The sequence below is a fragment of the Rhipicephalus microplus genome, chromosome 9, assembly GCF_043290135.1.
Source record: "Rhipicephalus microplus isolate Deutch F79 chromosome 9, USDA_Rmic, whole genome shotgun sequence".
Classification (NCBI taxonomy): Eukaryota; Metazoa; Arthropoda; class Arachnida; order Ixodida; family Ixodidae; genus Rhipicephalus; species Rhipicephalus microplus.
The window spans coordinates 86519766-86591854 of NC_134708.1; the positions used below are offsets into that span (position 1 = coordinate 86519766).

At 46.1% G+C, this 72089-nt stretch overlaps 1 protein-coding gene across 1 annotated transcript; it reads left to right on the plus strand.

Annotated features, from left to right (window-relative positions):
• Positions 1–9190: 9190 nt before the first annotated feature.
• LOC142772309 (uncharacterized) lies at positions 9191–51614 on the plus strand. Its single transcript, XM_075874510.1, has 3 exons — positions 9191–9210; positions 12844–14204; positions 51094–51614. Exons 1-3 carry the CDS (start codon positions 9191–9193, stop codon positions 51612–51614), a joined length of 1902 nt encoding a protein of 633 aa, XP_075730625.1.
• Positions 51615–72089: the final 20475 nt, after the last annotated feature.

Consider the following 72089-nt stretch of genomic DNA (forward strand, 5'->3'; position numbering starts at 1 on the left):
TTTTTTTTCGTTCGCCATTGACACTTCTGTTTTCATCATTTTGTTTTTTTTTTTTGCACGAGGACGAAGAGACAACTAGGCATCCCAATGCTTTAGTGTGATTCAAACGGCTTTTTGTTTCGTCCACACCTTCACTAGAATGTGGAGCGGTGAACGTAATTTTAGCTAAAAAAAAAACAGTATGGGAAGGAGCAGGGCCGGCGCAAGCGGAGGGTATGAAGTAAAAGGCGCCCCCCCCCCCCACCCCCGTATCGCTTTTCTGGAACTCGCTAAACTATTTCTTTAGGCGAGAATTTATGCTGCAAAAAGCCCCGTTAGCTTCGATCGCGTTCCACCTTATGTATGAAACGGCGTGTAGTGACACCTGTCTCTGTATACATTGTTAACGTAATGTCACAGACATCTTCCCTATGGTGGGCGCCGTAGATAGGCGGTAAACGTGTCTTTTTTATCTCGTTACAGCATGCCGGTTCAGAGGAGGACACGGATTCAATCGGTCCAGGCGTTGTTTATTTTTTTTCATGCTCTCCCATTTTAGTCTTTTCTCATTCCACGGCACGGGAGCATCCAAAGGAATGCAAGAATCACCATGCGCTAATCTAAAATTAGCGTTCAAGCTCACGCAGAAATTCAACAAGCTGGATGCCCTAGATTGCGGGCATGGTAACTTGAATGCAAACTATGCATCGGCAGTGTGGCGCTACCTAAAGTCCTCAGTTTTTCCCCATTTTTTTTAAAGTGTTTACAGCCATGGAAGTCTCATTGACGAACCTCATTTGCTAACGCTTGTTTTCGGCAGCAGTATTCTTCCTAATGCTTTGCCAGCATCAGGTGAATAGAGTCCCCCGCTGACTAGCGGCGGGACACTTTCCGGTGGAGAACGGCGCTTCGCGTCTTCTGAAAGAGGCGGGGCTATTTTACTTAAATATACGTAGCTTTCTAAATCTTCGAAGTAGGGAAGAAAATGGCGGCAGACGTACAATGTGTGTAGAGAGGGCGGAGAGAGAAGGCAGTTTGTCGGTATTTAGATGGATGGATGAAGAGCTTTTGTTTGATTGATGAAAAATTTTATTTCGGTATTTAGATAAAAGGGAAAAATCTAGGAACCTTAGCTTCTCACACACGCTAGCCCGCAAGCTTTTTTTTTTCAAACATTTTTTTCTTTATCCCGCTTTTCCTATTTCTTTGTTTCGCGGGATCAACATGAAGTGAGGTGTGACATTTCTCAGGTCTGCTTTGAAAAGCATTTGTGGCGCTCCTCTACCCTCACGGGAATGTGGAGGGGTACAACTGGAAAAGCATTCTGGGAACAAGGGTTCTGGTTTGAAAAGATTTACTAAGGAAAGACATTCAAACGTGTTTTTAAAGCGCACACATGAAATCTGGGCCACTCTACGCATAAGGGCGCTCACTATATTGCTGTAGTAAATGTACTGTATAGACTGTTTTGAGTAAGACCTCTGGGTGCCACCGTGTTGGACTGTTATGTCAACAAAAAATTTGTGAAGTATGGTACGTCGCAATGCAACAATTTTCAAGCGCGTGTGCCAGCCGTAACGCTCTTTGTTTAGTTGTTGCAACACACAAAACTCAACCACTCTCTAAAGGGGAACTGAATCCCGTCTATAAAATAGTCGATACGCTACCTAAACGTAGCACATACAGTAACTTTAAGGTAATTTTTCCCCGCCACCTTCTGGGAGAATAAGAGCTCTCCCCCTCACCGCATTAGTTTTGTTAGTTTGTAATGTAAAATTCTCTATGGTCCTGCAGAATTTGTGGGTGATGTGTAAGTTATATCAGCCCACCGCAACTATTCTATATCGAGTTATGCATGTTGACATATCCACGCAGTTTGAAGACTACAGTAGCTTCTTTAGTGTTTGGAGCACGATAAGTCAACATCATTTTCGAGCTTCGTATCGCACTTTGTCTCGCTTTATTAAAACATTGTTACGATGAGAAAATATATTGGATGCTGTAGCTCGACAATGTGCAAAGCCAGCCCCAGAATTGGAGCAGTTTTCCACAAAAATGGACCACTGTGGATCCATTATTCAGGACATCGGCCAATTGCAACCACCATATAAAATCAGCACGACGCATAGAATTGATGAAATGAAGCACTCCGAAGGGGTCATCTTTAATATGGTCTCCGAAACTGAACTGGCTCGTTGGATTAGTAAGAGCACAGTATACAAATAAAATAGCTGAAGTTGGCTGTTTTCTGAAAGATGAGCTACAATAAGTAAAAGTCCTAGTTGCTACGTTTAGCAAAAATCAAATATGTGTAATGTGCTGTCAGAAAAACAGTTGTAAATGCGGCAGATTTTGAAGAAAATGGTCACAGCTGAGGAACAGTCAGCGTAAACCGTGTAACTAGCACCTATTCTAACCTGTCCATCCCAAAATAGCTATGGCTGAGTTTTTTTATTAGACATATTTCAAATGTACAGAGATAATGCTTTAAGATCAAGCTTATATTGGTCGCGAGGGCCTCCCTTGAGAGGCCAGCGCTGCAATCGTTTTGGCGTCACAGATAGTATTCGTAGTTGTGGAATACGGCATGCAGCTTTGCTTTGGCGACACCACTTAGACCATCCCCCATGGTTGCAGTGGTTCTTAGTCGCCATTTTACGATACAAGTTAGACAAGGGAGAGGCACCGGGAGCACTGATTCATAATGTTAGTTGGGAGGCGGCCACGCCGCTCCAGCAGTAAACGTGACAGTCGGACCATGCCAACAGAAAAGAACAGCCAGTTTTATTCACACTCGTGAATATATATATAGGAAAGTAAGGGGGAGAGGGAAGGGGGATAAGATTGTGCACATGCGCACTTGAGAGCTTGGGTCGCGTCGTTCAATGGGTTACAGCATTTCTTCCCCCTTAGTAGCCAAAACGCACGACCGGTTTCTTGGCTCGTGTGGAGCGACGTAGTACGTATGGTTGCGATTCTGGGGTACTCTGAGAGGTAGCCGGCGCCGTTGTTTCTAGTCGTACCGGCCCTGGGGAAACCGGTGTAGATGGCCTCGACATGTCGTCGGCTGCTGGCGTTTCATCTGGGCTCCGCTTGCGAACTTGATCCACGTGGCGGCGGACAAGGCCATCCACAGTCTTTACCTCCAGGAGGCGAGTGCCACGCGTAGCCTCCACTGTGCCTGGGAACCACTTGTCTCCGGCGCCGTAATTTCGCACGTACACGTAGTCTCCCGGTGCGAAATTCCAGCCTGGGTCACTCGCAGCTTTGGCAGGATAGACTCTGGAAGGAAAAGACATCTCCATTCTTGTGCGCAGACGGTATCCTAATAGCCTCTCTGAGGGAGAAGGACCCTCCTGGTGTGGTGCGTTCCGATAATTGCACAATACACGTGCCAGTGAGGTGAGGAGGCAAGTGCCGCCTATCTTCTTCAAGCCATCTTTGATAGTGCGCACGGCTCGCTCTGCTAGTCCATTACTCTGGGGGTGATAGGGAGGTGTTCGAATATGCGCAATGCCATTGCGCTCCATGAACTGCTCGAACTCTCGTGCCGTGAATGGCGTCCCGTTGTCAGAAACCACCGTGCGCGGTATACCAAAACGGCTAAATATCGTTCTGAGGGCCTCGACTGTGCTATGCGAGTTGGCCTGCGACACGGGAAGCGCCTCAATCCACTTGGTGTGCGCGTCGACAACGATGAGTAACATTTTCCCTTTTACTGGTCCCGCATAGTCCACATGTAACCGCGACCACCTTTCGTGCGTCTCGGGCCAATTTACTGGTTCTTTTGCCTGAGCCATCGGCAACGCTTGCACACAGTTTTGGCATGTCGCCGCAACGCGCTCGATGTCTTGCTCTACGCCGGGCCACCAAAATAACGATCTGGCCTTCGCCTTCATGGTGGAAATTCCTTGGTGGGCTTCATGCAGTAGCCTTAGCAACTTCCCGCGTGCTGCTGTCGGCACTACAAAGCGATGGCCCCAGTAAAGAAGTTCTTCACTAACAGACAGCTCATGCCGCCTTTTGTAAAAATCGGCGATTTCTGTAGTTTCCGTGTCGAGTTTTTTCGGCCAACCTTCCCGGGTATACTTGCGTACCTGGAAAAGTACCTCATCCGCGACGGCGAGTGCCTGGAGTTCCTTCCATGGCAGGGCCGGCTGATCCCACTGGTCCAGGGTCAGAACTTGAGCTTCGTCCTCCTGGTCCACTTCTTCCTGCAACGGTTGGGGTAGACGGCTAAGAGCATCAGCATTGCACATGAGTTTACCCGGTCGATGTTGCAACCGATAACGGTAGGCACCAAGTATGATGGCCCAACGCTGAATGCGCGCAGCGGCCATAGCCGGCGTCTGACGATCCGCTCTTAGGAGACCCAACAGTGGTTGATGGTCGGTTAGAAGCGTGAACTGTCTGCCCAGCAGATAATCTCGGAATCGCGTGACGCCATAAACCAGAGCCAACGCCTCACGTTCAATCTGTGCATAATTCTTTTCTGCGGCAGTAAGCGTCCTGGATCGAAATCCAAGGGGCTGATACTGTCCTTCAATTCGGTGGAATAGTGCCGCTCCCACACCGTAGGGTGACGCGTCGCACTCCAGAAATAGCTCTCGTGCGGGATCGAAGTGAGTTAACACAGGCGCGGAACACAAAACGGCTTTTGCTTTTCGGAAGGCATCGTTTTCGCGCTCATCCCAAGACCATTTCGATTTCTTTTCCAGAAGAAGGTATAGGGGACTCAGGAGCGTGGACAGATTAGGCAAGAATTTATTGTAGAAAGTTAGCATGCCCAAAAAAGACCGCAATTCCGTGACATTGTGAGGAGTCGGTGCCAGCTTAATTGCTTCGATGTTCTTGTCTGACGGGTGCAACCCTGCCGCGTCAATTCTGTGTCCTAGATACGTAACTGACTCCTCACCTATTCGGCACTTGTCCGCGCGGAGCTTCACGCCGTACTCCCTGAACCGCTGCAAGACTGCTTGCAGGTTCGCAGTTGGCTTATCGTTCGCATCTGCTATCAGGACGTCGTCTAAGTACGCTTGAACCCCTGGGAGGCCTTGCAGCACCTGCTCAATTGTTCGTTGAAAAATCGCAGGGGCCGAGGCTATCCCAAACGGTAGCCTGTTATAACAAAAGAGGCCCTTGTGAGTGTTTATAACCGCTAACTTGCGCGAATCTTCGTCTAGAAGAATTTGGTTGTAGGCATCACGTAGATCCAAGATACTGAACTGCTGCCCTCCACGAAGCGTAGCGAAAATGTCGTCCACTACGGGTAGAGGATAACTTTCCATTTCACATACTGGGTTTAGAGTAACTTTGAAATCGCCACAGATGCGGACTGTTCCGTCACGTTTCAGCACTGGCACCACCGGGGTTGCCCATTCTGAATAGGAAACTGGCGTAATAATGCCTTCGGCCACGAGTCGATCTAGCTCGGCGGACACTTTGTCTAGCAAAGAAAATGGAATTTTTCTTGCCTTACAGAACCTTGGGGTTGCTCCGTCCTTTATATGAAGCCGTGCTGGTGGTCCCTTGATGGCTCCCAGGCCCTCCGCAAAAAGGTCTGCGTACTGTTCCAGCACGGGTGCCGCTGTCCGACTCTCCAGCTTCCCGTCCGATGAGAGTGACGCGATGTGAAGAAGCGGTGCCCCTTGTGTCTCGAGCATCTGTAACAGGTCACGGCCGCAAAGGCTAGGACCTTCGCAGTCTAACACAACGAGATCGCAGTCAACTGTTGCAGACTTGTAGGAAGCTTGCATTTTGACAATGCCCCGCACTGGTATCTTCCCAAGATAGCATGACAGAGTTAATGCAGCTTTACAAAGCGGTGGCCACTTATGACGATAGGCTTCGTATATCGCTTTAGGCACTACGCAGACAGGTGAACCTGTGTCGATTATCATATTCAGTGGCACTCCGTTCCATGTAACCTGCTTGTGTAGGGGCGGAACCAGGCTTCCATTACCCTTCACTGACCATATTTGTAGTGCGTTACAATCGTTATCTTCACTTTCCGCTGAACACTCTGTTATCGCGAAGGTTCTGTTGGTGGTGGCTGTCCGGGAGCATACTCGCGCCAAGTGACCTTGTCGCCCACATTTGTAGCACCTGCGCCGTCGTAATGAGCATTCCCTGGCTTGATGTCCCTGTTTGCCACAGCAGCTGCAGTGCTGCGATAAGCTGCTCCGTTCGCTCCTGCTGATTTCGGGTTGCCTGCTACGCTGCATGTTGAACACCCCAACGGCGTCACCTTGCCCGGTCATCTGTTGCGACCCTAACTCCGCGCTTTCGGCTGCTAGAGCTAGTGCTTCCGCTTCTGCCAGCGTCAAGTCCTTTTTGGCTAATAGTTGTTTCTGCAGGTTTTTCGAGCGCACTCCACAAACGATGCGGTCCCTCAGCATTCGCTCCAACATTGAAGAGAAGTTGCAGTTATGCGCTAGCTTGCGAATCTCGACGATAAACGCCTGCACGGACTCCCCTTCTTGTTGGTTTCGGTGAAAGAACTTGAAGCTTTCTGATATCTTGTTAGGGGACGGATCATAGTGCTCGTTCAAGGTTGAAACAACTTCTTCGTAACTCAGCGAGCTTGGTTTTCGCGGTGCGATTCTGCCGCAAAGGATTTCAACGGTCCTCGATCCTAACGCAGCCACCAACAAGGCCCTTTTCTTCGCGTCGTCCGTAACTTCGTTCGCTTCGAAGTAGGCGTCAATCTTAACGAGATACGCTTGCCACTTATCTGTCTCCTCTGCAAAATCCGGAAGCTTGAGGGCCATGGCTGCGGGCGGCTGATGGGCGTCTTCGTCTTGGTCTCGCCGCTGGCGCCCGGCTTACACGTATCGGTGGGTATTCTCGTCGCCACTGTTAGTTGGGAGGCGGCCACGCCGCTCCAGCAGTAAACGTGACAGTCGGACCATGCCAACAGAAAAGAACAGCCAGTTTTATTCACACTCGTGAATATATATATAGGAAAGTAAGGGGGAGAGGGAAGGGGGATAAGATTGTGCACATGCGCACTTGAGAGCTTGGGTCGCGTCGTTCAATGGGTTACAGCACATAATTTGCTCGCCCGTAATATCAGGTCTTAACGTTGTTTGAGGCACTGAGCTTCAAAACACAGAGAAGCAGGCATGGTGCCCACAGCAAAAGTGCAGCAAATGCACAGTTCTAGCGGACAAAGTTAACCCGGTATTCTATGAGAGACGTCATCACGTAGGAAGCGCCACGGCATGTCCTCGATGCCAATATAAGTTAACTATGTAGAACAAGGACAACAGCCGACCCATCAGTTGTAAAGGTATCAAAAACTGTCTGTTCGTGCCACCAGAGTGAGGCTGTCGCCGACATGAATCCGAAGCCCCCGTACGGCGGGCCGCACGATCTAATCCCATTTTTGTCATGTAAAACCAGAGAAATTGTCTAGTTTTTTAATGGTAAACACTATAGTACAGGCGCGTTCAAAAGCAAGAGACGAAAACCCACAGAACGATAAGATGCAGCATCGAGTTTTGATACACGGACCTTGCGCAAGGACTGCGTTAGGCCGACATTTCATGAAGATGCGAGTCGAGGAACTCACGCCGTGAACCATTGTGCGGCGCAGTTACTCGTCAGCCATTATGGAGCAGTGATAATGGTGCTTGGCCGCTACTTGAAGGTCGCGGGTTCGATCGCCGCCGCGGCGGTCGCATTTTAATGGAGGAGAATATTCAGAAGCCATTGCGATTACAGTGCACGTTAAAGAACGCCAGAATGTGCAAATTGATAGAGTCCAGCCACCGTGTCTGTCGTAATTATATCGTGGTTTTCACAAGTTAAACATCAAACGTTATAGTTAATTTCGGCACCTTGTTTCTGGGTGTGCCGAACTGAAGAGGCCAGCCCTCATGGCTCGCGCCATCGTTACAAAAAAAAAAAAAAAAACTCGTAGCAAGAGTTAACGTACGTGGCAGTGTCTTAGTGAGCAGCGTGGCAATAACAGCGCCAATAGAAGTGGCCATCGAGAAAATAACACGTTCATTACCTCTTTCTGGAAGAAATCTGAAAAGCACCATTTACCTTAGAATAGTTGAAATGCGTTGCCAATAAGATCAATAATTTACCGCCGGCCGCCGTTAATACTTTGAAAACCTGTTACAGTTCGTGAACTGACATAGCATGGGCGATTGCAATAAATGAAAAACCTCACCTCAGACGGGGAGGGAAGAGCTGATCCATATAGTCCCAGTCGAAGTCTCGTCTTGGACCACGGTTCATGTTCGGGAAGCGGTGACACACCGGCAAAGAAAACCTCTGTCAAATACCACGTCGCGTCGTCGCAGGTTTGTTCGGGGCTTTCAGGGTTGACACCTCCGACGCCGTTGCGAACGACGAATGTGAGTTCACGCACAAGATTAACTGACGTAGGGCTTCAGCACACTGCGGTATATCTGATGTCTTTTTCTCTTCTTCGATGAGTGGGACAAGACGCTAAAGAGAGAACGGTTCTTTTCTCTGCAGAGCGAGGGGAACTATGAAAGGTGAATCTGCAGTGGCTATCCAAGGCACGAGGTGCTATCCGCAACGAATTGATCTCCAAGACGAAACGGACTTCCTAATCCGGTTACAATAGATAACCCGGCGCATGTCAGAATGCTGTAAATTGTAATGCGATGAAGGAATGCTCGCTTAGTCGTCTCCATGGCTGGCCGGCCGTTAAACGTGTTTGAAAGGCATCGTGCTAATTCAAAGGGGAAAAACTACTGAAGATTTCCTGCACACGCCCCCTCTTTCCCGGACTTCCATAGACAGCACTGCACAGCTGCTTCCTTCGTGGTTTTACACGGAAGGGTACAGAAAGGAAGCACTTCCTCTTTAGCGGTAGAAGTGTGCACCACTTTTGAGGTTTATTATTTGCAGAGGATCTATCGATGCCATCACCAGCAAACGTTCCTTCATAGTGGCTCGATGACGTGCTGGAGAAAAAAAAAAACTTCTGTTCTTTTTTTTAAGTCGGCCTAATGCCCTGTCCACGTCAAATAAATTACTCTTGCTATATAATTAAAAAATGTAAGTTCAGGGTTAGTTTATTGGCACTCAAGGTGTTCTGCGCTTATTTTTCGCACTATCTTTGTCATTTCTCTCTAGGATTTTTTTTGCCACGGATACTGTTATCATTCCTTTTTTTTCCCAGGCGTGTTTTTTTCCTTTCGTAGTTCTCCCTAAAACTCAAGGCCTAATGTATGCTCAGGCCCAAAGGTGCAGCTGGGCGCACATCTCCACATTCCATGCAGCGTCCGCACATGGTAGCATAGCTCGGTCAATACAGATACAAGTGCCTATTGTGCGGGCCCTGCCAACACGCACCCTTGAAACGGGTGGGGGGGGGGGGAGCTTTTGTTTGCCTTCCAGTGCACAAAACAGGTTTCTCGACAAAAAGACGTCCTGTTTCTTCCAGAGCATTATGCACAATCGAGGGTTCCGTGATAAACTGTCAGCAGATCTGAGCCACAGTGCAGGTGCTCACACCCTAGAAAACACAAACTGAACACAGAACACCCATGCTCGTCCGCCTCGGTCAATTCGATTCCGGTCGTTTCAGTCAAATTTCGATGGAGGTGAAATGGTAGAGGCACGTGTACTGTGCCATGTCAGTGTACGTCTAAGAACACAAGATGATCCGAATTTCCGGAGCTTTCCGCCACGGCATCTCTCATAATCATATGATGATTTTGTGACGTGAAACCCGGCCTAATATTACGGTATGGTACATTACATCCATTAAACATGCTTGCTAGATTGAAACATCCTCGCTGATATATCCTTGTTCTCCAGACATGATTTCAAGAAGTACTGACACACTTTTACAGTATTTTGGATTGTTGCCCGAAACAGAAACACGGGTTCCGAGAAGTTATAATGTGTACTGTGGTGCCTGGGTGGCATTAAAAATGCCGGAAACCAAAGGGCCGATCTAATAAATTACCGTAATTTAAAACGGGTGCAGAAAAGAACGTCCCCGGAAAAAACGGACCCTTTGGCATGGCTGTATAGATGCAAAGGTCGCCAGGTGAAATTTAACTGCGAGAGGAATAAACATGCTGCCTTTATTCGAAACTTCGCGAACTTTCAAAGTGCGCTGGAAAACGAAAGAAGTTAAAATAAGATCGTGTGTCCACCAGCCTTCAGCGAGGTAGAAGCTTCTGTCCATAAACCAAGTGCTGCTCTCTGATAATAACTTTAATCACCTTGCGCTAGCAAATACAAGTAGTCTTTTTTAGTGTTTTGGGGTCAGTACGGCAGCACAGGAAGCGCTCTGGGCGGTCGCCCACAGCGATAGTTCGAGGTGCAGAATTAACAAGGTCCCAGAGGCTGACTGGACTCGGTGGGTGCTCCTGCTCCGCTTCTGGCAAGTGCAGCGCTTGAGGCTCTGCTCGCTGCCTATGCGGCATTTCTTTTTTTTTTCGCTATTGCAGTTTCTGACAGCAACTGTGACAATAGTAGCGGATTTTTTCTCTCGAGACAAGTGCAGTCTCTTCAATTTTCTGCCTCGCTCTTACGATAATAATCAAATTACCTGCAGGATGCTTGGGGTGAATGTTTAAGTGGCAGTCCGTGGCTTGAGAACATCTCCGTACTCAAAAGGGCTTTGCATTCTTTACGTTTAGCACAATGCCAGCAGATACCCGAGGCAGTACATTTTTGTTTTTGCATGACCACCCAGGCACAGATTTTGCCTCGTTTACTCGATTTCATGCATTATCTCAGTTCCGCAAACAAGTACCGTTCACTCAACCACACGGCAAGCATCGATTGAGCTCCCGAAAGCGTCCACCTAACTGCAGAGTGCTGGAGTGATCAAGCTGCTGCCTTCAGATGGAATGTATGGGCGCGGAACTTCCGCCCCCTTTGTGTCTTTTTCAGGCGTGTGCATAGCTGGATGACATGTATTTGACATGCGCATTGTATGTGATATTGCATCTGAAATTACACTTGTACAGATTGGTAGGGAAAGTTGGTATTTCATTATGGCGCTTCGTCTAGAATCTTGCAGTAAACCGCTTTCTCTGCTGACATGTTCTTTTTAATTCAGATATAAAGAATTAGTATCAGATATAAAGAATTTGATATAAAGAATTAGTAGATAGAAAAATTTAAGTATCCGTCCAGGGCGAATAGAGTTACAATGGTTTGTCGCATGCTGCAACTGCATTCTGTCTTCTCTCGTCCCGACGAAAGCGCTGGAGGCTAAGCACGGAGGGACGGCAAGACCACAGAAAAACTTCACACGCGCCTCGTGGCCTTGAGCACTTTTTTTCTTTTTTTTTTCAAATGCGCCGCAGTGTCCGAGTGATCACGCGCGAACGCGTGAACAAGTCACGGCCTCCCGCGGTGATCTCTGTAATGAGCGAGCGCGCCATGTTCAAATCAGGCAATGGCTCATAAATGGGTAATTCACTTAAGATTTTTCGCCATATTCCGCCATTTGTCGAGACAAGACAAAGCAATTTTTAGCTGATTTTGATAATTTATTGTGAATACCAGGCCGCGGTCTGTGGTATAATATTTGGATCGCGTGTTGTCGGGAGCCTCTACTACCGATAGGCAGCGTTTTCTGACCATGCTCAAAAACTATTGCAAGGCTTTTTCAAGAAGACGTTTTCTTTTTTGAGAACGCGAATGGGGACAATTTTTGTGTACATTTATGAAGGGCACGCAATTTCTGGAAACATTTCTTTCGGGGATGCTTCTGTCCAGAACCCTGGAATTCGGCCAAATGTCACCCTAAAGCCTCTAAATTTTTTTTCTTTTTACCTAGGTACCAGCGACGGCCTTTTCTCCGGCCCTCTTTGAGAAGTGAATGGCATGTGCCACTGTTTTTTTTTTTCAAATTGAAAAAGAAACAACGCCACGCATGTCTAAGCACATTATCCACACATCTTTCAGCAGACGTGACGTGCCTTTCTCATCCGGTCAGAGCACTCTCGTTAGTGAGCGATCTAGTTTCATCGGGTGCTGGCCAATCGTAAAGAAGAACACGGCTGCTGAAAACGAGCGAAACCTAATGAGATTCGACAATGGAGCTTGAATGGCGTTGGATACTTAAGAAACAACAGGGAAATATATGGGAACTTTAGTCATCCCCGCAATAGCACACAGCGCAGCAGTCTGCTCTCTCCATTCTCCTGTATAGCGTAGGCCTGAAAAGAAGGCTTTGTATACGTCCAGTGAATGCGGCACTCAATCTTTCGTTTTGGCTTGAAATCACCGTGGGCGAAACATTCTTCACTATCTCTTTCAAATGATAGTGAAGAAAAATAGGAAAGCTGATGAAAACATCACAATGGCGCTTTTCCTAGTCTGAACAGCATGTCAAGAAGAGTTCGCCGAAGTAAAAATTGGTAGCCCCCTAACGTGTAACGCCAACTTATGGGGGTGAACACGAGAGCACCCAACCGTAAGCGGCTAAATAGATAGATAGATAGATAGATAGATAGATAGATAGATAGATAGATAGATAGATAGATAGATAGATAGATAGATAGATAGATACGCTCATTGTGGCCGAAGCTCGCTAAGAAGTATGCTTCGCAATTATAACGTGGAGCACGCTCTTTGGCCACCGGCGTAGAGTGAGCTTGAAACAGTCGCTAATCAATGAAACACCATATAGCAGGGGTCACAGCCTATGGTATTACTGTATTTACCCAATTCCAACGCGCCCCTGACTATAACGCGAGTCTTTGCTGAGATGACCCCCCCAACCGCCCCCCCCAAAAAAGGTGCCGCAGAATGCGGCACCTTTTTTGGGGGGGGCGGTTGGGGGGGGCGGCACCTTCGGGCGCATGCTCAGATATTGGGGCGGAAATGACATGATCATTCTAACTTAAGAACAAACGGGAAATATACCATCACAAAAAGCTTTACACCAGTATTGTTGGTGGTCAATTGTCGAAGCCTAAAAAACAAAACTGATGAGTTTACAATCTTACTTGAAACGGTGAAAGCGCAAATCGTTATGGGTACCGAATCATGGCTTGACGACACAGTATTGGATGTAGAAATATTTCCGCCAGGTTTTACAGTGTACCGTAAAGATAGAAACAGGCACGGTGGTGGCGTGTTTCTTTTAATTTCAAGTAGCCTTGCCAGCGAAGAAGTTGTTTTTGATAATGAAACTGAATCAGTATGGTGCCGCGTCCAATTTCCCCAGGGAAACAACATCGTTTTTGGATCATTTTACCGCCCACCTGACCACAACAATGAATCTTTGATTCAACTTTCCGACATACTATCACAAATATCTCACTGCGTAATACTGGGAGGGGATTTCAATCTGCCCGATATGAAATGGGATTCCGACTGTGTAGCCCCACAAAAAAATCGAAATTGTTCTGCCTTTTCAGAACTAATGAGTGTCTATGGGCTACAACAATATGTGAACGAACCAACTCGGATTAACGCTTTACTAGATCTTTTACTAAGCAATGACGAAAATGTTATTGTTCACACAAACGTATGTCCAGGAATTAGTGATCATAGTTGCGTTGTTGCAGAGTTAAACGTTTCTAGAATACCTGCGTGTAAGCAAACCCCTCGAAATGTTTTCATGTACGACAGAGGGGACTTTAATGCCATTTCCGAAGAGCTGGTCTTGTATTATCCCACTTTTTTATGCATATCGGAGTCATGCGGCATGGATGAATTGTGGCAAATTTTCCGTGACAAGGTTACAGAGCTGGTGAATATGTACGTACCTCAGAGGTGTCTAAGATGCAGAAAGAGGCACAAACCCTGGTTCAACTCTGAGATACGCAAACTTGTTAGAAAAGCAGCGAATGCCCATAAAAGGTTTCTTAAAAAGAGAACAGCACTAAATAAAACAAAGCTCAAAAGTGTAAACAAAGAGCTTAAGTTAAAACTAAAACAGGCAAAGCGTGTCTTCTTTGACAAGCTAAACACAGACTTGAAGTGTAATCCAAAATTCTTTTGGAAGTATGTCAAGAACAACAGAAAAGACGACACAGCTATCCCTGACCTTTTAACCCAGGAAAAAACTATAACGGATGACTTGGAGAAAGCTGAAGCATTTAACGCCTATTTTCAGTCAGTGTTTTCAAAAAGAACTGAACACTCTCCAATGCTACCTTCAAAAAATATTGGTAATGAAATGGCGGAAATTGAAATCGATTACGCTGGCTTGGATAGTCTGCTGCGTACTCTGGACACCTCTAAGGCTACAGGGCCTGACGGTATATCATCTCATGTACTTAAAAAGTGTCACGTTATTATTGCACAATATTTATGCATAATGTACAAGTTGTCTCTAGACACCGGCGTTATTCCAAGGGATTGGAAAACAGCCAATGTGGTTCCTGTACATAAGGCAGGAAGCAAAAAACATGTACAAAATTATCGTCCCATATCCTTAATTTCAACCTGTTGCAAATTATTAGAACATGTTATTTATAGCGCATTGTTCAAATATCTCGAATCTACTCATTTTTTTGCCCGCTCCCAGCATGGATTTCGGCAGGGTCGTTCATGCGTCACGCAACTAACTGAATTTCAGCATGACGTACTGACTGCGCTTGACCGTAACAACATTGTTGATGCATTATTTCTCGATTTTCGCAAGGCATTTGATACGGTCCCACATAATCTGTTAGACATTAAACTGGCTTCACTGAATATTAATGCTAAGCTGCAAACCTGGCTACGGAATTACTTAAGTGGTCGTAAACAGTGTGTTGTTTTAAATTCTAAAACGTCTTCATATGTAAACGTGACTTCAGGCGTGCCACAAGGTAGCGTTCTAGGTCCGCTGTTATTTTTGGTTTATATAAATGATATAGCATATAACATAAAATCTTGCATAAAATTATTCGCAGACGATTGCATCATCTACCGTCACATTACTTCAATCACAGACACTGAACTATTGCAAGATGACTTAAACACGGTAACACATTGGTGCTCCACGTGGAATATGTGCTTAAATATCTCGAAGTGCAACCACATCAGCTTTGCAAAGAACATTTCAAAAATCCAGTGCACATACAGTATTAATGGCGAGGCAGTCAAAAAGGTGCCCGAGTGTAAATATTTAGGAATTTACTTGACAGAATCGTTCCATTGGAACAGACACATAGACCAAATGATCTCAAAGGCTAGTAGAACGTTGTTTTTTATTCGTAGAAACTTTCACTGTGCAACAAAAGAAGTGAAAGAAACTCTTTACTTCCTTCTTGTCAGGTCTATACTTGAATATGCTTGTGTTATCTGGGACCCGGCTCAGAAGTATCTTGCAAAAACAATAGAAAAAGTCCAAAACCAGGCAGCCCGTTTCGTCAGCAACAACTACGACCCATTCGCTAGTATGTCAGAAATAAAGGCCATATTAGGCTGGGAAACTCTAAAATCTAGAAGACGGAAACTTCGATTAAAACTTCTGCATAGCATATATTATAACCTAACAGGAATTAATAAGTCTGAATACCTACTAGCACCAACATATCGTTCCACAAGATGCCAACACTCACATAAAATACAAGAATACGCGTACAAAACCACTACTTTTGCCAACTCCTTCTTTTTAAAAACAATTAGAGACTGGAATGAACTTCCCGAAGGTATAGTGAACTTGAGTGACAACAGCGCTTTTTTCTCATCGTTGTGAAATTGTGACATATGTACTTCTCTTTTGGTACCTGTTGTCATGTGCAATATTGTACTAAAATATTTTTTTATTATTATTTTTTTTTTATTTTTATATGTTGTTATAATTGAATTTTTTCACTATGTTTGGCGTCTTATCGCAGAAATGTTTCCTATGACTTCTTATGTATACCCCCCTGCAGTAATGCCACTACGGCGTTGCAGGAACTATGTAAATAAATAAATAAATAAATAAATAAAATAAAGAATGTGTATAAATGCGGTATATATTCACCTCCCCCCCCCCCCCCCACCGCGCCAGGACACCTGCACCACACCCGCCTCATCACTGCCCCAAACAAATGTTTCATCAGAAATGAGGTTTGCACGTTTAACCTATGTTTGTACATCGCAATCTTGTTAAATGCGTGAGAAAATAAACATAACTTTTATTCCGAGTCTGTGGGCTGCTGACAATACTTTTTTTTGTCCTTAGAGGCGACCGCACCTCCAACACCGCCCGCTTTTCCGTCCAGCCTCCGCTGAATCGGCTTTTATGCGAAGTGGACCTCTGGCTGCGAAAGTTGTCGACCCCTGCTTTTGAGTGATACATTGTTCTTGAGCACGTTATTCTCGTTAATTTTACAACTATAGGATCTTTGCGAAAGACAAATGGAGGGCTTACAGTGAGTTTTTGAATTAGAAGAGTTTTTTTGTGGTTTTTACTGACCGGTAATTCTGTTGAGGGTCCGCTGACTATAGAGGTTACGTGAAATCCTCACCCGCTTTTTTTTTTCAAAGTCGTGCTTAAACTTTGTTTAACGCTGACTGAATCACGCACTGAACTGCTCAAAATGAAGTGATGTGGCACATTTGATTTATGTTTTTGAAAGCATAGAAGGTACCTGTTTACGCTCCAGGTGTGTTAATTTACCTACCTACCCTCCTTCCACTTCTCTGCTGCAAGGTGTCCCCCATCACTTTCACCAGGCGATAAGGGGTCCCCGACACATCCATGGCTGAGAACGACTCATCTGAACTACAGCCCCACAAGATTTCGTTAATCTCGGCAGTGTCTATTCAAATAAGAGCATAAATAAGCTTCATTTTCACCCTCCAATAATTATATAGGCCTCGAGAGAGCCCTAATGTCTATTACGTCATGGCGAGGTGACGTAATAGGTGACTTCAACAATGGCTTGTTTTTTAAGGACGAAGCTCTTTAAGGCACAAGCTTGTCTACCACTGTCACGGAGAAAGGAAAGGTAGAAGAGGGCATGCCCAGCCGGCGCGCGGCGTGCAAAGTGTGGCGGAATTGACATCACGGCGCCCATCTTCACTGGGCACAATGGCGGCGTTGCTATGGTTACGTGTTGCGCAGTGGAGCTGGTCTAGCAGTGAGCGGCCACGGCTGGCGGCGGCATGTGTGCCTCTTCAGGTTTCGTTTTGAGCAGTGGTGGACAATATCCGTACTCTGCGCCAGTTATTGGTTACGCAGTGTTCTCCTCGCAGTTACTGTACTCTTAGCAACGTCTACAAACTCTTTGTCCATCACGGGGTTTGAACAGCGCACATCACGGGGTTTGAACAGCGTTTGAACAGCGGTTGAGCACTACTCCTGCTTGCGACAACGGACGACGCTGTTGAGCCCAGCAAGACGTCATGAGGACCTTGCGCACATACGTAGTTTTGTGTGTGTGTGTGCAGTAACAACTTGCATGTGCGTATTAAAACACCGTTTCTGTTCCGCTTCGTACACTCTCCACCAGAATTTCATGTAGTCTCAACGTAACAGCAACCGCGTTCAAGTGCCACTTGCACCATGCTCAAAGTTACCATGGTCGCGGAATGCTGACGCCGGTGAGTTTCACGTGGAACACGGACACAGTGGCCGGACGCTGCGTCGGTCGCGTGGTGAAATGCAACCGTAGAAGGCGCACGACCGATCGTGTTGTCTGTACAGTTGCTGAATAAATGACGTGAAAACACTCGCCATTGTCAGTGCATCTAGCACTTGTTCTCTTGTAGTTGCTTCGTTGTCGGCGTGCCGTTACTCCCTGTTATTACACGGACGAAAGGAATTCGCCGAAGGTGTCTAGCTAGCTCAGTGTGATGAGCCCCGTTCCCTTAGTTTCGGATCGTCACGACACACGCGCTGCGCAGCCCACGTGCTTTTCGAGCCAGAGAGAGAGTCGCGCCTTCTGCTTTACATTCGGATATAAACAAGAGAGGAGAATTTGGCCGGTCAATATGGCTGACTTCCGGCTTCATCGCGGCTTCACCACGAGTGACGTCAGGCCTCTCCTAGCTTTGCTTCCTCCGTGACCACTGTGGTGTCTATCGTAGCCACTACTAGTACGCGATGTGTTCACTAGATGGAGATCAAATTACTAGTACAAGATTCCGCCACTAGATGGCGCGGGCGCGCCCTCTGCGTTTGGGTTTAGGCACTGGGGTTTAGGGACCGGGAGGGAAAAATAGACTTTAAGCGGGTAGACTTAACTAAAAGGAGGTTATCTGATTGGTGGCTAAAGTCATGGCACGAGTGAAAATTAAAATCTTCACTACAAAGTACGAATCCTCAAACTCACTTTAGAAAAAATAAATCTAGTTTTTGGTTCATTAAGTATTACGGCTTGGTGGCGCTAGCCACCGCCCGATGTAAAGGGTACAGCCATATCCATCCATCCGTTTAGGATGCGTTCTCTAGTGTGACAGCCAAACAGATGGATGCACAGGCTCTCTGCCCCACCCATCATTACAAGTCGGTGGACATGCTGTGGTTTTTTTTTTTCTTGCTTTAGGTTTACCAAGCCTCGTCTCGGGGCGAGGCTTCATGGTTTAGCTAATCTGAAGTGGTATAACTTCTCTGTGTACGAGAAATAAATCCGAAGACTCATAAGCTTCACAGTTGAGAGCTTAACATGATTGCACCATTGTGTGCCTAGTGCATACTTCATAACGCTTAGCGCATACTTTTGATTGTATGATGGTAATTGAGTACACTGAATCACGGGTTACAACAATGTAACTGCTAAATTACTAAGCAGCTTGTGTCAGTGAAACTTTTGCATGTGGCTTCATTCTGTTGAATGGCTAGTAAATTCTCACAGAATTTCCGAGCAGAGGAAGATACCTTAAGTATGTTCCCGAGCAGGCGCTTAGCTTTGTGGTAGAACATCTGATTGTCATGTGAGAGGCCTTTGTTCGGTCCTTACTTGGACCCAGAAATCTTTATTATTTTTTATTTGACAACCTCTCGACGTTCTCTGTCATGAACTTTACGTGGACAGCGTAACTGTTGAACATTTACGGTTGAACAAGTTCCAGGCCACGCAAAGCTAAACGGAGCCAGAAGAACGGAGATTGGACAGGTGCGTAAACTGCCCATCATGTCCATGCTGGCAGAAGCGGCGTGTATTGCAGCTCTCACAGACGCTAGCGTAGAAGTTGCTTCTAGTGTATCTATGGGCAAGTTTTTGTTTTCATGCAAGGATCCACGTAACAATGACAATGAATCTGTCAAAAAAAAGCGGCAGTGAGGTACTGTCTGAAGACCAGCATGAGCCGACATTTTGGGCATGTCTTTATAAGATGAGTACGCTGAATGGCAACACAAATTGCAAGTTTTCACAGGCAGTCACTCACTGACTTTGGCTATAAGCCAGGCTCATGTGTCGTTTCTGCGCGACAACTTGTTTGTTGTAATAGGTTTTCTTGTTTTAGAAAGAGCGTACTGGAAAAATGACAATGACCGGGAAAAGAGACGTGGTACATGTATGCAAACCCTTCTTGCTGTGTCTGTTGCCTATACACCTTTTCAGAGAAAGAAAAAAAAACGCCGCCATGATGGCCTGCTTGTGGGTCTTTAAAGGCTAAAGACATAGCCTCAACAACAGATTTCAGAGCGTTGACACCCATTGCGCCATCCAGAAATGATTATGAAGCTGCACAAAAAGCCATTTTTGAAAATAAGTATAGGGGGCACGCGAAGTAAACAAACATTACTGTGCGAAGGAGGATATGAGCAAGTAAGAGAGTATGGAAGTGGGCTGTAGATTTTTTGACAAATCTAATAACGACAAACCGCTTTGATCACGTGTCCTCGTGTCCCACATTGAAAAAGACTACATTTGCACCCGAATCCAAGTGGGAATGAGAACAAAAATGGGAAACAACCTTCATATAATGGCGAAGACAAATAAGAAACCTCCGCCCAATGTTCGAGCATGTGGTGTCTCTTCATTTTTCACTGCAGAGAAACTTTTGTATCAGCAGATCTTAATTGCTTCGATCTCCCATAAATAAATGTTCAGCGATAGACACCATTTGCGGCTGATATTGCTCTCTACCAGTTGAGCAGCGGTGGCAATAATGTGACCCACCTCACGCACTTGGTGTCTTAAAAGGTGGCATGAACAGTTTACAGAAGGTGAAGTGGTAGAAATGCGTTATCTATGCTGCCTTACATGATGCTTTGTCACTCAACAAAACAAATTGATTCAAGCTGTTATATGAGAAACAAGATCTCTCGGTAATTAGAGGAATTTCTGAAGGAAATAATTGTAACCACGAAAATGAAATGCCAAGGTTTAATGAATTTTTATTAAGCATTAAGGTTGTGAAACATACCATTCACCGGTGTCGGTGGTTTTGTAAATTTTGCAGTCTGTTTGGGGAAAGATAGATGTTTATTTGATTAAGGATGACGCGCGTGACTGTAAACCGATGGTGGCTTTAATCCTACATCTCGCAATACTCAACCAAATTGACCTCGAAATATTGTAAAGCTAATAACTGAACGGTGCTAGGAATCCAGAGATAGCACTAAAACGGTTGAATGTAGCGCATGTTTCTTAGTTTTCTATGTGCAACATTACAGTTTCTGCTTTATTTTTCTCTCTCGCCCGCTTCTTAGAATAACACACAATTAACCGTATTGAAGCTCTGAAGATTTGCCTGTAGATTCTCACACATGTGATCGTCACGCATTCTACTTTCGGATAAATGGGAGAATATTTTAACGAATAACCTGGTTTCTGCCCCGGTACATGGCATCCATATTTTAGATATTGTGATTCGATCGTGCGAAATGCTAAGAAAACTTTGTGCTTGCATGGCAGGGGCCGCATCAGCCACTTGACACTGCCGCGCCGCCCTCTGTTCTGCTCGAAACATTTCTCTCTCTATCCGCTGTGTGGTGCGACTTTCTACGGGTGGTGCGAAGTGCCATAACTTGCTAAAAGTTCTTCTTAAACGTACGTTAATAACCCACGTCATGGAACTTAATCCGAACGTTCTATATGGCGTGCCGTATGGAGCTTGTCAGTGAGCACCACAGAAATACCAGTGACACGAGTAATATTAGCTTAACCTCGCCTATGCATGTACAAAAACTTGCCATGGTCCAGCCGACTTCTCTTTCTCGACTGCAAAACGTCCCTAAACGCTGAAGGCGACACTACGAGCTATTTCAAAAATAGGAGCCATCAAACTATAACAATAATATTGAGCACTGACTCTCAAAGCTCGCAAGTTAGCAAGGACATGCGTTAGCTAATATTTTCAGTATCAAAAGAACGCGAGGCGCCTCACTCAACGACGGCAAGCGTCTCGCCTTGTGATCTCTCTCAGCTTAGCCTCACTCGTGGGACAAAATCTTCACTAAAATGCAATCTGACACACTCCCCAGGCCAACGTTTATAGATACTTTTTCAGTTCCGTAACTCCGCCGCCGCAGGCGGCCGCCGGTTTTACCCGGGCAGTGAGATGGCGCCACAGTCGCGAGTTGCGCTGTCGCGGGCGCACGTGTTGCCGGTGTTGCTCCTCCCCGCAGTTGCTTGGCCGCGTGCGCGGCTGTCATCGCGCTTTTTTTTTCTCGTTGTTGTGACCGTGCGCGCACGTGGTTATCCTCGAAGACTTCGATCATCTGTGAATTGTGACAACCTAGCACTACCGGCCACAGGACGTCTCGGAGCTGCCAAGCTTTACGATGCCAACTTGCTTCGTGCCCGGCTGCACCAGCGGGTACAAAAGCAATCCAGAAAAGCGGCACTTTTTTGCACCGCCGTCCGATCCGCAGCTGCTTGAAAGGTGGGTGAGAGCTATTCCCCGCGCCGATAAACTTCTGAGCAAGACATGCAAAGTGTGTGACGTGCATTTTATGCAACATGACATTGTGAAGACTTACAAGCATGTCATTGACGGCCAGGTTGTTGAAATAGACCGCGGCTGTTGGGCATTACAGCCTGAAGCCGTGCCGTGTCAATTTCCGAATGTTCCAAGCTATTTGTCAAAAACAATAAAGAGGCGGCGGTCGCCTAAGGATAGGGCCAGCTTACCCAACAAAGTCGTACTTGTTGCTACGCCATCAGATGAGTACCAGCAAGAAGTTCCTGATCCCGTGCACGACATTGATTTCGCACAGATTGTCGAAAACGGCTCATCTTTAAAGCTTCCGAAAAACTGGAGAATGGCGGACCTTGAGGAGGACACTGGTAAACCTCGGCAGGTTATCTTTTACAAGGCGGGAATGAAGGACGATGTTTACGCGATCCTGAAGAGCGTCGCGATTCACGAGGACCTCACGTACGTCATCCATGCAAATGGAAGACTGTTGCGCAGCTGGGATGCAGAGATTAACATATTTTCTGCGCAAGATGTGGAAGCGATTGTACAAATTGTGCACGCAAAACAATTTTGCCGTGGTTGCCCTCTTATCGATGTCACCAACTCCAGCAGAGTGACAAAAAAAGTTGGAGGTAGGCTTCATCACAACGATTGCGCCGTTCTGACTGACGCAGATAAAGAAGTGTGTGCTGCATGTGCCAACTTGACAAAAAGTTTAAAGCGAAAGGCAACGTCCACACGATCAAAGAGAAAGGTGCCCGTGGCAGCAAGTGCGCTGAGAAAGCGGCTAATTCGTGCCACTGCCGCACGAGAGCGAAAGAAAGCAGATGTAAAGCACCTGAGTGAGAAGCTCAAGAACGCATTGACGGCGACTCTGGATGATATAATTAAAGATTTGCCTGAAGTACACTGTCGAAGGAGGCCATACTGGTCATCGAGCGCGAATACGTCTGTGGCAGCCTTGCATACCCTTCAGAAAAACTGCTTGCGTGTGTGAGCACGGTAGAACGCACTATAAAGCATGCTAGCAAAGGCACATGTTTTGGTGACTTATTTTGGGATGTGCTGGATGCTCTAGTGAAGAGAGGCACAAATATTGTTGGCTGTTCCGAGCATGCTAATCAGCTTACTGCTCAAACAATTCACTTTTATTTAACAACTCGTATGCACTTCTTCGCACGAGCCAAATGCTTGGAGAACAGCAGTGCCGTTCGGGCACAGAGAGAGCGCAAGAAGGCAAAGCTAGTTTAACGAACTTCGCAGTAAACCTGCCGACAAATCTGTGCCGTGTACGTGTAATGAAATGTGTACGTCAGTTTTCGATCTATTCGTGAGGCGTTTTCCCACCGCAAAAAAAAAAAAAAGACGAATAGCAGTGTTTCATTCATCCAACAAAATTTACTAGTCGCCAAGTCCTCATGTTACGTAACCCCGAGTGCTATAAGTTTAAGATTTCTATTTCTTTTAGCGCGCTGAATTGTAAACTACTAATGTGGTCTTGATGCAATGGACACAGGAAGGCGCAGGGTGAAGCGATCACTTTGTCACTGCGCAAAACGGATGCCTGCGAAGTACGTACAGGCTTTTTTTCAAGTTCGTGAGTCATACAACGCGCACGAATTAAAGCGCGTGGCCTCTGTTAAATAGCGAGAGTAAAGACCAAGTACACTGTTCGCACAATTCTCACTCGGGCGCACGCAAAGGCTCACGCGACACCCTTCGCGCTAGCAGACGACTCTCGCTCTCCTAGCGCAAGGCGCGACTGCAGCGCTGCGGTGGCGGGTGCGGCGGCCGGCCGCCTTCTCCCTGGGCGCGGCGCGAGGAGTTGCGGAACTGAAAAAGTATCTATAAACGTTGCCCCAGGCAACCACTTTTGCTGCGCAGTTAGTCGTCCGCCGTGGTGGAGCAGTGGCCATGCTGCTCGGCTGCTGACCAGGGCGTCGCTGGTTTCATTACGGCTGCGTAGGTCACATTTTGGCTATGTGCATTTCAAATGCACCTCAAAAAAAAAAAAAAAAAAAAAACCGGCGAAACAAAACTGCCTCAGCCACCCACCACATAGCAGCTCTCATAATTATACTGCATTTTTGGAACGTTAGACACCAGACAGTATCGGTAATTTCGGCACGTTGTTTCTAGATGTGCTGACGTGCGGCGGCCTCACTTTGTTGCGCTGGCCGTTGAGAAAATAACTTGCGCATGCGTATTAGCTCTTGCTGGAGGAAACCGGAAGGCAAACACAAAAAAAAAATTATATGCAATTCAAAGTACCTTTCACCTCGGAAGAATCCAAATGTGTTGCCAAAAAGGTCGATAATTACCCGCCGGCCACTGTTCTAATTTTCAAAATCTGTTACAGTTTGTGAACTCATATAGCATGGGTGACGGCAATCTATGAAAAATCTCACCTCAGACGGGGAGGGAAGAGCTGATTCATATAGTCCCAGTCGAAGTCTCGTCTTGGACCACGGTTCATGTTCGGAAAGCGGAGACACAACGGCGAAGAAAACCTCTGTCATGTACCACGTCGCGTCTTCGTTAGTTTACAGGGCATCTGGGGTGCACACCACTGACTACATTGCTAAAGACGAGTGTGAGTTTACGGACAAGATAGACCGAAGTAGAACTTCAGGACACTACGGTATATCTGATATCTTTTCTCCTTCCTTGATGCACGGGGACAAGGCCTTGGAGGAAGCAAGGTTCTTTTCTCTGCAAAGCTAAGTGAACTCTGACCAGTGAATCTACAGTGACCATCCACGGCACGTGGTGCTAACATCAACGAATCGATCTCTAAGACGGAACGGGCTTCTGAAACTGGTTACAATGAATAACACGGCGCGTCAGCAAATTTTGTGAAGCATGTACCCAGCAGTTGAACTACAACGGAATGCTGGTGTTTTCGTCCAAACGCTTTTCCAATGGGAGCGCGTTAAACATGTTTCAGTGGCATTGTGTTTACTGAAAGAAAAAAAAAAGTACTGGAGATTTTTCGAACCCGCTTCCCCATTCCCTGACCTCTGTAGGCGGCACTCTCCTGATTATTGGCGCATGGGTGACGGCAATGGTCCAGGAAAGCATACTGCGTTTTTCACGATAGATGACAACTCCCCGTGAGGGGAATGGCGCTATTGCCTACATGATGTAAGAAAAAAAAAACACTATTCTTCTAACGCTGGATTCTCACGTACGAAACGACGTTAGGGACTCCAAACAAATGCATTGGCATTTCCTCATGATTGCTCTAGGAATGTGGCGAAGTTTTTTTAACAAAATAGGAAGGTTGGTGCGATCTGTGGTAACCTATCAAAACTTGGGTTTAGTGGCTCATCATAAGGAAAGTAGTTTGGTGCATCTTGGTAATTCCTCAAAATAATCGCGCGTATGGATGGCTTGCACGTGAGGTCATGGATGCGGCTTATGAAAGGAACTAAGACTCCACAAAAGCAGCTTGGATTAGAAATGCGTTGTGTTGTGTGAAGTCGACGTCTCTTCGTTTCAACAATGAAATAATGCGCATGTTATGTTCTGATGACAATAATGCCACCTTGAAAGTGTGGCATCTCCACATGAAGATGCTTCAGCATGCACTTTCAGTGACGTAATATCAAGCTATCCGTATGAGATGGCCAGTCACGCATATTACACAGTTGGTTGTGAGTGCTGTGTCTGTTATGTGTTTCTTCAATGGAAGCATGTGTGAATGTGTGCGGCGAGGAATTATGAAGCATCGCTAAAATATTTAGATTCTGATGTGATAATCAGTCAGAAAACCTGTGCCGCATCGATAGGGCTGATATAAAGTAATTTTGGAAAGCACGGTACACACAAAAAAACAAAAAGTACGAACTGGTCACAGACAGAAAACACGCTCGCTAGCTATAGGTTAACAATTTCTTAGTATACTCTTTCTAGTGGACCGTTTGCAAAATAGCTATTGCGAATGCAAGATCTTTCCACCAGATAGGCTTCACCATAAGCTAGACTGCATTTTTTTTTTCGTTCGCCATTGACACTTCTGTTTTCATCATTTTGTTTTTTTTTTTGCACGAGGACGAAGAGACAACTAGGCATCCCAATGCTTTAGTGTGATTCAAACGGCTTTTTGTTTCGTCCACACCTTCACTAGAATGTGGAGCGGTGAACGTAATTTTAGCTAAAAAAAAAAAACAGCATGGGAAGGAGCAAGGCCGGTGCAAGCGGAGAGTATGAGGTAACAAATGCTTCCCCCCCCCCCCCCCGTATCGCTTTTCTGGAACTCGCTAAACTATTTCTTTAGGCGAGAATTTATGCTGCAAAAAGCCCCGTTAGCTTCGATCGCGTTCCACCTTATGTATAAAACGGCGTGTAGTGACATCTGTCTCTGTATACATTGTTAACGTAATGTCACAGACATCTTCCCTATGGTGGGCGCCGTAGATAGGCGGTAAACGTGTCTTTTTTATCTCGTTACAGCATGTCGGTTCAGAGCAGGACACGGATTCAATCGGTCCAGGCGATGTTTATTTTTTTTCATGCTCTCCCATTTTAGTCTTTTCTCATTCCACGGCACGGGAGCATCCAAAGGAACGCAAGAATCACTATGCGCTAATCTAAAATCAGCGTTCAAGCTCACGCAGAATTTCATCAAGCTGGATGCCCTAGATTGCGGGCATGGTAACTTGAATGCAAACTATGCATCAGCAGTGTGGCGCTACCTAAAGTCCTCAGTTTTTCCCTCTTTTTTTTTAAGTGTTGACAACCATGGAAGTCTCATTGACGAACCTCATTTGCTAACGCTTGTTTTCGGCAGCAGTGTTCTTCCTAATGCTTTGCCAGCATCAGGTGAATAGAGTCCTCCGCTGACTAGCGGCGGGACACTCTCCGGTGGGGAACGGCGCTTCGCGTCCTCTGAAAGAGGCGGGGCTATTTTACTTAAATATACGTATAGCTTTCTAAATCTTCCAATAGGGAAGAAAATGGCGGCAGACGTACACTGTGTGTAGAGAGGGCGGAGAGAGAAGGCAGTTTGTCGGTATTCAGATGGATGGATGAAAAGCTTTTGTTTGATTGATGAAAAACTTTTATTTCGGTATTTAGATAAAAGGGAAAAATCTAGGAACCTTAGCCTGTGCCACACGCTAGCCAGCAAGCTTTTTTTTTCAAACATTTTTTTCTTTATCCCGCTTTTCCTTTTTCTTTGTTTCGTGGGATCAACATGAAGTGAGGTGTGACATTTCTCAGGTCTGCTTTGAAAAGCATTTGTGGCGCTCCTCTACCCTCACGGGAATGTGGAGGGGTACAACTGGAAAAGCATTCTGGGAACAAGTGTTCTGGTTTGAAAAGATTTACTAAGGAAAGACATTCAAACGTGTTTTTAAAGCGCACACATGAAATCTGGACCACTCTACGCATAATGGCGGTCACTATATTGCTGTAGTAAATGTACTGTATAAACTGTTTTGAGTAAGACCTCTGGGTGCCGCCGTGGTGGACTGTAAAGTCAACTAATAAATTCGTGAGGTATGGTACGCCGCAATGCAACAATTTTCAAGCGCGTGTGCCGGCCGTAACACTCTTTGTTTAGTTGTTGCAACACACAAAACTCAACCACTCTCTAAAGGGGAACTGAATCCCGTCTATAAAATAGTCGATACGCTACCTAAACGTAGCACATACAGTAACTTTAAGGTAATTTTTCCCCGCCACCTTCTGGGAGAATAAGAGCTCTCCCCCTCACCACATTAGTTTTGTTAGTTTGTAATGTAAAATTATCTATGGTCCTGCACAATTTGTGGGTGATGTGTAAGTTATATCAGCACACCGCAACTATTCTATATCGAGTTATGCATGCTGACATATCCACGCTGTTTGAAGATTACAGTAGCTTCTTTAGTGTTTGGAGCACGATAAGTCAACACCATTTGTGAGCTTCGTATCGCACTTTGTCTCGCTTTATTAAAACATTGTTACGATGAGAAAATATATTGGATGCTGTAGCTCGACAATGTGCAAAGCCAGCCCCAGAATTGGAGCAGTTTTCCACAAAAATGGACCACTGTGGATTCATTATTCAGGACATCGGCCAATTGCAACCACCATATAAAATCAGCACGAGGCATAGAATTGATGAAATGAAGCACTCCGAAGGGGTCATCTTCTATATGGTCTCCGAAACTGAACTGGCTCGTTGGATTAGTGAGAGCACAGTATAGAAATAAAATAGCTGAAGTTGGCTGTTTTCTGAAAGATGAGCTACAATAAGTAAAAGTCCTAGTTGCCACGTTTAGCAAAAATCAAATATGTGTAATGTGCAGTCAGAAAAACAGTTGTAACTGTGGCATATTTTGAAGAAAATGGTCACAGCTGAGGCACCGTCAGCGTAAACCGTGTAACTAGCACCTATTCTAACCTGTCCATCCCAAATAGCTATGGCTGAGTTTTTTTATTAGACATATTGCAAATATACAGAGATAATGTTTTTAGATCAAGCTTATATAGGCCGCGAGGGCCTCCCTTGAGAGGCCAGCGCTGCAATGGTTTTGGCGTCACAGATAGTATTCGTAGTTGTCGAATACGGCATGCAGCTTTGCTTTGGCGACACCACTTAGATCGTCCCCCATGGTTGCAGTGGTTCTTAGTCGCCATTTTACGATACAAGTTAGACAAGGGAGAGGCACCGGGAGCACTGATTCATAATTTGCTCGCCCGTAATATCAGGTCTTAACGTTGTTTGAGGCACTGAGCTTCAAAACACAGAGAAGCAGGCATGGTGCCCACAGCAAAAGCGCAGGAAATGCACAGTTCTAGCGGACAAAGTCAACCCGGTATTCTATGAGAGACGTCTTCACGTAGGAAGCGCCACGGCATGTCCTCGAGGCCAATATAAGTTAACTATGTAGAACAAGGACAACAGCTGACCCATCAGTTGTAAAGGTATCAAAAACTGTCTGTTCGTGCCACCAGAGTGAGGCCGTCGCCGACTTGAATCCGAAGCCCCCATACGGCGGGTCGCACGATGGAATTTCATTTTTGTCATGTAAAACCAGAGAAATTGTCTAGTTTTTTAATGGTAAACACTATAGTACAGGCGCGTTCAAAAGCAAGAGACGAAAAGCTACAGATCGATAAGATACAGCATCGAGTTTTGATACACGGACCTTGCGCAAGGACTGCGTTAGGCCGACATTTCACGAAGATGCGAGTCGAGGAACTCACGCCGTGAACCATTGTGCGGCGCAGTTACTCGTCAGCCATTATGGAGCAGTGATAATGGTGCTTGGCCGCTACTTGAAGGTCGCGGGTTCGATCGCCACCGCGGCGGTCGCATTTTAATGGAGGAGAATATTCAGAAGCCATTGCGATTACAGTGCACGTTAAAGAACGCCAGAATGTGCAAATTGATAGAGTCCAGCCACCGTGTTTGTCGTAATTATATCGTGGTGTTCACTAGTTAGACATCAAACGTTATAGTTAATTTCGGCACCTTGTTTCTGGGTGTGCCGACCTGAAGAGGCCAGCCCTCATGGCTCGCGCCATCGTTACAAAAAAAAAAAAAAAAAAACTCGTAGCAAGAGTGAACGTACGTGGCAGTGTCTGAGTGAGCCGCGTGGCAATAACAGCGCCGATAGAAGTGGCCATCGAAAAAATAACATCTTTTTTACCTCTTTAAGCTAGAAATCTAAAATCAAACGCAAAGAAAAGCCAGCATATATGCTTGAAAGCACCATTTACCTCAGAATAGTTCAAATGCGTTGCCACTAAGATCGATAATTAACCGCCGGCCGACGTTATTCCTTCGAAAACCTGTTACAGTTCGTGAACTGACATAGCATGGGCAATTGCAATAAATGAAAAGAACCTCACCTCAGATGGGGAGGGAAGAGCTGATCCATATAGTCCCAATCGAAGTCTCGTCTTGGACCACGGTTCATGTTCGGGAAGCGGTGACACACCGGCGTAGAAAACCTCTTTCAAATACCACGTCGCGTATTCGCAGGTTCGTCCGGGGCTTTCGGGGTTGACACCTCCGACGCCGTTGCTAACGACGAATGTGTGTTCACGCACCAGATTAACTGACCTAGGACTTCGGGACAGTGCGGTATTTCTTGTGTCTTTCTCCCTTCTTCGATGAGTGGGACAAGACACTAAAGAGAGACAGGTTTTTTTCTCTGCAGAGCGAGGTGAACTATGAAAGGTGAATCTGCAGTGGCTATCCAAGGCACGAGGTGCTAACCGCAACGAATTGATCTCCAAGACGAAACGCGCTTCCTAATCCGGTTACAATAGATAACCCGGCGCATGTCAGAATGCTGTAAATTGTAATGCGATGAACGAATGCTCGCTTAGTCGTCTCCATGGCTGGCCGGCCGTTAAACATGTTTGAACGGCATCGCGCTAATTCAAAGGGGAAAAACTACTGAACATTTCCTGCGCACTCCCCCTCTTTCCCGGACTTCCATAGACAGCACTGCACAGCTGCTTCCCTCGTGGTTTTACACGGAAGGGTACAGAAAGGAAGCACTTCCTCTTTAGCGGTAGAAGTGTGCACCACTTTTGAGGTTTATTATTTGCAGAGGTTCTATCGATGCCATCACCAGCAAACGTTCCTTCATAGTGGCTCGATGATGTGCTGGAGAAAAAAAAAAAAACTTCTGTTCTTTTTTTTAAGTCGGCCTAATGCCCTGTCCACGTCAAATAAATTACTCTTGCTATATATTTAAAAATGTAAGTTCAGGGTTAGTTTATTGGCACTCAAGGTGTTCTGCGCTTATTTTTCACGCTATGTTTTTCATTTCTCTCTAGGATTTTTTTTTTTTTGCGACGGATACAGTTATCATTCCTTATTTTTTCCCAGGCGTGTTTTTTTTTCTTTCGTAGTTCTCCATAAAACCCAAGGCCTGATGTATGCTCAGGCCCAAAGGTGCAGCTGGGCGCACATCTCCACATTCCATGCAGCGTCCGCACATGGTAGCGTGGGCCAGTCAATACAGATACAAGTGCCTATTGTGCGGGCCCTGCCAACACACACCCTTGAAACGGGTGGAGGGGGGAGGCTTTTGTTTGCCTTGCAGTGCACAAAACAGGTTTCTTGACAAAAATAGTTCCCGTTTCTTCCAGAGCAATATGCACAGTCGAGCGTTCCGTGATGACCTGTCAGCAGATCTGAGCCACGGAGCAGGTGCTAACAATCTAGGCAACACAAACTGAACACAGAACACCCACGCTCGTCCGCCTCGGTTGATCCGATTCCGGTCGTTTCAGTCAAATTTCGATGGAGGTGAAATGGTAGAGGCCCGTGTACTGTGCCATGTCAGTGTACGTCGAAGAACACAAGATGATCCGAATTTCCGGAGCTTTCCGCCACGGCATCTCTCATAATCATATGATGACGTTTTGACGTAAAACCCAGCCTAATAATATGGTAAGGTACATTACATCAATTACACGTGCTTGCTAGATTGAAACTTCCTCACTGATATATCCCTGTTCTCCGGACATGATTTCAAGAAGTACTGACACACTTTTACAGTATTTTGGATTGTTGCTCGAAACAGAAACACGCGTTCCGAGAACCTTATAATGAGTACTGTAGTGCGTGGGTGGCATACAAAACACCGGAAACCAAAAGGGTGAACTATCGGATTACCGTACTATAAAACGGGTGTAAGAAATAACGTCCCCGGAATAAATGGTCCCTCTGGCATGGCTGCCTAGGTGGAAAGATCCCCAACTGTAAACTAACCAAGAACCAGTAAGCATGCAGTCTCTGTTCGACCCTTCACGAACTTTCAAAGTGTGCTGGGAAACGAAGGAAGTTGAAAACGAACCTTGTGTCCAGCAGCCTTCAGCGAGGTAGGAGTTTCTGTCCGTAAACCAGGTGCTGTTCTCTGATAATAACTTTAATCACGTTACGCTGGCGAATACAAGTAGTCTTTTTTAGTGATTCGGGGCCAGTACCGCAACACAGGACGCGCTCTGGACGGTGGCCCACAGCGATAGTTCGAGCTGCAGAATTAACAAGGTCCGTGAGGCTGACCGGACTCGGTGAGCGCTCTTGCTCCGATTTTCGTTAGTGCAGCGCTTGAGGCTCTGCTCGCTGCCTATGCGGAATTTCTTTTTTTTTTCTTGGCTCTTGGAGTTTCTGACGGCAACTCTGACAATAGTAGCGGATATTTTCTCTCTGGACAAAAGTAGTCTCTTTAATTATCTGCCTCGATCTTGCAATAATGATCGCAGCGTTACCTGTAGGCTGGTTGGGGTGAATGCTTAAATGGTAGTCCGTGGCTTGAGGACATGTCCGTACTCAAAACGGCTTTGTATTCATTACGTCTACCACAGCGCCAGCGAATAACCAAGGCAGTACGGTTTAGGCTTTACATGACTACCCAGGCACAGATTTTTGCCTCCTTTACCCGATTTCTTGTATTATTTTCATTCCGCAAATAAGTATCGGTCAGTCAACCACAGGGCAAGTAGCGATTGAGCTCCCGAAATCGTCCACCTCACTGCAGAGTGGTGAAGCGACCAAGCTGCTCTATTCAGATGGAATGTATGGGCGCTGAACTGCCACCGCCGTATTGTCTTTTTCAGGCGTGTGCATAGCTGCATGACATGTATTTGACATGCGCATTGTATGTCATATTGACTCTAAAATTACACTTGCACATCGAAAATTTAATTCGAGCGCGAAAACTTGACACGATCACTCACACACGCACACACCCACGCATCAAACACACAGCGCAATTAACTTTTCGAAATGCTCTACCAACTAGCTTAACAACAAGTTCTCTTAGAATACACTTGCACAGATTAGTAGAGGCAGTTGGTATGTCACTATGGCGCTTCGTCTAAAATCTTTAAGTAAAGCACTTTCTTTGCGCACATGTTCTTTTTATTAAATTCAGAAATAAAGACTTAGCGACTGGAAAGCGCAAGGTTTGATGGTGTCCCGTGTTACTGGGGCCCTGAAACACTTTTTCAAGTAACCACGGAATGAATTCACTGGAAAAGCTTATCAGCGAATTTCGCATGCCGGCTAAATTCTCTGCATTTCAATAAAGAGTTCTCTCTCTCTCTCTCTCTCTCATGGCCTCGCGAATTCAACGCCGCAAAAATTTTAAGAATTCGTCCAGTGCGAGTAGAGTTAGAAAGGTTTGTCGCATGCTGCAACTATAATCTCTCTTCTCTCGTCCTGACAAAAGCGCTGGAGGCTAAGCAGGGAGGGACGGCAAGGCCACTGAAAAACGTCACACGTGCCTCGTGGCCTTGAGCACTTTTTTCGTTTCTTTTTTCTTCGAATGCGCCGCTTTTGTTGGTGTTATCACGTGAGCACGCGTGGAGAAGTCACGGCCTCCCGCGGTGATCTCTGTAACGAGCGAGCGCGCCATGTTCAAATTAGCCAATGGCTGATAAATGGGTAATTCACTTGTCATTTTTGGGTATATTCAGCTATTTATCATGCAAATACAAAACAGTTTTTAGCTGACTTTGATAATTTATAGTGAAATCCAGGCCGCGTGCTGTGCTATATTATTTGGCTCACGTTTTGTCGGGAGCCTTCACTACCGATAGGCAGCATTTTCTGACCATGCTCGAAAACTGTTCCAAGGCTTTTTTAAGATGACTTTTTTTTCTGAGAACGCGAATAGAGACATTTTTCCGTGTACATTATGCAGGGCATGTAATTTCCGGGGACATTTCTTCCGGTCACGTTTTTTTTATAGAACCCTTGTACTCGGTCAAACGTCACCCTAAAGCCCCTAGATTTTTTCCCCTTATAACGTCGGTACCACCTACTGCCTTTTCTCGGGCTCTCTTTGAGAAGTGACTGGCGTGTGCAACTGTTTTCTTTCTAACTTGAAAGACATACAAAGCCACGTATGTCTAAGCACATTATCCACACATCTTTCAGCAGACGTGATGGGCCTTTCTCTTCCGGTCAGTGCACTCTCGTTAGTGAGCGATCTAGTTTCACTGGGTGCTGACCACCCGTTTAGAAGAACACGGCTGCCGAAAACGAGTGCTAGCCAACGAGATTCGTCGATGGCGCTTGGATGATTGTTGATACTTAAGAAACATAAGGGAAATATAACTACGAACTTTAGTCTCCCCGCTATAGTACACGGCGCGGCAGTTTGCTCTCTTCCTTTTCTTCTAAAAGTTTGGCCTGAAACGAAGGCTTTGTCCAGCGAATGCGGCACCCGATCTTTCATTTTGGCTAGAAATCATGGCGGGAGAAACTTTGTTCAGTATTCCTTTCAACGGATAGTGAATAAGAATGGGAAAGCTTACGAAAACGTCAAAATGACCCTTTTCGTAGTCTGAACGGCACGTCAAAGAGAGTTCCCCGAAGTCACAATTGGTAACCCCCTGACGCCGAAACTATCGAGCGCTTACCGGTGGGCTGTCTCTGAGGTCATCATTCACGCTTATATTTGGGGGAAACATTAGCATGTTTATGGTACCAGGTGCTCTATTGTCCGCGCATGTAGTCGCGTTTTCACCGGTGAAAATCATTGCGCATGCTTCCTCGAGGTCATTGAGTGTGCGCAGACGACCTGCCCTGTAAAAGCACATTCTGCTTGGTAGATGCGATTGTTCCAGCAAGCTCTGTTTATTTCCGGTATTTGTGAACAGTTGGCTGTGTTTTGTTGAATTGACAGCGTGCGGGGCTTTCACGTGGCCCATGACGTCACAATCACTGAAGCACGTGCGGGTTGCACGTGTTCCTGTCCTCCTCTTCTCTTACCCTTACCATCCTCTTGTTGCACTCTCCTCCTTCACCAACAGCGCTTACAAGGTTAATCTAAGTAGGTCGCGAAAGTAAGAACATAAATTGGGGTCAAACCCATTGCGACAGACATCAACCACCACGTGACGATTGAAGGGCGACTAGGGGTGAGGGGAGGACAGATAGCGAGAACAAAAAAATAATAACATTCAGTATAATAATTTCATTTGTTACAGTAATATTGTAGATTACTTTATTAAAGCTTTTGTCTTTGCTATGTGGTTGAGCGTCCATTTTTTTTTCATTTGGTACACAAACGCCCGCACATGGAGGCAGTCTGGTAATATGGGCCAATGGATTCGGGGGCGTGTCCAGGCAATATGCCATCAGAGCTTGTGTGGACGCGTGTTCTTTGGTTCGGGGCACTGCCAGGTTAACGAGGCAACGCTCACTTTTCCGTGGTGGTTGCGTGCGTACGAAACCACCACCGTGCGCACGCTGATTTTCTATGTGCATTTCATAGCTATAATAACGCACAGATTGTGGACATAGCTGCTCCTGTGACTGTCGACTGCTTTCGCTGGAGTACGGCCGGCGTGTGCTCGCCTTTGGTGACTGTAAGCGCGACAGACTAGACGCTGTACTCTACGGCTGCCAAAGCTATATTTAAGAGTTTTATTACTGCGTAGGCTGCGTACGTGGCAGCGTTGCGTACGTAAGGACGCCACGTTCTGCGTAGTGCGCATGCGCAGACCACAACGCGCACGTATCGCATTACGTACGCAGCCGCTACGTACGCGCGCATGAGATGCGTGCGTACGTATGAGGTGATCACGCCGCTCTCGAAGAAGTTCGCGACCGCGGAAGACTTTGTTTTGCAAAATGGCGGCATCGAAAGCAAGCACCGACCGGCTCTGTGGCTTAAAATATGGCCATAATATGGCTGTAAGAATTGGGTTGGCTCACGTTGGCTGTCAACAACACGTGCTTCTATTTTGATATACCAGATGGCGCAACACGCTTCACGCTCGTTTCGTACGCGGGTACTACGGCGTACTAAAAGCCGATTAGTGACAAACGACGCCACGTAACGCAAGGTGCTTGCGTGATGCGTACGTAGCGCCGTTCCGCAGTACTAAAACTCTCTATTTTCAAAACTGCTGTCTCGCTGGAGTAGTTTTCAACGTTAGGGCAAGGTGAGTTTTCGAACTATTATGCTATTGTGCTCAACAGTTATCTAAAAGTTGCCTCTGCGAAGTTTCTTGTGCTTATTGCAAGTACGTCGTTCGGCTAATTAATAAACTTAGCTTCTCAATCTTTGTTATTTTTGTTTCTTTTTTCCTCTCGCTTGCAATTAGCGAGGTGCAATTAAGGATTACTCAAGATGCGTAATAATAAAAGCACGTAGCAGGCCAGCAATTAAGAATAATTACAATTTCGTGCCATGTTGGGCAAATGCGCAACGCCGCTGCCGCCCCGCCACGGTGGTCTAGTGGCTAAGGTACTCGGCTGCTGACCCGCAGGTCGCGTGATCAAATCTCGGCTGTGGCGGCTGCATTTCCGATGGAGGCGGAAATATTTTTGGCCCGTGTACTCAGATTTGTGTGAACGTTAAAAAACTCCAGGTGGCCGAAATTTCCGGAGCCCTCCACTACGGCGTCTCCCACAATCGTATGGTGGTTTTGGGACGTTAATCCCCACAAAATCAATCAATCAACGCCGCTACCACTTCTGGTTGGAACGTCATATTTTAATTTTTTTGCTCTTAGTTGTCCCGTTCTCACGTAGATGGTGACGTTGTCAGCGAGTCGCCGACTACTGGATCCACGGCCTTCTGTGGAAGTTACTCTACCAGTTTACATATTCGCAACTTCCGGATACCATGGCACCACTGTGCGGTGGCGGCCAGAAGCTCTGTTGAGATGCTCCAAGTATTGGACCTGCTTCAAACAGCAGTTGTTGCTGCTCTTTTCTCGCGTTTGTGGTCGTTTTACTACTTTTTAACTGCCTCGATATGACTGTAGCCCTTCGAGTTTCTCAAGTTAAAGCGAAAGTAGAAAGAGAAAGAAAAAAATCGACTGATTTCAGCTGACAACAGCTGACTGATGGCGAGCCTCGATGCTCACAACCTACATACATCGTGAGGAAAAGTAGAACCTCCCGTTCGAGTTGGCGCCCCAAAAAGCCATGAGTGGTTTAGAGGGTTAACATTAACAGGCCAAGAAAGCCCGTGAATGTATACAGCACCCTTTTTGTGTGCGAGTACAGCAACTTGAAGGTTTGCTGCTTGCGCGCTTAGATCGTCTGCTTGACACGGTCGCTGTGCAAACAGTACCACAACTAATTTTGGAATGCGTTGCACCTCTAGAAAAGAATGAAGGGACCATTTTCAAAGTGTTCATCGCAAAATTACACACCTGAGGCGTCTGTGAAGGGCCTCCATGGCCTTCAGATCTGCAGCATTTTGAGCTCGGTCTTACTTAGCTCTCTTTTTGTCGTTTCTTCCCCGCAATATGGTATCTTTTGTGCTTCTCAAACACCGAAACATAGAATAGTAATGGAAACGAGCCCTCTGAACTGTGAAAATTGTATATTACCACTGTTTTCGTTCGAGCTGCTTGCTGAATTCCTTCTCTTGATATTCTGCTTTTGTTATTTCAGTCAAGAAAGCACTCTAATATCATACTACCGGTAATATGATATGGTGTTGCTTCGAAATTAAAAATCAACAACTCTTTTCGTCAGCTTATTCTGCTTCGTGCTTTTAGATGAGCTGAACAAACTTTGCGCAGAATACAATGCAAGCAAAATTGTAAGACAAAGCGCGTCTACGAAAATGTGCCTGATGTTACTGAGAAATTTGTTGTGAGACTCCCATTATTTCCAACATGACACCAGTCGTGCCCGATCACGCAAAAGGCCTGGTTAAAAGCTATGTGTGTGCCTTGTTTGCAATTGAGCGCATGTTTATCTACACAGTGTGCTACCAAGCATTTATTCATTTAATATATTATGCTAGCGATCTCCTACGTTCTCAAAAACATTATCAAATAGCCACTGATGCGCGGAAAAAATTGCTGTCTTCACTAAAAGTGTACTTTCCGGTACTGCCTCCTTCGGGGTGATCATCTCAATGACAGCCATGTTGGGTGTATAGTCGCGCCACGTATAGGTCGTCAAAGTTGCGAGTACCTTGGCGCTTATTCTTACCCCAGCCGGAATCATTGCTCGCGACCGGTGCTGTTCATAGTGATTTAAGGAGCTATGGGAATCTATCTCAAAGCTGCCCTATGCGTAATACTCGCTCATCGAAGCTAACTGAAGTGTAAGCGAACACACATTAAAAAGTCGTTTATAGAGAAGGAAGTGGATCTATCAACGACTACGCCTAAATCTCTTCAAAGCGGGCGTCCGTAAGCGCCGCCATGTTTTGCCTACACTACATACACCATACTAATGCGCTAAAATTAAATCTGAAAAATACCGTGTGTATGATGAGCGGTACGGGTAACGCATAGGTTAATGCGCCTGCGCAATTCGATGCCGCTATCACGGCAAACCTGCTATGCAGCTAAGCCCGGTAAATCATAACTGTCTTATACCTGTCTATTGTTGGCTTGCGCATTTCGGGCCTGTGGGGCGTCAGCAAATGTCGCCTCCTCTAGTTTACGACGCAGCTGCTAGGAGCAACACTGTGCGTAAAACGTAAACTCATTATTTTGTTATTGTTTCTACCTGGAACAAAAATTGCGATATAAATTTAGAGGCCTATGAACTTTCAAATTGGTTCAAGATTTTGGCGGCAAAAAAATGCTCAGCATCCCATAAAAGTAGTACCGCAATAAATTTTGAAGGCGACAAAACTTTTGGGATAAATAGGTGAAGAGAAACAGACTTCATCTGCGAAAATTTATATAGACTAGAACATCCTTAAAATTTCAAAGAACTTCACCCAGCGCCACGAGCTCCTGTAAGCTGCGCTGATACTCACGAGGGAATTAAAAGGAAAGGAGTGATCTTGCACGGCATAACAAAGGCTGATTTACGTAAAAACCTTCTGTTCAGCTACGTTTAGTGTACAGTTTCAAAGACGATATTCTTAAGACACTTAAATTCTGGAATTCCGGTCTTCCTGTTTTAAATGCGGATGCATTCCTTAGTCCGACTATGTCAGGCGTACGTCGGGATCCGTCCACCACCCTCTCCTATAGCAACCACTGCGCGCGTGTCCCTAACGACCAAGCCTCCACCAAATCACGCTTCGGCGCCAGTAGCTGTCAGCAACGGCTGCGCGCGTGCGCGCTTATCCTCGCCGCTAGCAACCAGAGCCCCGATCTCCTAGAATTGAACGTGACTTACCACCATTTCAATGCAGTGCTTTTGAAACACATTTGTAGCATTTGTGCTGCCAACGTTTGTGTAACATTTCTTAACCATGCACACTAGCTACTAGAGCTAGAAACACATGTCGCCTTTCTGGCGACAGAAAAACGTCAAGTGTGGTGAACGGAACTATTAGCTTCATGGTGTAAGAAAAAAGAATCACAGCATATCCACGGAGTACATGATGATGAGGTGGGCGAAGCATCCGTCAGACAGTGTGCGCTGCCGTCCGTCTGTCTGTCCATGCATCCATTCATCCATTCATCCGTCCATCTGTTCGTGAGCCCGTCCGTCCATGCATCTGTCTGTCTCTATGTTCATACGTCTGTCCATCCGCCCGTCCATCTAGTGAGCACTCCAAGTACCGCCATCTCGCGTCTTTTCATCATATATTCATCATATAGAAGTACCGCCATCCAGCGGACATTCCAAGAAACAAACGATATGTAGAACGGACGAACTAAAAGAGTGTCATGCGCACACTTTCTTACGGCTTGCGCGCCGTGTCTAGTTCCGTCCTTTCGCCACCTCTAGATCATGGAACTACGGCCCAACACTCGCTAAACCTGGCTTAAACCAAGGAGGTACGCCCAAACCCAGCAAGTTTTTTTTTTGCGTCAGTATTTTTTACGTCGCAGATCGGCCTCGAGTACATACCGTGACGCCACCTACGTGATGCCGTCACTCATAGGATGCCGGGTTGTGTTGTCTGCTACAACACCGCATTTCTTGCGCTTTTGCTGTGGACACCATGCGTGCTTCCCTTTGTTTTGAAGCTAAGTGCATAAAGAAGCGGTCATCATCATCATCATCATCAGCCTGACTACGTCCACTGCAGGACAAAGGCCTCTCCCATGTTGCGCCAGTTAACCCGGTCTTGTGCTTGCTGCTGCCAATTTATACCCACAAACTTCTTAATCTCATTTGCCCACCTAACCTTCTGTCTCCCCCTAACCCGCTTTCCTTCTCGGGAAATCCAGTTAGTTACCCTTAACGACCAGCGGTTATCCTGTCTACACGCTACATGCCCGGCCCATGTCCATGTCTTCTTCTTGATTTCAGCTATGATATGCTTAACCCCCGTTTGTTTCCTAATCCACTCTGCTCTCTCCCTGTCTCTTAAGGTTACACCCACCATTTTTCTTTCCATTGCTCGCTGCGTCGTCCTCAATTTAAGCTGAACCCTCTTTGTAAGTCTCCACGTTTCTGCTCCGTAGCTAAGTATCGGCAAAATACAGCTGGTATATACCTTTCTCATGAGGGATAGTGGCAATCTACCTGTCATAATTTGAGAGTGCTTGCCAAATGTGCTCCACTCCATTCTTATTGTTCTAGTTACTTCAATCTCGTGGTTCGGCTCCGTGGTTATTACCTGCCCTAAGTAGACATAGTCTTTTACAACATGAAGTGTACTATTATTACCTATCTCGAAACGCTGCTCTTTTCCGAGGTTGTTGTACATTACTTTCGTTTTCTGCAGATTCCTTTTAAGACCTACCTTTCTGCTCTCCTTGTCTAACTCCGTAATCATGACTTGCCATTCGTCCCCTGAGTTACTCAGCAATGCAATGTCATCGGCGATGACATTGCATTGCGGAGAAGCGGTAAGACCTGATAATACGGGCAAGCGAACAACGAATAGGTGTCCCCAGAAGCACTCTCGTGTCTACTTTGCATCGTAAAATCGCGACTAGTAACCGGCGCAGCCATGGGGGACGGTGAAAGCAATACGAGCGCACGCATCCTATCTGTGACGTCCTAACAATCTTAGCGCTGGCCTCTCCAGTGGAGGCCCTCGCGGCCAATAAGGCTAAAAGTGCGTCCATCTGTTACTATTCTAAATGCGAAGCATTTCTTAGCGAACTTCGGTGACTTTGAGCGTATCTATCTATCTATCTATCTATCTATCTATCTATCTATCTATCTATCTATCTATCTATCTATCTATCTATCTATCTATCTATCTATCTATCTATCTATCTATCTATCTATCTATCTATCTATCTATCTATCTATCTATCTATCTATCTATCTATCTATCTATCTATCTATCTATCTATCTATCTATCTATCTATCTATCTATCTATCTATCTATCTATCTATCTATCTATCTATCTATCTATCTATCTATCTATCTATCTATCTATCTATCTAGCCGCCTACGACTTTTAGCTCTCCTGGCCGTTTCGATAATGGTATTGATTTCAAACTTGGTGTGGCATACCATGACTGTATTAAGAACATATTGGACTAGTCATATTATGAAAATCATGAGATCTATGTGATGAATATCATGATTTACATTTCACGGTACCATAGCTCTTGCGATGGTGTCGTTCACATGGCATGGTGCAAAACTTGTGTGGTATGACATGATTGCATGCCGAACACAAGCGACCGACCCTAACATGAAAATCAAGACATGCATGTCATGCAACAAAAAATGGCTGATCCCACGTACAATGGCAATTGTTGATATGCGAAGCACGTATGAGATATGTTGATATGTCACTTTACGATCAGCACAATGTCCCGAGGTGGAGGTAAATGATGCCATACATGATTTCATGTCATAATTATCATGTTTGGATCTGTTGTTTACCTTCGTCCTCTATTCAAGTCACGTGATACCAAATTTAGTATATTTGGACCGGCCGCGAGCACGATATGAGCGTGGTATGTTCCCATGTTCTGACATGACACGCCTGTCAGCATTATGATGTTTGCACCAGTCATATATTTCGTCATCTATTCACGTCACGTAATACGAAATTCAATATATGTAGATATAGCAAAACAGCCGCGAGCGCATCATGAAAGGCCCAATTATATACTCCAATGTAGCGTTGACGCACGTGCACGCTTTGCACAGCGATGCTACGTTAGCAAAACCAAGCAATCTTTAGTCTGTCGTCAGACGCCACCAGCGTCCGTCGGCGCGGTCCGATGGCAACTGGCGTGAAATGCGACATGCTGCATTTTGCGCCACTGCGCTCCCTCTTTTAGTGATATAGGGACGCTGGACGCGCTGAAACGCGCATGCGTCAAATCAAAGCAGCGCGGCGCGCGCCTAGGAGTATATGGCACGACCGGCGCCTGCCATGGAAACAGCCAAAATGAACGCTTGCGGGCACGCGCACCGCGTCACGTCGAAATCCATTGGCGCCTTGACTGTGGAATTTAGTCAGGTTCTCACATGACACGCATCTCATGCTTATCATGCTGGCAGGAAGCCCTCAAGAGCAATCAATACAAGCTGCAACTACAGGCGGTCCAGAGGGCCCGGGACATCGCTACAAGCCTTCGGCTGCCGGCGCCATCCTAGGCGGAGCCTCCAGGTTGAATTAAAGGTCGGAATGGCCCTTTCTCAACCTCCTCAGGACATGTTTAAATAAAGTCAATCTCTCTCTTTCTTGCACCAGTCACATACCTTCGTCTTCCATTGGGGTCACGTAATACTACATTTAGCATATGTGAAGCCAGTGAAACGGCCGCGAGCACATTATCAGTGTTGCATGTAGTCATGTTGTCACATGACACGTAGGTTGTGATTATCATGTTTGGATGTGTCATTTACCTGTGTCGTCCGTTCGCGTCGCGTAATACCGAGTTTGGTACATGTGAAGCTAGCGAAACGACCGTGAGCGTATCAAGAGTGTGGCATGTACTGATGTTGTTACACAACACGCATTTCATGTTTATTATGTTTGTACCAGTATCATACCTTCGTCGTCCATTCACGTCCCGTAATACCAAATATGGTATAGGTGAAGCAAGCGAAACAGCCGCCAGCGCATCATGTCCGAGTCACAATATCTGTTCTTAATAAGTATTGGGTGGTAGGTTGTTTTACTACTGTTTGGTAGGCAGCGTCACAATCGCAACGGTATAATGCACAAAAAAGCGCTCTGCGGATGTTATGGCTGCCCCCTGGCAATGGTCCTGAGTTCTGCACAAACTCATGTTTGCGGATGCCGCTGCCAGTAATAATAGTATTACTACTACTACTACTACTACTACTACTACTACTACTACTACTACTACTACTACTACTACTACTACTACAACTGCTAATAATAGTAATAATAATATTATTAATTATAGATATATAATAATAATATTATTATTAATAATAATAATGTTGGAGTTTATTGTCCGGAAATCGCCAGATGATTATGAGAGACGCCGTAGTGTAGGGCTCCGCTAACTTGGACAACATGGTGCTCTTTAACGTGCACCTTAAACTAAGCACACAGACCCCAAGTATTTTCATCTTCATCAAAAACGCGGCTGCCGCGTTCGGGATTCGATCCGGCGAACTTGGAGACAGCAGCCGAGTGCTTTATTCACTAATGGTGACCATATCTCACACGGATGAGACCAGGACTCATGTAGTACGGCCGGCGGATAGCTGTCGTCTTTCGATAATAACGGCAGCGAAGCAGCACATACGTGGCAAATTTTAGGAGCCTGCGCCTTCTGTCGGGGGGTTGTCTCACATCGTTGTGCCATACTGGCTCCGTACTGGCTCCACGCAGCGGTCGAGGACCACGATGACTGCGCGTTCCTATAGGCAGCGTCCAGTCGAGTTGTCCCAACACCACCTAGACTATTGACAAGGCCCCTCCAGGGAGAGCGTGACGTCACGCTAGTTGCCCACCTGCACCCCGGCCGTCGTCGCCACTCGTTCTTGTTATATCTGCTGTGGGCACTTATGGAATGCCGGTGTTTCTTTTTTTGTTCTTTTTTTTGTTCCTGCGCGGTCGGCATTTGTTTACGCCTGCCTTTACACTTTAGTGATCAATCTGTAATAGTCAGAAATGCATTTGTAGAAGTTGTTTTATTAGGGCGAAAGGCTAAAACCATCCTACCTCATTTCTTGTTCAAGGTTTTGATTTTTCTGTCAGCTGCCTTTTTTGTGCGGCGCTTTGGATGGTGTCATTTCGAAGTCTACAAAAGTTGTTCAGAGCGACATTTGTTGCAACACGCACTACATGCCGCACGATAGTCTCAGAGGTATGGCCATTTTTACAAGTCTCTAGCTCAACATCCCCTAGCAGTGATGTGGTAATGGAGCTTACAATGCCACGTTGGTTGTTCGACGCGAAGAACGCCTTTGCAATTTCTCCCTTGGTGAGCTTTTCGACAACACGCGTTGTCACAAGCACCATGTGCACAGTACATGGCTGCGCAAACTTTAAGCTTCCTCTTGACAAGTGCTCAATCATTGTGTTACCTTCCACATCTATGTTCCTGCTCTCCAGGACGAGCACGCTGCTGCAAAATGCGCATGACAGCTTCTTCAGAGCTGAATGAGCACCATATCCAGCGATATAAGCAACGACCTCCATGTCATGCTTTGGGTTGGAAATTTCATCATTTGAGATGTGAACAGAGAAGTTATGTTGCGATACTTCTGTGTCACTTTCGCTGCTGATGTCTGGCTGCGGAAGCATCAGCAGCTTTTGCAGACGAATTTTCTTTTCAGACTCCAGAAGCTGCCTCACGGAAACATGATAATGTGCACCAGCAAGCTGACGGTAGCGACCGAAGCGATCTTCAAGAGTGTCAGTTTGAAATTTTCCCAGCAAGGCATACATGAACTTTAGTTCTTCTAAACAGTACTGCGACAGCTCAACAAGGGATTAGCAAGTGAGTCTCAACGCAGAATGTGTTTCCCTTGTCAAGCAGCCACGGCTCATGTTGACGCTGCTCCAAGCATCCAGCCAGTCTACCATGCCACTAAGAAAAACCAGCTGTTGATCCACCGTAGAATTCACTGTATTTTGAAGGGTGTCGTTGAGTCGGCGACCTTTCGAAGGGGTCTTCACCTTGACGATTTTCCACCACGTCCATGTGACGTTTATGAAGAGAGCTGTTGAACTGGCACATGTGGTTTCAAGGGCATCGCCACGCGTCTCAAGTGCGTTTGATACAAACGGATTAATGACATTTAATACCAACTTTACATTTTGTCTCTCCATAGGTGTTGGATTGATTGCCTTGAAATTTAGCTTGTAGCCAAGCTTGAGAAGCGATGTCTGCTCCAGTGCACACAGCTGCCGTACGGCTTCAAATGATGCTGCTTTCATTCAGGGCGGCCCGTCGGGCAATATTCCTGACAGGCTCACTTCAGGAAAGTAAAAGCATATTCCTTCGTTTTTTTTATTCATGCAGTTGTTCCTGGTGCATTTCATATGTGCACAGGGTCTACGACATAAAACAGAGGCCGATTGTTGTCGGCTGGATGAGGATATACATTGCTTACTTCCTGTTTCTCTGAGAAAAACGACATCAATTTCCGGTTGAGGGAATTGTTGTCGGTAATTACAGCAATGACCCTGAGGCCCATAGATTCCACTTCTAAAATTACTTTCTTGCAGAACTCATGTAGAATTTCGGCGGTCATTTTATCAACAGGAAGAATGTGAAGCGCATCTTTGTTTGATGACAAGAGCGACTGAAGCATGAAAACAAGAGCGGTTGTGGCTGCCTCTTGAGAATTGGCTGCAGATCCAACTATGCTGCCCCCTTTATAATCGAAGTATGGCTTGATATGAATTTCATCAACCATTAGCGTCACCGTCTTTTCATGCGGCTGCATGCACTTCACTCTTTCTCGAGTGTAGGAGAGGAAGTTCGCTTCGTTTTGCTCCTTCAGTGGATCGCCTCCATACTTGGAACAAACGCGGCGCAGGGTTGAAGGATGGGGTAAATTCAACGTCGACGCTGATCTGGCAATGTTATAGGCGTGCGGAGATATGGAGTGCAGGATGCTAGAAAGCACTAATGTTTCAGCACTGTAGCGACGAATGGAGGCAGCGAGTGCGAGAGCTATTTGCTCATTTAGCAAACGAAACAAAGCACTGTGTCTTCGGTCGTGTCACTGTCTTGGGACAGTTCATTCAATAAGGAGCCGATATGCTGCAACACTGACGCTGTTTTCGACGGACTTGCAACTTCAGGCGTCTCAGTCATGTGGTTTTCCAGCTGCTGGAGCAGTGAGGACAACGTCCGGATGGCGCGCACTGCGTCTGGAACTGCGCCTCCGCAAGGTTATGAAACCAGCTTGATCATACCTACTGAGACTGCAAGTGAGAGATCAGCAAGCACAGTGACGGAAAACCTCACGTGCGGTGAAGGATTATCTTCGATGCGGAGAAACATCACACAACGATCGTTGGCCTTGATGGTCTAGAAATCATTACTGCATACAGCAGAAAGCTTGCCTCTTAAGTGTTCGAAAGAGGACACAGCATTTCTCTCCTCTTCGCTTTTTTTACGCATATAGAGTCCTTAATCGCTTTGTTCAAGGCCTCGTCTTCCATTCGAGCTCGTTTCGAGACAGGAGATTCTCGACGATTGCGATTCGTGCTCAGGTAGGACGGAGAGCTCAGAAACACCGATGGTATAGCATCTGACACAAGGCGCACCCTCTCGCTGTCGACTGTCAATGTCCGTCCCGACGCTGCGTCTAAATGTGACAGCTTTGTGATCAAGTCAGCCTCGAGGAAGTGGAGTTCACAGACCTGCGCCAAGCATAACAGTGACTTCATTACTTTCATACGAAACGGGCTAATGGGAACTTTGACACGAGCCTGAGTATTTCTGTCCTATTTTACCGCACTGCCCTACCTGAAGCGCGACAAAACTACCATCACCACTCACGATACTCGCTCCGTTCAACAGTAACAAAGCCAGAACGCCAGTAACGCGATAGAGCCGGTAAGACAACAAACTTCAGCAGTTTCTTACCTTGGAGTGTATGCTTGGTGTGAAATCCTTTCGCGGAATGGCTGTTATCCAAGACTTCTTTCGAGCTTCATCCTTGGGGAATGCGAAAACACGCACTTTGGGACCACTGTCATCATTGCCGCGGCACCCGGGAACACAACAACGTCCCATGTCGCACTGATCGATGTGTAATCACATACTCACAAATACAACACAAATAAAATAGGACACGTGGGAACGGAGGAAGATTTAGAGCAGTGCGATGCAGCACCATGCCTAACGCAGTCTAACCAGTGAAGCAGGTAGTGATGAAAGGCAAACCTGTCGTGGCTTGTCTGCTGTTCGGGGTAAAAAAAGTGCGCGGGGTGACCAACACCATCACCTGAGCGACGCGTCCTCGGCCCCTGGACAGTCGGTAATATGTCCGGGGAGGGGTTGAGGCTGCCACCCAGGATCCGGCGAAGGACGACTCTTGCGACGCGTCTCACGAACAAGTAGAAGATACGTTTAATTTACATATTTGCAAGAGAAGCAGATTACAACGAGAGCGTACAGACACGCCTTTTCATCACAAGGGCCCTGAGCGCACTCGAGACGAGCGGGCCAGCGAAGTCCAGAGAGAGAGCACAGCGCACTCCCGACACGCTCCTTTGATAGCCGTCCGTGCACGCGCTAGACGCCGACTGTGTGTCCCAGCGACGCTGATGTGCATTTCCTCGGCGCACACAGCCGCCTGCCGCGTTCCTGCAGGACGCGGACAGCGTTTGACCGTTACGCCGATGAGCGTCCCTTACAAGCTACCTCCTTGCTGTGCCGGTCGGACAACTAGCGTGACGTATGCCGTCTGGAGAGAGGGGTATGAACGGGCCTTGTGAATAGTCTAGGTGGCGTTGGTTGTCCAATCTTAGTGCAGCACCAGAATACTTAGCCTAACGAATAAAAAAAGCAACCTTGAGACGGCGTTGGTGACAATGGAACGCGATGCGCGCATCTCACGCCCTGTATTTGTCTGCAGACCGTCGTCGGGAATATAGTGTACTATAGCTGGGATACACGGGGGATGCGCGCTCTCGTCGGTTTTCTGCGTGCCCCTAGGGGCGAATGTCAAAGACTTTGAGACGGGTCAGTGTGAGCGATGCAGCTCCCTCTGGTAATTGTGCGGTGTCAACGAGCAGCGTTCAAGGAAGAGACGCGCGTTCTAAATTTCAGTGGTGAAAGTGGTGTGAACGGTTGGTCGCCGCCACTCCTGGCGTCCCGCGGTGAAGCGTCTTGAGTGTCGACAATGCGCGTCTGACGACAGCCCAATGTCTGTTCTATACAGAGGACGAGTCGTGCGCCGTGCATATGACTGGTACAGCCCACCATCAAACGGTGACCAGACGACGGATGTGTAGGGGAAAGGCTGTCCAAGACAGCGGAAGGTATCATGCTTGTGGGCTGGCACTAGGGTATGTGGCGTGGTTCTTCAAAAAAAAAACATTGTGTATACAACGTGTCTATAGAAACACAATACAGCTCTCGTGTTACGTTTTTGTATGGTGATGATTAAGCATATGTACAGAGGATTCATGGTTTACCTGAATTAACCTCTGAAGCAAGCCCCTTCATAATCTTTCGCTTCGTGTATTTACGAGAATATTTTTAATTAAGATCAGTCTCTATACTCAGAAACCAGTTAGGACTCTTTTTCAGGGAATCAGTTACTGCAAAATGGTATTGGGTGAGTTGGTGATTCATGATAGTTCAAAATACGAGCCCGATACGTAGATTGGTACATCTATGACACGGACAAGCGCTTGCCCCGGTCTTAGATTCCCTGTCTACTTATAGCGGTCGTGATTTCAAACCATCAGTTACTACAGTAACAAGAACGACGATGGAGATGTGGGCAACCAGTAAGAAAAGTCGCAATATTGCAGGTTGCTGGGTGAGTCCGTAGTACATCATTAAACGAGGTGGTAAGCAAAAAAAAAAACACGGACAAGAAATTGAATAAGGATGGGCGCAGACTCGCGACTGTAATTTATTGATAAGAAAGCGCATAATTATACGACACAATTCGCCAATTCACGTTGGCGCATGCGAGAAACCTGCGCAAATTATCATACATTTGTATGGAAGTATCGCTGATGAAAATGCTCTTTTTTTTTCAGGGTGAAGTAAGCCTTGGCAAGCTCACGTGCCAACTTGTCCTGACTACGCCTAAGCATTTTTGTTGTCGCTAGCATAGCATGACACGGTTTGCCTCAGGCAGGTGACGAGCATGCGCTGCAAGGAGGAGGTAAACTAGGTCCTTATCTGTTCTTTATCGAAATATGGTGTTTCATTTGTTGTTCATTTACGCACTGGCTAGGTTGGTCGATGAGTAAAAGGTATTTGCTTGACGTCACCCGCCAAGTGCGCTAGCGTAGTTCCGGGATGCCGCCACTTTGGCACTCCCGATGGTAGTATTTACGGTGGCTGCAGTGACACTGTAGAGCTATCAGATTTTCTCTCGTTTTTCGGTGCGCCTGTGGACAGCAATGGACGTAAGTGCATGCATACGTGGGCTAGATAAACCTGTGCGATTGTGCTACATGAAGAAAGGGCGTCTGTGCGGCGGCGTAGACCCAATCGAAGTTCATAACGCTGAACTGCAACGTGACGTTCAACCACTGCTGCGTGTCGACTTCACCAGCCTAAAAGACTATCTGGTTCACACGCCAAGCGTTGTGTGACATGAGCATCCTAAAGCTTGCAAATCCGTCGAGGGCCACAACTATCCTACGAGGGTGCAGCAGCCGGGCGTGAAGGTTCTCCCAAACAGCACTATTACAGAGGCAGCTGGAAAGGTAAACATACTTCCCTCATTCACTCGTAATCGCGGTTTACGGGACGTGCGAGCGCTATGTCAGCACTGTAAACACGGTAACAGGATCTCTTGGTACGAAAGGCATCACAGCAATTGCGGCAGTGGCTGTTTTATTTTCAACAACCACGGTGTGGCACGATCACGTGTAGCCGAGTGATCGTAGCTGTTCAGTGCTGGCGTGACAGTTCTTCCGTACAGCACGATCGCTGTTGTCAGAAAGATAATCCGACTTCCTGACAATTTCTAATCACGTTTCTTCAGTCGCGCTAGTGTCATCGAAACAGGCGAACACTGTAATGGTATGCCGGGGCTGAAGTCTCTTCAGGCACTGACTTTTCAGCATCTTTTGTAAAAAAAGTAAAAAAAAAGTCAACCTAGCGAGTCAACAATCTGGCCCCCAAGCTTTTTTTCGAGTGGTTGTTAAAAATAAACACGGCACAGTTCACCGTTGTCGCAGCTGGCAGACGGGCAATCATGGCACGTACCGCCTCTCCACAGACGCAGATGAACTCGTTCAAAGACCTTTCAACTAACACATGAGCACAAGACACCGCTGTATGCCAGCTAAGAAAGACAGCTTGCACAGCGAATATCTTCGACACATCTCTCACGACACATAGACCATGAAGACGGAGAGCGCACACAGATTGTATACCGGTGCTGCGCTCACGAAACTGTGAATGGCCAAAACACTAATATGGCCTGGCTGCCCGGCGATGCTGTAGCTCCGCTATCACCACCTCGAGGGTCGCGGTTTTGTGCATACCACCGATGCTTTAACGCACATCATAGAGATTCGATGTACTATTCGCGTCGATCACTCGGTGAAATGAGTGGCATGGCTCCTATAGCGTGTTTCATTGAGACGCGGGGAGCACTCGAAAGCACACTGAGAAGGCTTTCTTTTCAGAGCCATAATATTATAATAAAATAAATAACAAATAATTATTAATGCCCCTATCGCAAATGGGAAGTGTGCATTAAAAAAGTTTTGGTGCCGTATTCCGCTTCTAATTTTCTATGTATACAAGTCTGATGGAATACCATCTCTCCTTTGCTTTTACCTTTAAGAGCCAGAAAACATCGATACTTTTTGATTACTTCCCGACGTTCCACAAGCCATAGAAAGAAACATTTAGAAACTATACTTCAAAAGCTAAACATTACTATAAATTCTGGGAATAATGTTTCCTTTGGGGCTCCTTCTCTGCGTCACAGCAACAGAAGCGTCATTGTCGGTTTGCTTGTCACCTTTTATTCTCTTTTATAAGTATAGAAATTGCAGTTCTTTAGAATTACCATATAATTAATCATTTCAAATATTACTTGCTTACCTAATATATTTTTAACTCAACTTATGATTAATCACGCTTTCATTATTCACCTTATGATTACTCACATTCCCTCATGTGCACGCCTGCTCGCGCTCGCACCTGCACACGTAGTGCACGCTCAAGAACTGGGCATCATTTCGAAGCTACGCGCTGATCCGACAGAGGTGACCGCTGCCCAAGACCTCGGCTTGTGCCGCACTCGGATGGCCCACGACTGCGCAGTCGCTCGTTTCATGGCAGACGCCAGCACACGCCGCCGGCGTTTGACGGACTGATGGACGCCGCCTACCTGCAGGAGCTGTTTAGCCTTTCGTCGACGTTCCCCTGAACACTGCAGGGCCCACACTGCCTACGGAGCCCATGCCGTACTACTACGTCCAGTGTCCATACCCAGTACTCCCACTTTTCCCATTCTTGCCACCGTGGATGGTGCCAGCGATTTCTTACGAGGTGGCTCCGAACCAAGGCTCACCACGGCGACCGGGTGCGAGCCCGGACGTCACCAGAAATGATGCCCCGCCACTTCCACCAAAAAGGCAGGTAGTCAGGTGCCGCAGGTCCCTGCCACCTGCTGAAGAAGGCACCGAGGCGGTGCGATCTCATGCTACCAGGGCGCGGACTCGTAAAAGCACTGTCCCTTCAAGGAAGGAGAGGTCTCGAAGCAGCCCGTCAAATGAATGGCAAGAAAAATACATCGATCTGGTGCTTTCGCGACTGCTGCGCACTGCGACGAACCTCGGGCTCGGCGTGCCTGCTAAAAAAGAAGCGCCAAGTTGTGCCACACTTAAGTTCATCTACAGCGCCGCAATGCTGAGAAGCTTGAACGTGCACAGCCACGCCTTGACGCCTGCCTCGTGATCGGAGCGCCTGGACGAAAACCCTAAGGGAAGTGGAACGGCCGACAGCAACATTCGCGGTTAATCCGTTGACATTACGCCTCAGACCAGGTCCAAGACCCTGGACGTCGCTGCACCGGTTGGGCACCGCTGATGCTCCAGATGACAGCCTAGACGGAATTCGGTACAGCAGCAGTACGCTTCACCTCGGGGTTATTTTTGCTTGCTTGGGTAAATTTACGTTTCTCATTGACAGATGCCTGTAGGTTTATGATTTTTTGAGCAGACATAACGGCCATGTTCATGTGCTTTCCACATGATGTGGCTATGATACTCAGGGGACGGGTGGAAGAAGAGGAGAACGAGGTGGGCACGAGCGGTGATCTACCAGATCCCTGGACTCTCGGATTCATCATCCCTCAATAAAGGCATCTCACCGTAGCAATAATAATTAATGTCGTTTTCTGTCCCAAAACTACTATATGGTAATACAACACGCCGTAATGGTTGCCTCCGGAAAAGTAGGCCACCTGTGCATCCGAATGTGCACTGATGGAGCATTTTGCTCTAATTTGAAAATTTGGATGCCATAGCGGTGGTTTCATACAGGCGTTCCACCATCGAACACCATAGCCCTAGACGACAACGCGTGCGTTTTAGTCGAGTCCTAGGGGTTCGAAATGGCAACACGCGCGGGACGTAGCGAGTCTCATTAGCACATACAAGCTGGTTGTAAAACTAATTACTTTTTCTTTCGTAAATGAAATAACGATATCTACGAAGTGAGAAAAAGCCGAAAGCTTCCCGATTTCAGCTGTTGTTTTAGAAGAAAAAGTGCCAACATATCTGGACCATAAGAACGCAGGTTACACTAGATTCATCATTCTTTGAGATATATAACATATCAAAAGAAGGCTGTGTTTAGATTCGTTAGTCGTGTAATCATCAATACATATAAAATAACAAACGCCTTCATTATCAATTCGAACCGTTTGTCATTCTGTCAACATCATTTCTGTCCAATTACTGCGCAGGCTTACAGAAACACAAGATGACTGGAAACTAAGGTCACCTCTCTTAAAAACCTGAACAGAAAGAAATTTCCGTCGATTCGAATGGTATGTTCTTTATATCTCACGAAGAGAAAACTTCGGAATGTGTAATAAGAATATATAGAAATATTGCCTGAAACTCAATACTTGGATAATCCCCCAAGGTGGGTATTAGCCACAAGGCATTCCATATGCCATTACATACGTGATTTCTTACCCCTGCATAGCCTGCATAGGGTGAGTTTGCAAAGGAGTACTCAAGCACCAGCATACCTATGTGATAGACTACTGGACTGACATGCAGAAGGCCCGATATTGACTTCCATTCCGTCCTCTATAATTTGTGCCGTTTTCCTTACTTCCCGTTATGAAGGCGGCGGAGACCGGCGGCGCAGGAGCGGACAACTATGTTGCTAAAATTTGTCCTTGTTCCATAATCTTGCATTTTATGCAAATATACAATCGGGAATGGTCCGGCATCTGCATTCAAACCTAGTTTTTTTCATGGAATGCTAGGCTGCTACACAATTTCTCGGTTTCTGTTGCACGTTTTTAGCACTGTTGATTATTACGTGACCACGTATCAACTCCGAACTTTACCCGACTTGTAGCTCACCTGGCCTTCTTTTCCTGTTTCATTATTCATTTTTTCTTGAAAAGCTTCTTCCTGTTTCGCTATGTCTTGACGGTGTTAGCTTCTGAGTGTCCGGCATGTCCGAGTTTTCCTGATATCAGGTGTTCGCAATCCTGCTTCGACTTTTACTGTCAACTGACGAGTTGCGCACACCTGTTTTGCGACGAATCAGCTACTTCTATGTGATTATCACGTTGAGCGTATACGTAATGGGTGGTTGGAGTGCATAAAAAATAAACTCGATGAGTTTATAACTGCTAAAGAGTAGACAAATACTGCATTTAGGGCTGTATCCTATTTTGTTGGCACTTTGGGATATTAAGTAAAACTCTGGTTAATAGTCATAGAAGTACACAGTAGCCCTCCGTCGGGAGTCAGATATACCTATTAGTAATTACATCCACGACTAGCCTAATAACCTAAATTAGCGAAAGGTAATGATCGAATTATTTTTATTTCAAAAAAGAGAAGAAAGATAAGAATGATGAATGATTAATTCACGTTTATTGAGGCCAACATTGTTGGTAGTACGTGCAGGCACCAGACGGGGTGGTTCCCTAGTGTCGGGACCCGTATGTATCCAGCAGCTCCTGGCTCCTTTCCTTCAGTGCACGCTGAGTCGGTAGGGCGGGGCTGGATAACAAGGTTTGCCATCGCTCAATGGGTTGAAGATTCGAGTTGAGGGGGGAACTTGGAGGGGAAGAGTTTAAGTTCTGTGAATTCGGCCAAGATGTGCGACAGGGTGCCATTTTCTATTTTACAAAAGGGCCAGAGCATGTCGTGCTCTGCAGGGTACATGCGGTTCAGCAGTACGGGATGCGCAAGTGATCCCACCTGCGCTCGACGCAATATCATCTGTTGTTTCCTGGTCAGGTTGGGCTGTTGTTCTGGTAGTCTGCACCTTCCCTCTCGGTACATCTGGGTAATGTCCCGAAAGCTGGTAACCTGGTGTGGTACCTCTTCCGGCTCATGCTCGGCCCGGATTGACATTTCTCGGGAATGGTATCCGACCATGGTGTTGTCTGCTTCCTGCGAGTGAACCGGTACCCACAGGAGCTCTACGGCTCTTCCCGGAGGCTTGCACATGGATAGAATGGCTCGTGCCGCAGATGAGATTACCCCCCTGCGAAAGCTTCCATAGGCTCTCTTTGAGTCAGTGAACACAATGTCCACGCTCGGCTGTATGAGTGCGAGGGCCACGGCCACTTCCTCAGCTATTTCAGGGTGTTTTGTCCTCAAGGACGCGCTGACAATTAGCCTGTCAATGGACGTAACCACTACCGCAGCAAGGTCACTGTGTTTTCAGAGTGAGGCGTCCGCGTACATGACCCTGGGGTTCTCTTCCAGCTTCCGAGAAATGGCTTTGGCCCACGCGGTGCGCCTCTCATCGTCCTTGCCTGGCGTCATGATTCGGTGAAGGGGTTTTGTTTGAATTGTTGTCTTCCAGTACTCCGGAAGGGCCGCCTTGACGGGCACTGGCTCAATCTGGTATCCTAATTTGCGCAGGACAGCTCGTTCATGCTCCGTGTGACTGAGCCAGATTCTCTGATTAGAGAGGTGGGCTTTGATAAGCTCCTCCGCTGTGTTGTGGGCGCCAAAGTCTAGCATACTTAGCGTAGACGAGTATATCGGCACGCCCAGTGCTTGCTTCGTTGCCTTGCGAAGCATCGTGTTGAGGGTGTCCCTGTTCACATACTTCAGCTGGAGATACGGGGCGCAGTAGGTAACCCGCGACAATACGAAAGCACGTTCCAAGTGCATGACATCATCCTCTTTCAGGCCTCAGTTTCTGTTAGATACCCTTCGAATCATGCCAAGAATCTGTATGGTAGTAGTCTTGATCTTTGTGACGGCGGCTTGTGCCTTCCCATCACTCTGAAGCACTACACTAAGAATCCTAATTTGCTGTGTTGCTTTGAAGGCCATTCCGTCAATGGTGATAATCACGTTATGTGGCCGCTCCTTCTTGGGTTTTCATGGTTTTATCATGAGTAGCTCCAATTTTTGGGGAGCGCAGCTCAGTCCACACGACTTGGCATACTCTTGCATGGTCGTTGCCGCCCGCTGCACGGCTTTCTCAGCCAATGCATCGAACTCGGCTCGGGCCGTCCACAACGTGAAATCGTCAGCGCAGAACGCGTGATCCACACCTTCGATTTGCTTGAGCAGACCGGGTAAGGGCAGGAAGGCCAGATTGAAGAGCAGGGGTGACAGGACCGACCCCTGAGGGGTGCTCGATCACCGAGCTCGACAGGGTCCGATTTCTCCTCCCCTATCTCTATGGTCAGCATTCGGTTTTACAGAAAATCGCTTATGTAGCCGAATGTCTTGTGGCCACACCTGGCTTTGTTATGAGCAAGATTGAAATGCTAGTGAGTAATGAGAGCTCGGCAAATGCAAAACACCAAAACAAGACCACGGCAGTAAACAACGCCAGAGGCTTGAGCAAGGTGCCGCGGTGGGACCCCCCTCAACCCACCTAGGTTGTACGACGGGAGAGACTGAGGCCTCGTAACGGGCATCGAATAACCAAGAGGCAATAGACGCTGATGAGAGCCGCGTGACAACAGAGACCGTGACCGTGGCAACGACGCAGATCTTGCGAAAAGGAGAGCTGATGGTCATTTTGGCTGCAATCACCCAAAAAACCTAAGGCTAGGCAACATGGATGCCCGACTCGAAGCTGTCGAGAGTCAGCGTCACACGCTCCCTGTGAAGCGCGAGCGCCTAGTGGCAAAAGTAGCCTCAACGTCGGTACGGAACCGCTTCGCGTCCCGTAGCGTGTCAAAAGTATTAAGGATGCGATTACGAAAAGCGCGGTTGACTCGAGACGTCCGGAAAGATTGATGCAGAAGCTGAGTAAGAAGCATAACAAGACCGGGGGGTACGCCACGGTAATTTACCAATGAAACTTACGCGGCATTCGCAATAAAGAAGCGGTGCTACCGTTACGCATTGACGGGCAAGAAAAGAAGCCTGATATAATTACTCTACAAGAAACGAATGGGAAACCAAGACTTTCGGGGTACGTCACGTACACTGTCTCCAAAGAGAATGGAACTGTAGTGCTCGTACGGAGCAACGTCGCGGCTAGTCAGCACGTCATGGCGCAGAGTGAATGCGAGCACACGCTGGTCGAAATTCATGCAAGAGAAATTGCCAGCTCGAGCAATCTATTCGTAATAGGTGTTTACTGCCGGTCGTCACAACGTCAGTACGAATTCGGCCGCATCACGAGACAGGCAAAGGGGTTGGCAAGAACTAGGCCACTCCTGATCCTCGCCGACTTTAACGCCCCTCACACAACGTGGGAAAATAAGTTCCAGTCCAAGAGTGGGAAAGCGTTGGCGAAAGTGATGGAGGATCACGAGATGGTCCTCTTGAACGAACTGGACGTAACCACCAGAAGAGGCAACATTGTCGCGAAGACACTAAGCCAGACCTGACGTGGGTGTTGGGGACACTAGACGTTACCTGGACAAAGGAAGGCGTGGACTTGGGGTCGGACCACAGCGTGATCGGCATTACAATCAGAGGCTCCCGTTACCGGGCTGTACTGGGGAAGGCACGTATCATAGATTGGGACAAGATGACGAAGTTTACCCAAGAACAAAAAGAAGCGTTCGAGGAAGAATCAAATCCATCTGAAAGAAATCAGACCTGCACTGAATGGGCGAGGGACCAGAAGAAGGCCCTACGAAAATTCCCCCAAAAATCGCAACGACCTCACCGAGACCGTACGTTGATGTTAGACTAACCAACATGTGGGCGGCCCGGCACTCGTTAATGTGGCGGTGGAAGCGTCAGAGACACAACAAAAACTGGCCAAGCGCATAGCAGTCTTAAACAAACAAATCGCCGAGCACGCAACCAAGCTCTGCAGGGAAAAATGGCTGAAGACCTGCGACGGCCTGCAGGGCAAGCTCTCCGCGCAGAATACGCGGTGCTTCTTGAGGCATCTGATCGACCCGCTGAGTAACGAAACTACGACCAATCGACCCTTGCCAAAGTATTGAACATGTACAAGGGAGACGGCCACAAACTCCTGGAATATCTCAAGGTGATGTACCTAAAGACAAATCAGGGCCAGTATTAGGTGCCCTAGAGGTACGAGGGAACCGATAATGAAAAGCTTGATTGGCCATTTACCATGATGTTAATGTGGATAGCGATAGACGAAAGCAACAAGAATAGCGCACCCGGCAGGGACGCCATAACGTACAAACTGCTCGGTAACATGCACGATGCAGCGGCCCGCGGCCTCCTAGAGTACATCAACGAAGCCACAGAGAGCTTGCGGTTGCCGAAAGAATGGGAGAAAGCCGAGGTTCACTTTATTCCACAGCCCGGCAAGGCCCTCACGATAGAACACATGCGGCCATCTCCTTCACGTTTTGTGTAGCAAAACGGTCCTTCACAGGCTGTTGAAGCACCTTGAAGAAGCAGATCAGATGCCGCAGACGATGTACTGCTTCAGGCAACATCTCAGCACCCAAGACATGATGATCCAACTCAACGAGCTGGTCGTCAAGCAAACAACGAAACACGCACCTCGTGGGATACTTGCCCTCGACTTGAAAGGAGCCTTTGACAACGTGTCGTACGGGAGAAAGGTAAGAAATTTCGTACGGAAGCAATGACTTGTTTGCATCACCCACCACTAGGCGCCAGCTTGGATTGCTAAACACTGTCGACTCTTGGCACTTTAGACAAATATATGATTGATATTGTCACGGGGTCTTGACGTCGACGAAGAAGGAGAGAGTAAGATGAACATTAAACTGTTTATTTGGGCGAACTTGTGCCCTATAAATGGAAACTCGAATCACAGGAGCAGACTTGCACTGATAGCGGCGAATGGAGGCTCGACGTTCGATAAACTGACAAGCGGCGAAGCGTGTCGGCATTTATACACTCGCCATCGAACATTCTAGAGTTATCGCTAGCAGCGACGTAGATTTCACACTAATCTGAGATGCTCGCTAAGTGGACGTAATCTCAAGAAAACAATATACTGCAGTCTTGAAGCTTCTCCAACAATGCAGGCACCGTTTGCGCTGAGAATCGTGTACATCATAACAGGGTGTTGAAAAACTTTAGAAAGGAGCGTGATTTTATGATTTATATGTGGGGTTTAACGTCCCATAACGACCACCATATGATTATCAGAGACGCCATCGTGGAGGGCTCCGACAATCTCGACCATTTGGGATTGTTTTAACGTGCACCCGAACCTAAGAACGCGGCCCTACAGACTCCGCCTCCATCGAAAATATAGCTGCCGCAGCCGGGATTCAATCCCGTGGCCTGCTTGTCAGCAGCCGAGTACCTTAGCCAGCAGACCACTACTAATGGGCTGACAAAAATGCGTTTACTAACTTAAAGCACTGGGTGCTTTACAATAGGAGAGAAATATAAGCGTCCCCTAATAAAATGGCCCCGAATCTGCATGTTACACTGCAAATGTCGTTGGAAGACGATAGTCTTGCGTTCGGAGAAAGTGAACAAAACGTTTATTTGATGTTCTGGGTAAGAAAATATGCGACTGGTATTTTGGAGACGTTGCGTTAGAGTTCCTCGAGCGTGTAGCAGAGGCGTACGAGCTCATCGGGGCACGATAGACACGAATGCCATCTGGAACTTATCTTCAAAAACGAAGGCGTGCACGCCCACGGGGAAAGATGCGCACCTGTCTCGGAGGTAATACGGTGTAGAACGCAAAGCAACGGACAGGTACCACCACCGTGTCGTCGTAGCAAAGCGTTGGAAACATTTACCTTTTTGAGCATCGCGTTGCACTTTCAGCGCAGCGCGATACACGCTACAGTCTTTGGAGTTACTTGTGCGTACTTCTTCTAGTATAAAGGCAGACATAAAAAACATCAACGTGTTGTTATGGCGCCTCTGATATTCGCAGATATTGCTTTTTAATTGACAATCGCTCAAATAACAACGCTAACTCTTGAGCAATATTGGTGGGCGCAGCGGATGGGGTCGGCCATTTGAGGTATTGTTAAGTGCGGACAAAAAGACACGTTTACAGAAAGACGACCGACCGACCGAAATTTTCTGTTGAAGTTCCCCAAGAAAGACTATCATCTTAAAAAAAAGAATTATCAGGAGGTACACAACAATAAGTCCACGTGACTCGTTCAACCCGCAAAGGCTTCTAGGTACTGTCTTGCATATAAAGAAGGTACTTGTTGCTGTTGGACCCTATCTTTTAGAAAAAAAAATCAAAATTTACCTGCTTGTTAAGACTGTGTACAAATATATTAGATGCTAGTGGTAACATCGCGAAGGACACTAATAAACTTTATTACAACACTAATAGCGTAATACCACCTCGTACCGACCGACCGACCGACCGAAATTTTTCCGTCGAAGTTCCCCAAGAAAGACTATCATCTCAAAAAAGAATTATCAGGAGGTACATAAGAATAAGTCCCCGCGACTCGTTCAACCTGCAAAGGCTTCTACACTCTAAGCCAAAACGGAGCAACAGGGGTATAGGGGTTGCTCCTTTCAGGGAGCAATTGCATTGCCACTCCCATTACTCTCCTAAAAGGAGCAACTGCAGAGGGAGGAACCGTTGCTCTCCTTTCAGTTCCTCCTTCGGGGGATGAACAGTTACTCCCTCCAGTTCCTCCCTGCAGACCAACAGTTACTCCCACCAGTTGCTCCCTGCCAACCAACCATTACTCCCACCAGTTGCTCTTCTAAGAGCAACAGTTACTCTTTACCGTTCCTCCCACGTGTTCGCAGTTACTCTTTGAAAACCAACTGCACATGCTTCCAGTTACTCCTTGGGGAAATGAGTATTTATGTCGAGTATGCTTGTCACATGCTTAACACATGGCGAGAGCTCCTTGGAAGAGCACTGCTTGGGTGCTTCTAACACAAAAAGTGGACAATATTGAAAAAAAAATAAATGCTTTATTGTTCTTTTTATGAGGCGACGTGTGACCACACGTAAAAGTAGACTTCGCCACACCACAGCCAGCACTAAACAAACACCATAATACATCAAAGGTTTTCTGCGTCATCCGTGGAAAAACAATCTTGAATTTCTAGCATAGGGCAGTCTGTATCATCATTGGTGAGAGAAGGGCAACTTCTCCAATTCTGAAGAACTCAAGTTTCGCAGCTGGTGTATCCATCAGGCTAGCGCAGCAGAACGTCACCGCAGGCATATGTGAAGCATCTCATTGCTGCAAGAAAAAAAATAGAAGTGTGAGGTTAAACATGCCAGAATCAATTCATAACAATGAGTCACACACACTGCAGCAGCGCTTACATTCTAGGATGTCTACTGCAAAACGAAATGTGAAAAAAAGAAAGGTTCGGCCAAACGTTACTTGGCAAGCCATATAAATGCTGATGTGGTAGACGCTCTTCACATGATGTCTCAGACAGCAATATTCTGGAAGAAAATGTGCAGCACCTCAACAAGGCATATTTGTAGCAGTTAAAGATACCCTTAGGTTCAGTTAACTTGTTTCCTATACACAGCTGAGTGACATTTCTATGAGCCCATTCACCAATGGGCATTCTAAATGAGGTCATGTGTGTGGCAAATAACACGTACTGTCCGCTCATGTTAAAATACTTATTTAGCTCGTGCACATAGTTGCTCTCGATTCTACTGTTCTATCATACGCTGCTGCGTCTTGAATTGTGCAATACCTGTAGGCACAAGCCAAGCATGCAAAGCCTGCTTGAAAGCAACCATTTGCAGAGGCTACATGATAATCTTCAGTATATTTCTTTGTACCTGACGCAAACGGCTGGACAAAACTATAGACAAATAAATGTAGACCGTGCTACCTTCAAAAAATGCTTTAAATTTAGAAAACTAGGGTGCATTCGTTCACTCGGTTGATGAGTCACAGCCACGAGATATGTAAACGAAGCAATATATCTTAAGGCATGCACAGATATTCTGATTCTTTGTTTGACAGTGTCACAGATAGCTTGCCAATACATATATATTTGAGAGCAACAAGATGTGAAGCTTTTATTAGTTCAACGTCTTGTTGGTTCACAGCCAAACAGGTCACTGCTTGTTAGACAAATTGGAATAAGCACACCATGCTTTCCAAAAAAAAAGCATTATTAGAAGTTAGCTCCCGGAGTGAATGTCTGCCTATTTATTTTGTACTGCCTTCTACATGTGCCACAAAGACATTTGTTGAGGATGTGCTACCAGTCAAGCCAAAATCGCATACTTGGTCAATGTGATGGAAATACAAACATTAGAAACACTGCCACCTCTAGTAAGAGCATAACACTTCAGTATCTTGGACTAGCAAAGAGGTGCCCAAGAAAGTTAAGCCCACTCTTGCGGAACTTTGAACGCAAATATTTCAGAGTGTGGGAGGTCAACATGCTGTGGCACTTTTAAACCCACGAAACATCTGCAGAAAACAGGGTAAAGGCAAGTCAAGAAACGCTGTTATGAAGGCCTGCGCATGGACAGCTTTGTGAATCTAGGCCCAAGTGTTATGCTTTGTGCAAGCCAAAATCCATGTAAATAGGGAAAGCATACTTTTAGGAGTACCAGCGTAAACAAATCTTGGCAGTTGGCTTTTTAGTACAAACAGCAATCCCTGCAATGAAAACAAACATTTTATCATAACGGTAACAGTGTGAGCACACACACGGGCCAGCGGAGCCATGTCGAATTGTCAGTGCCAGTGTAACCATGTGGCATAATGAACTATTCTCTGGCCAACACATGCACAGTTTGCCCCTAAAAAGCGATGCTTTCATATACGTAGTACAAAAAGTCTGCACTTACCAAAATTCACTTGCTTTCTGTACTTTAGCATCGTTGGGAGCATCTTTATCTGCAGTATAACCAAATTTGTGTCATATCCCTGAAAAAAAAGTAAAAGACATGCATCAAATATTGTTTCATTTGGTAGCAGTGAAGTCAGGTTAAGAACAGCCAAGTGGGAATCAGCCTAATTATGTGCATGCGGCAAATCCCAAACGGCGTTATTGAGGTTGTCGAAATTTTCGTCGATTGGTATTAACGTCGATATGTGACTTCAACGGTATGCCAAGTTTTCACAGCGCATACAGATTTCATGATGCAGAATAATGACAGCGCTAACGAGAACATACAGCATTTATGATTGTCTTTTACAATATTCAGTTTTGCTAAGGTTTTGCATCACTAAAGAAATCTGAAAGATTTGGGTCATTCCTTCTCCAATTGTTCTGTCAATATGTAAACTGCTCGCTTGATGGTGCGCTTATAAAATAGTACGTTCAGCGCAGAGGTGAAGCAAGTGACGCAGTGATGTGGGCAGATTTTTTTTTTTAGGCGTGCGGGGAGGGGGGGCGGGGGGTCCGCTTATCTGAATAGGCCGGGCAAGCGAATATGGTCGTCAATTTGGGCTCCCTACGCCCGGCCTAAAAAAATTCTGTGCGCAACCGCCTGGCTATGCCAGTGAAGTGATGCGACAATGATTTGTTCACTTACTGATTTACATACACTTTACATCTCTAAAAAATGCGGCCCAAGGCCCCAACACTTAGCCGTTAACATTACATAAAGCCAATGGTAGAAAAGTGCCAGTATGAATGTAGCTACAACCCCGCCCCAATGTTTTTTCAAGCGAGGTAGTGTTGCGGAAATGAACTTTTAACTGCAAAAGTACACTGGCACTGCAGTGCTGACAGGGGAAGCAAGAGGGTATGCAGGCGGTAATAGAGGTAATTTAGTCCGATACGGCTAGCAATGGATACGGTGAATAAGAACAAATCATTTCTCTTTCAATAGCGCAACCACTCAACAATGTGTTGTAAGTGCATTAAATGTTGCTAGAAATGCCACTCACCTGCACGCTGATGCATGCACAGTCCTTTGTCCGACGAGCGAACAGGCTTGCAGATAGCTGAAGACGTGTTTACGATGTGTTTGTTCCACCCAGCAGCAAAATCCACAACTACTTCGCGCTCCATAAAGATAAATATACACTAACCTTCATCACGAATAAGTAGAAACGCAAATCTGCGACAAACACACACGATCAAAACATAGCTCACAAGCTAGCACGTCCATGTGCTCGCCAACCACAGACCATATGAAAATGAGTAAGTAGTGCGAACGCGAACCTAGTTGCGCCGAAAAAAAAAAAAACGTCGAGCAGTGGCAGCACAGGCGTCAGCGCAATAATTTCAGTGTGTTCTCCTAATACAATTATAAAAAAAACTGAGGTACATAAAACTCATAAATAAATATAAAAAGTTGAGTGTAATTTTTATTTAGTGCTAGTCAACATAAACACTGAATAAAAATTACTTTGTAACTTACATCGTTTGCTACACCAGCGCCACACTTGTCGTGCGGGCGCAGATGGCGCAGATTTGTCATTCTGCCCTCAAACTACACGGTGAAGCGTGCTACTAAGTGTATGGCTGATGAGAAGCGCGTCTGGGTCCGCTTTTTTTTTTTCTTCTCCGATATATCTAGGCGGGGGGGGGGGGGGGGGGGCTTTTTATGCACGTGTTTCGGTGCTTGATCGACTTTGACGCCCTTACTTCGCGGACGAACGGCGTGTCTAGGCTTTTTTTATCGTTGTTTTGCACGTGTTTCGGCGTTCGGTCCGCTTTGACGTGCCAACTCTCCATTCTGCTGCTGCGTGTGTTAGGTATTTGCCGTACTGTATTCTCAGGCCTTCTGTGTTCAGCCAGCGCTGCTATCTTATTATCTACGGATGCTAAAATAAATCACTGTTTTGGTTTGGTGAAGTTTGGCACACAGAACAAACAATAATCTGGCCCATGAATATCAATGTGGGCGGCATGCATGTTTGTGTGCGGTGTCCTGCCGGGGAGTAACCGTTGCGTGACGAGAGCATTTACAGCGGTTCCTCCTTCCGTTGCTCCCTTACAAACTTAAGATGAATACAGTTGCTCCCCCATTCTCGAACAAGTCGGCCATCTTGTTCCGCTTGGTCTTTTCGGAGAGTAACAGTCGGTCTGAAGGAGTAAAAACAGCCGTTGCTCTCATTTTGGCCATTTTTGGCTTAGAGTGTAGGTACTGTCTTACATATAGGGAAGGTACTTGTTGCTGTTGGACCCTATCTTTTAGAAAAAATTAAAATTTACCTGTTTGTTAAGACAGTGTACAAATATATTAGATGCGAGTGGTAACATCGCGGAGGACTATAATAAAATTTATTACAGAACTAATAGCGTAATACCACCTCGTAAAACTGGCGCATGGTCAAAAGTTAGCAGCAATGCTCAAAAAAACCGTTGCACCTTCAAGTTTCTGCAAACTTACATAGTAAAAAAGGACAGAATAGATAGTAAGGGCACAAGCAAGCTAGTATCAGCTTCTTTTACTAACTCTATGCTTGTCGTTAAATACTTTCTACTAATTCATTCTACAGTGCGCATTTAAAGTACATTGATTTGGCCTTGAATGAACATGAATAGGCTCGAATGATGTTCAAGTTTAGCGAACTCCTCGAAATGCATGAGTGTGGCCCGCAGCAGTCTACCCACGTTACGGGTGAATGAAAAAACCTGATTGAGTTTCACGGAACGACCTGCATGAACACCTTGACGTAAGTTGAATATTTGCAAGCATTGCGTAATGCAAAGCAACATACTGCAACACACAACAACTCGAGTATCATGATAGTTTAAGTATGCGTGTCGTCGCGGGTGCATACTCAAACATATATCAGGTCACCCGTATAGAAAACAAGTATGAAAGTAGTCGGGATCTTAATATGTTATGACTAATCTAAGTTGTGTTTTTCTTTGTATATTTATATATAGTTTAACGAGTCGGTAAACGATACCTTAGGTATTATTCTGCAACGTGGAATGTCTATTGCAGGATATGAGATAATGTTTAGTTGTCTTATGTACTCCGCGCATTGACGAGTTCGGAAAAACTGTCACTCCAGCTCTGTGTAAATAAGAATTAACAAATGGAGTCTGACAACGTATAGTCTAGTGATTGCAACTTCAAGTTCTATTGCTTGACATAGTTTACTGCTCGACCGGTGTCTGAGGTACTGAAATTCTAATGTGGCGGTAATAATGAAGCGGAAAGCTCTTATAACAATATTTTGCTCTTTATTCTAGCACCTCTAATGAGTTTGCACGCCGGCAATACATAAGTAACCGGGCCAGTCAAAAATGTCTTTGTTAGCGGATCCTCTATTTGATTGAGCAGTAGGCTCTAATGTCCTGGAAGCCAAGTCATCGTAATCAAATATATATGGAGATAAATTGATAACTTTAGTGCACTCAGAACATGAAATTCCTCATTTCGTGAGAGGCAAGAACACACCGGTAAAGAATTCGTCAATATTACTGCGGAACTTGTTGATGATGGTGATTTGCAGAGCGCTAGAACGATCGCTAAAAATTCTGCTACAAATATAAGCACAAAATCTTAACGGCGAAGGGAAAAAATATTGTTCTTCTTCATCTTATTCTCCTCTTATGGCTCATAGCCAATGCAGGGGGTGGGCCAAGTGATTGGTGATTTTTTTTTTCAGTGTTTCTTTGCTACACTCCTCGTAGAAGCTAGAAATAGCTAATAACGCAAACTTTCTTGTGGAATATTAGTAGTGAAATGTTTAAAAGAATGAAGAATTGAGCCCGGTATCTTTTTATAACAACTGATAAATACCTCTATGTCGAAGTAAACATCTCTGTGAGCGTACGAGCTGGCTAACCTCCATTTCCTTTCTCTTAATCTTTCCTCCTCCTGTGACTGTAGACCAGAGTTGAGGAGCCGAAAAAAAGAACACCTGATTCGAATTTTTCCAGACCCAAATTTAGAAGAGGTGGTGCAATGAATCCTCTCCTGAATGATGTGCACAGGCGACAAGATAGAATGTATTGGCTCACTAATTCCTACTCCTTACGGAAAAGACACAGAGGAGACAGTACTAGACTTGCTCTATGCAGGTAAAAGTTGAAGGAGGTAACCCGGCAGCGATATTTGGTTATAGCCACTTCCATTATTCTATACCGCGTTAGCTCCCTATTCCAGGGAAATAAGAGGTGCTTATATTCTTGAGAAGCTGTCAAAAGCGGGTCTGATAAGCATTTTTTGAACGTTAGTGTGCGGGATCTCGCAATTGCAACGTATGCTGTCAGGAGGGAAACCCGCATGATTAGCACCAAAAGCGCTGCCTTTGCCAAAAAAATCTGTGATTTTGTTTGTCCATCTGTAAAAGGGTAATATAGTATTATACAAGTAGTCTTCTTTTTGGCATCTATACACAATCACGTTTTGACCAGTGTCCCTCATGCACATGCCTAGCTCGCGCTCGCACCTGCCCACGTTGTGCACGCTCAAGAATTCAGAAGCTACGCAGCGGGACCGACATGGGTGACCGCTGCCAAAGACCCCGGCTCGTGCCGCACTCGTATGGCCCCCGACCACGGAGGCGCTTGTTTCATGGCAGACGCCAGCAACCGCCACCGGGGTTTGACGGACTGATGGGTGTCGCCTACCTGCAGGAACTGTTCGGCTTTCCGTCGACGTTCCCTTGGACACCAGGGCCCACACTTCCCATGGAGCCCGTGCCGTACTACTGCATCCAGTGGCCCTACCCAGTGTTCCCACTGTTCCCATGGTTGCCACCATGCATGGTGCCAGCGATATCGTACGAGGTGGCTCTGAAGCAAAGCTCACCGCGGCAACTGCGTGCGAGCCCAGACGTCACCCGGAAAGACGCCCCGCCACGTCCGCCAAAGAGGCATGTCGTGAAGCACCGCTGATCCCTACCACCTTCTGAACAAGGCACCGAGGCGGTGCGAAGCAAGACTACCAGGGCGCGGACTTGAAAAAGCGCCACCTCTTCAACGAGCGAGACTTTGCGAAGCAGTCCTTCAAAGGAAGAGCAACAGGCATACATGAAGCTGGTGCTCTCGCGACTGCTGCGCAATGCGGCAGACCTTGGGCTCAGCGTGCCCACCAAGAAAGAAGAGCCAAGATGCGCCGCACATAAGTTCATCTACAGCGCTGCAATGCTCCGAAGCTTGAACACGCACAGCCGTACCTCGACGCCTGCCTCGTGATCAAAGCACCAGGACGAAAACCCGGAGGGGAGCGGCACGCCCGCCAGCAACGTTTGTGAGTAACCAGTCGAGATGGCGCCTTAGGTCAGGTCAAAGACTCTGCAAGTCACTGCACTGACTTGGCGCCGCTGACGCTCCAGATGACAGCTTCGTGTGACCCTGGTACAGCTCGAATCCACTGCGGCGCAGAATTTTTGTGTTTGCTTTGGGCAATAAAGGCTGTTTATTGACAGAGACATGTTTGTACAAGATTAATAAGCAGATGTTACAGCCGTGTCCATGGGCGTTTGATATGATTGTATTGGATGGGCTTGTGCATTTCAGAACCACTTTGTGGTAATGAGACACGCCGTAGAGGATGGCTTTGGAAATTTAGGCCACCTATGCTTCCCCTTGTACGCTGATATATTTCCACTTCCGTCGAAAATTTGGATGCCGCGGCGGCAGTGTGATACCATCGTTTTATGTCGAGCACCATACCCCTTGATGACCACGCCTGCGTTTGAGTCGTTTCCTAGGAATTTAAAAATGGCAACACGTGGGGGACGTATCGATTCCAATTGGCGCACGGAAATATGGTTGCACAGGTAAATATTTTTTTCCGTAAATGCAATAACGATACCTACGAAATAGGGAATAAACCAAAAGCTTACCAATTTCAGCTGTAGTTTCAGAAGAAAAGACGTGATCTTGTGTGGACGCTGAGAAAATATTTCACTAGGTCAATCATTCTTTCTGATTGTTCATTGAAACATATCCACCAAAGTCCTGTTTTTCAACCCATTAGTGGGTATAATCCTCACTACATATACATAATCAACGTCTTCATCGCCAATTCAACCCGTTCGTTATTACTGAGATACCATCATATCTCCCAACTTACTGCACAAGCTTACAGAAGCACAAGATTACTGGAAGCTAAAGTCACCTTTCTTAAAGCCCAACAAGAAGAAATTCTCCACCATTTCAATTGGTAGGTTCGATACCTCTCACGAAGAAAAAACTTCGGAATTCATTATCAGAATATTGCGTGAACTTCAATTCTGGGACATTCCCCCAGTGTGGGTATGAGCCACAAGAGATTCCTTACGTGATTTCTTATGCAAATCCTTACCCGACATGAAGCCTACATTGGGTCAGTTTGCAACGGAGTTTTAAGCACTGGCATGGCTATGTGTTAGACTACTGGATTTACATGCACATGGCCCATGATCGATTCCTATTCTGCCTGTATAGTTTGTTCAGTGTTTCTTATTTTGCGTGATCGTGGTGGTGGACAAACATGGTGCCAAAATTTGCCCTTGATGTTCATTATTTCATGTAAATATACGACTGGGAATTTTCCGCCATCTGCATTCGAACAGAGTTTTGTCAAGGCATACTAGGCTGCTACGCACTTTCTCGGGTTCTGTTGCATTTTCTTAGCACTGTAGATTATTACCTGACTACCTATCAACTCCCAACTTCACCTGACTCGTAGATAACCAGGACTTCTTCCCTTGAATGTTTCAAAGTCCATTTTTTCTCAAAAAAGAAAAAAAAGCACGGTGCAATTTCGAGTTTCTGACCTTGTGAGCATACGTCGGCTTAGTGCCCTGGATGGCACTCCTTCTCACACGTTTATTCTCCCCTAACTTCTTTCTGTCCCGCTCAGTTCTGGCATTGTTAGCTTCGTAGAGTCCGCCATGTCCGAGTCTTCCTGATATCAGGTGGTCGCACTCCTAGTTGACGTGTTCAGTCAACTGATGAATTGCCCGCACTTGTTTTGCGATGAATCTGCTACTTCCATGTGATTCTTAGGTTTAGTGTATACGTCGCCGGCAGTTGGAGTAAATAAAAAATGAACGAGAAAAGTTTTTCACTTCTAAAGAATAAGCAAGTGCAGCCTTTGGGGTTGTATCTTATTTTGTTGGCAATTTGGGGTGCTAATTAAAAACATGGGTAAAAAGATATCGAAATACCCAGTGGCCCTCAGTCGGGAGTCAGATATACCCATTAGTAATACACCCACGGTTATTAACGTAAATTAGGGAATGAAAATGCAAGGAGTGAATTGTTTCTATTTCTAGAAAGCGGAGAAAGGTAAGAAATTTTGTACGGAAGCAATGACGTGTTTCCATCACTCACCACAGAGCCTCGGCTTCAATTGCAAGACCTTGACGACTGTTGGCTTTTTAGAAAAATATGATTGATATGATTGATGTGTGCAATTTAACGTCCCAAAACCACCATACTGTTATCAGAGGCACTGTAGTGGAGAACTCTGGAAATTTAGATTACCTTGGGTTCTTTAACGGGCACCTAAATCGGTGCACAGGTGTCCACAGCATCTTCGCCTCCATATAAATTGCAGCTGCCGCAGCCGGGAGTCTATCCCGCGACCTGCGTGCCTTAGCCACTAGGCCACCGCGGTTGGGCAGACAAAGATATCTTTAACAGTTTAGAGCACTAGGTGCTTTACTATATGGGAAAGCATAAAAGCGTCCCCTCTCCCCCCACCCCTCCAAAAAAAAGAATTTTCAGGAGGTACACAACAATAAGTCCACGCGATACGTACAGCCCGCACTTGTTTCTTGGTTCTGTCCTACGTATAGGGAATGCAAATGATGTTGCTGTGCGCTCTGCTTCCGGAGAGTCGTCATTTCAAGTTTACCTGTTCCTTTAGACAGTTTACAACCATAGTAGGTTCCTGAATTAACGTAGCCTCAGACTTTATTCAATTATTGATAAAAAGAATATTTGCGTAGTACCCACTCGTTAAACAAGTTACCAGCAAAATGTTACCAACAGTGTCTAGAACAACCAAAAGAAGTATGTGCAAATTAACAATGTAAAAAAAGCAAAAAAAGGGATATGTCCCATGCAAGTTAGTAATAGCTTCTTTTACTTACTCTACGCTTGTCGGTACAAACGTTCTACTCATTTTTTGCAGAGTACGCATTTAAGGTACACTGATTTGGCCTTGAACGGACATGAATTGGTTGGAATGCAGTTCAAGTTTAACGAACTCCTTCGAATGCAAGAGTGTGTGGCTCACATCAGTCTACCCACGTTGCGCGTGAATTAAAACACTAGCTCTAATTTCACGCAAAGCGCTGCAACAGCACCTTGACGTAAGATAAAGCTTTGCGAGCGTTGCGTAAAGCAAAGCTACATACTGCTGCATGCAACAACTCGAGTACCGTGCTAGTCTAAAGATGCTTGCCGTCACGGATGCATACACCAACATGCGTTAGGTCACCCGCAATAAAAATACACCTGGCAATAGTTGAGATCATTATATGTTATAACTACTGTCAGAGGGCGTTTTGATGGTATATTTAGATTCAGTCTAAGAAGTCGGCGAATGGTATTTACCTAAGGTATTATTCCACAACGTGGAATATCTGTCGCAGGAATGGAGATAATGTTCAGTTTTCTCAAATACTCTGCAAAATTGGAATGGGAAGTAACTAGTAACGTTAGATATAAGGCTACCTAAAAATGTCTGCGCAAAAACGTTAGACACTGAAGTTACGAAATGGCAACGAGTACATTACGTTACTGACCAAAAACAAAAAGACAGATCCCTCATATAGGGCGAATCAATGATATGCGAAGCACGAATGAGGAATGCTGATATGATAATTTAAAATCAGTGCAACGTTACGAGGCGGACGTAATTATACCGTACATGACTTCCATGTCATGATTATCTTGTTCGCGCCTAGATTTGTCTTCATAGTCTATTCACGTCACTTGGTAACCAATTTGGTATAGGTGAAGCTAGCAAAATGGCCACAAGCGCGCAATGAGCGTAGCATATAGTCATGTTTTACTAGACACGCATATCATGATCATCTAGTTTGGACGTGTAATTTACCTTCATCATTCACTGACGTCACGTAAATGGTTGGCAGGGCACGCAAGCATGCAACACGATACGCGAAGCCCAAGCATGCGCAGGGCCTCTGCATAGATGGATTGGCCACTCCTGTGCAATATCTCGTCACTATAGCTCCCACATGAAAGCAAGAGCTAGGTAAGCAAGAACCAAGCACCACACAAAAAAAGATTCTGTGTTTAGATTTGGGGAAGCGGAGACATCGCGTATGCGAAGATACCGAAGATTCGTGTACGTTGCTGATAGAGCACTGGAGCTGGGGCAAGCCGACAAACACTTTGGACTAAAGGAGTGTTTAACACAGTGGTTCACTCTCTTGTATAGAACAAGGAAGCTTCGTTTCGCCCTTGGGCTTGGCTGAACGACATGCATAGTTCTAAACGGGCCAAATCTAAGCATGCTTGATACCAGGAACGTGCCTGCCTTGCAGTTTACGTTCTTATCATCGCGGCTTCGATAACTACTTTGAACTTCAGGGGCGCTGTCAACTCTAATGCAGCAAAAAAAATTGTGTTGTACTGGACATCGGCGCCTTTTATACTCTGTCTCAGTTGATGGTATGACATCATACCGATAAGAGTTCGCTTGTTTTTTTTTTCTTCCCTTTTTGCATAAACCGTTCGGGTGCTTTCAAAAGCTAAAGCAGTTGTGGCATCCTCGGCGGTAAACAACGTTTGAAACAGAGTTTCCCAAAAATTACCGGAGGAGACACTAGCGCTGGGATCGTTCCGCGACTATGAAAACGATGGGTAGTACACAGATTTGCATATCGTACTTGCGGCTGCTGAATCGCACTTGTGTATTCGTTTATTGCTATGTTCCTTTTTTATCTCGAAAAAAACAACAAACCCTATAAACTTT

Excerpts from the sequence above, each read along its gene's own strand:
- LOC142772309 (XM_075874510.1), top strand. The coding sequence starts at position 9,191 with ATGTATGCTCAGGCCCAAAG. Across the intron at positions 9,211-12,843 it reads ATGTATGCTCAGGCCCAAAG|AACAAACGGGAAATATACCA; the intron begins GTGCAGCTGGGC and ends TTCTAACTTAAG. Across the intron at positions 14,205-51,093 it reads TAAGGCTACAGGGCCTGACG|GGCCCACACTGCCTACGGAG; the intron begins GTATATCATCTC and ends TGAACACTGCAG.